General features: G+C 44.6%; 4 protein-coding genes and 1 non-coding gene across 7 annotated transcripts; 3 read left to right on the top strand and 2 right to left on the bottom strand.

The window, feature by feature from the left end:
- Nucleotides 1-14,240: 14,240 nt before the first annotated feature.
- Nucleotides 14,241-18,555, top strand: LOC127302072 (uncharacterized). The gene is made up of 3 exons (XM_051332423.2): nt 14,241-14,625; nt 16,556-16,614; nt 17,237-18,555. Exons 1-3 carry the CDS (start codon nt 14,308-14,310, stop codon nt 18,234-18,236), a joined length of 1,377 nt encoding a protein of 458 aa, XP_051188383.1. The 5' UTR covers nt 14,241-14,307; the 3' UTR covers nt 18,237-18,555.
- A 519-nt stretch (nt 18,556-19,074) lies between these two features.
- LOC127328033 (U6 spliceosomal RNA) lies at nt 19,075-19,177 on the bottom strand. Its single transcript, XR_007868940.1, has one exon. It is a non-coding gene; the product is annotated as a U6 spliceosomal RNA (small nuclear RNA).
- Nucleotides 19,178-19,632: 455 nt separating this feature from the next.
- Nucleotides 19,633-26,050, bottom strand: LOC127302083 (katanin p80 WD40 repeat-containing subunit B1 homolog KTN80.4). Of its 3 annotated transcripts, none has more exons than XM_051332441.2 (17): nt 25,767-26,047; nt 24,684-24,814; nt 24,477-24,594; nt 24,156-24,382; nt 23,820-23,922; nt 23,557-23,627; nt 22,862-22,885; nt 22,640-22,714; nt 22,403-22,546; nt 22,231-22,333; nt 21,360-22,126; nt 21,130-21,255; nt 20,940-21,014; nt 20,740-20,855; nt 20,386-20,502; nt 20,234-20,290; nt 19,633-20,126 (listed from the first exon to the last, which is right to left on the bottom strand). In XM_051332441.2, the coding sequence occupies exons 1-17, from the start codon at nt 25,792-25,794 to the stop codon at nt 20,045-20,047; spliced, it is 2,364 nt and encodes a 787-aa protein (XP_051188401.1). In that variant the 5' UTR covers nt 25,795-26,047; the 3' UTR covers nt 19,633-20,044. The 3 variants fall into 3 exon arrangements, 2 of the variants coding, with proteins under 2 accessions (XP_051188401.1, XP_051188391.1); XM_051332431.2 differs by having other exon boundaries at nt 21,360-22,129; XR_007852634.2 differs by lacking the exon at nt 19,633-20,126 and having other exon boundaries at nt 20,712-20,855; nt 21,360-22,129; nt 25,767-26,050.
- A 2,163-nt stretch (nt 26,051-28,213) lies between these two features.
- LOC127302091 (KH domain-containing protein At4g18375) lies at nt 28,214-33,982 on the top strand. The gene is made up of 8 exons (XM_051332457.2): nt 28,214-28,450; nt 30,135-30,768; nt 31,101-31,523; nt 31,620-31,865; nt 31,975-32,757; nt 33,102-33,160; nt 33,238-33,331; nt 33,446-33,982. Exons 2-8 carry the CDS (start codon nt 30,139-30,141, stop codon nt 33,629-33,631), a joined length of 2,421 nt encoding a protein of 806 aa, XP_051188417.1. The 5' UTR covers nt 28,214-28,450; nt 30,135-30,138; the 3' UTR covers nt 33,632-33,982.
- Nucleotides 33,983-48,288: 14,306 nt separating this feature from the next.
- On the top strand, nt 48,289-49,741 carry LOC127293673 (uncharacterized). The gene is made up of 4 exons (XM_051323341.2): nt 48,289-48,573; nt 49,092-49,142; nt 49,218-49,343; nt 49,435-49,741. Exons 1-4 carry the CDS (start codon nt 48,340-48,342, stop codon nt 49,576-49,578), a joined length of 555 nt encoding a protein of 184 aa, XP_051179301.1. The 5' UTR covers nt 48,289-48,339; the 3' UTR covers nt 49,579-49,741.
- Nucleotides 49,742-71,055: the final 21,314 nt, after the last annotated feature.

Raw genomic sequence — 71,055 nt, forward strand, 5'->3', positions numbered from 1 at the left:
GAGTTTAGTGCTCCGAGATTAGACGAAGCACCCGTGGCACAACTTGGACTGCGGCCCACGGCCGATTATCTTTGAGAAGCCACGAGAAAGAAGCTACGAGACATCTGAAGGCCCCGTACTTGCGAGGTTATATCAATGGGCAGCCTGTCAACAAGATCTTGGTGGACACCGGAGCGGCGATCAACATTATGACATACTCCATGCTACGTCGGTTGGGACGCTCTAGCTCGGATCTGATCAAGACCAACGTGACACCGAGCGATTTCAACGGCCAAGCGTCGACGCACAAGGCGTTACGAACGTGGATCTCGACCGTAGGAAGGAAAACCATCCCTACGATGTTCTTTATCGTCGACAGCAAGAGCACCTATGCTGTCCTCCTAGGAAGAGATTGGATCCACGCCAACTGTTGCATTCCATCCACGATGCACCAATGCGTAATACAGTGGGATGGAGATGAGGTAGAGGTCGTCCATGCAGATGACTCAGCCGAGATTTCAACGGGCGGCATGAACGCTTGGGAAACGAGCAGGCCAAGAGCCACTCTCAGGCATCAATTTGGACGACTGCGAGCGCATCGACGTGACAAAGGATGGGGTTAGGCTGGTCTTATCCACCGGCCTGACCGTGTAGCAAGAACGAACCGATGGGCAAACGTGGCGAGGCCGATCCTTGGGATCGGCCCCAAAGATCTATGGAGGAACATTGCAAAACCTTCATTGAGCGATTCGATCAACGTGGAGGCCGATTCCAGCAATCGGCCAAAATTATCCTCACCACACATTCTGCCTGTGTTCAACGTCGATCTAATGGGCAGCGGTTTTACGTCGGCTGATGAGAGTCAACATTAGTCCTAACGGAGCCGACGTTCAAATACAGTGCCTTGGCTAACTACAGAGCCGATATCCGCGATTACAGCAGATTCGGCTCGGGGGGCACCTAATCAGATGAACATGTGCGATACATGTGCAGTGAAATATTGGGGGCCGATAGAAAATCGGCCAGTAAAAAAAATTTCTCATGGTATACAGCTGATGCAAGGTGACATAGGCATCCCAAATGGGCCTGCCGAAGATGGTACCCGGGGTTTACTGGAGGCCCAATACCCGAAGAATAAGAAGATTCGGAAGTCCAAGATTTACTAAGGAAAGATAGAGTTGTAATAGGAAGTGTTGTTTGTAATCTGGCGGGATGAGTTAGAAACCGTCCCGGATTCTGTAAACTTGTATAGCACGAATCCCTCGGCTCCACCTCCTATATAAAGGGGGAGCCGAGGGACGAAGAATCAATCGAATCATTGTCTGCAAACCCTAGTTTTCATAATCGTCGAGTACTTTCCGGCTGAAACCTTCGAGATCTACTTACCCTCTACTTCCAACTAAACCCTAGCCTACAATCCATAGGCATTGACAAGTTGATACCTTGTCAATTGGCGCCGTCTGTGGGAACTAGAGGCGTAAGGAGCTGATCTCGATGGCACGCTCAAGATCTTCGACATCGTCAACCGCAAGCAACACAATGGATCGAGGTAAACAGATCGCTGCTGGTCTTGTCGATTTTGTTCCTCACCCACCCTCCCGTTTGGATGCATATGCGTATCTGGCGGAGCCCATGGAGATGACGTTCGGAAGGTTTCACTTTCGCGTCGAGAAGGAAGGATCGTATCGTGTCGAGATTCCGATTTCGTCGGGATCATCGGTGATCGATTCAGATTTTTCAAACTATGCATCGTCAACCGAGTCAGGAGAAGAAGAAACCTCGGCGACACGCTACGTCAGCACCAGAGCAAGAGAGAAACTCGCCAAGATCTTCAACGACATGTCGTTTGAGTCATCTGCGGACTCATATATAAGCGATGACTCAAGCGATGTCGACAGTTACGACTTCATCGACAAATCTCTCACAAGTGGGCAAGGTCTTCATCAATCTCAACGATGATGTCACCAAACCCAACGTAGATCTGAGTACAAAGTATCATCAGATTTACGCCATTGAAGATCAAGAGGAGACATCTGAGGCTTTCGACAGTTTGGGAAATCCATACGTCGATCCCTCCAATCTGCGACAAGGCCTGGGCAACAAATACGTCGGGCCAGAGCCGCGAGATAGAGTTCAACTTTCACAAGCAGCGTGGGACAGAGCCGCGAGAGCTATGAACGGCACGAACCAATGGCTACCACAGCCACACCGGAAGAATTGCAAGCATATCAATATAGGCTCGCACGAGCTGCCAGGGAATTGGAAAAACAGACGGTGAGTTGAACAGGAGAAAGGAGGCAGCTTCTGCATCCAGCAGGAGAAGGGCAGATCTAAGTCGACAATCTAGAACTACGGGTGATAGCCACCGGGAGGCGCGGAACAGAGCAAGATCAAGGCTGCAACACATACCCGAAGCGAGAAAGAGAGCACTTGGTCCAACCTCGACATGTCCTTCATGTCGATAGATACAAGAGGAAACATCATCCCTAAGACACCGGAGGCTGGGTATATGGCGACACATGCTTTTATCCTTGCGTCTAAACCACCTCCCGGGTGATCCAAGGGAAACATTGTACAATATGGCGGTAGCAGGAGTTGGAGCTATGGGGACGGCGTTTGTATCAACGCCTCCCGAAGGAGTGGCAAGGCAAAATAGTCCACGACTGCAAAGACAACGGCGGCGGCACGAAGGGCCAAGTGGAGCAAGAGACACAGAAAGACAGGCAAGAGTCGACGAGCGCGGCAAAGCGAAGGGATCATCGGCAATCTCCGGAAGTGACCGACGAAGATATGTGTGGCTTGCCATGCTTTACAAGGAGAGTCCGGAAAACTCGAGTCCCCTCAGGATTCAAGTTACCCGATAATTTCAAAAAATTCGACGGCCTTCAAGATCCAGAGGATTGGCTAGTCGACTATCTGGAGACGGTGAAGCTCACAGGAGGAACTAGGGCAACAGCCATGCAAAGTATCCAGGTGCATTTGAGTGGAGCCGCACGATCTTGGATAAAGAAACTCGCTCCAGATCCATCGACAGTGGGAAAGTTTCGAGGATGTGTTCGTCAAGAACTTTAGATCCACGTGCAAAAACCAGCGTCGTTAGAGGAGTTGAGAGCGTGTCGACGAAGCGGATGAGCCAATGAGGAAGTACATCCAGAGGTGGAATATCATTAAAAACTCAGCAGAAAATATATCCGACGAGAGAGCAATAGATGCGTTTGTCGCAGAGTCGCGTGGAGATTTCGTCGAAGACTTGGGAAGGACCAATCCAAAGACAGTATCCGCGTTAATGGAGATAGCAAATAAATGGGCAGATGGAGAAGACGCCGTCCACAACAAACGACACAGGTCGCCAGAGGAGGACCGCGGTCGAAACTATCAACCGAGGCGAAGATTTCCTCGGACGTACCAGAACTACGACGCTCCAGGACAAATTTCGGCAGGTTTTCGGACAAACACAGGAGGAAGCAACAGAGATGATTACCGAGAGAAGCGGTGAGCAGCGAGGTGATAACGGGGATGATTCACGCAACAGGCAAAATAGCGGGCCTAGGTTCCCAAGACCTTTCGTGTCCCACGAAGAGATGATGAACGGACCGTGCCGGATGCATTTTTTCCTCGACAAAGAACGGAAAAAGACGGTCGGGGCACTTGCGGAAGGATTGTCGAAATTTTCAAGCAATGTTGCGGTATGCGAGAGAACGCTAATGCGCGGGCAGCACAGAGAAATCCTCGAGAACCCGAAGCGAGATTCACTTGCCACCTCCTCCCGCGATTACAGACGACAATCGGCATCGGCTCGTAATAGCGGCAAGACCGCACCACCACCTTATGTTGATCCTAATTCCAATGGAGCGGTGTTGATGATTCAGAAGGGAAGGCCGTCCAATAGAGCTCGTAAAGTAATCTCACGACAGGTGTTTATGGCAGAGAAAATGCCTCCACCAACGATTGAGTACCTTAATTGGTCAGGACAAGATATCGGCTTCACAATAGCAGATCATCCATGACAAGTTCCTCGACCGGGGCGATCAGCACTTATTACGCCACGATTATCGCGGGATTTGATGTCTCTCGAGTGTTCATAGACGGCGGCAGCAGCCTAAACCTTATGTATGCGAGATACATTGAGGAAGATGAACATATCCTTAGCAAACTTGAAACCAACGGACACAAGGTTCCACGGCATTACACCGGAGAAACCAAGTTATCCATTGGGAAAGATCAATCTCGACGTTCAGTTTGGGACCCGAGAAAATTATAGAATCGAGAGGCTCGAGTTTGAAGTCGTGGATTTTCCGTCGCAATATCACGCTCTGTTGGGACGACCAGCATATGCTAGATTTATGGCAGTGCCACACTATACATACTTGTTGTGGAGGTTGCCTGGACCAAAGGGACCAATCACGATTAAAGGAAGCTTTGCCTTAGCCGATAAGTGCGACAAGGATTTCCACGGTTGTCGAAACCTTCGGGATGCAAGCTGAGTACTTGGCGTCAAAAAGCATGACTGATTACGACGTCTTGCCAGGACGTTGGAAGGCCAAACAAAGAATCAACTTTCGCATCGAGAAAAATTCAAAAGAGGTGCAGATTCACCCGACAGACCCAAAAAAGACGACATCTATCGCAAACGACATGGATATCGCATAGGAAAGCGCGCTCGTCGAGTTCCTCCGTGAGCACTGGAAAATCTTCGCATGGTGTCCAGCTGACATGCCAGGAGTACCCAGGGAACTTGCCGAGCACCACCTAAACTTGGATCCACTAGCGAGACCAATCAAACAACCTTTGCGACGTTTTGAACCAAACCGCAAAGCCATGCTGTCGAAATTAATCGACTACAAGAAGCTGGTTTTATCAAAGAGATATTCACGAAGCCACATGGGTAGCAAATCCTGTGCTGGTGCCGAAGAAAAACACTAAGGTCCTTCGCATGTGCGTCGACTTTACGTGTGTCAATAAACATTGTCCAAAGGATCACTTTCCCCTCCCGAGGATCGATCAAATTATCGACTCCACGGCTGGATGTGAACGTCTTTCCTTCCTGGATGCATATTCTGGTTATAATCAGATCAGATTGAAAGAAGATGATGAAGTAAAGACCGCGTTTATTACACCTTACGGCGTGTTTTGCTACAGAACAATGCCCTTTGGTCTAAAAAATGCGGGAGCAACATATCAAAGGATGATGCAGAAGTGTTTGGCGACACAGATTGGGAAGAACGTGCAAGTATACATTGATGATGTCGTCATAACATCAAAAAAGGGGGCAACGTTGATCGAGGATCTCAAGGAAACCTTCGACAACCTTGATAAATTCTGCCTTAAACTGAACCCGACGAAGTGTTCCTTTGGCGTCCCAGCAGGAGAACTTTTGGGTTTTCTAGTGTCAGCAAGAGGGATTGAAGCAAATCCCGACAAAATACAGGCTATCGTAACAATGAGGAAGCCAACAAAGTTGAAGGAGATACAACAGCTAACGGGGCGAGTCGCAGCTTTGAGTAGATTCGTCGCTAGGCTGGGAGAAAAGGCACTGCCGTTCTACGCTTTGATAAAACAAGGAGATAAATTTCAGTGGAACGAAGAAGCCGACAGAGCTTTCGAGGATTTGAAGCGCACAATTTCGACACCGCCAATTCTGGTGGCACCAAAAGAAAGGGAACCCCTCCTGCTATATATCGCAGCCACACCACAAGTGGTGAGCACGGTGCTAGTTGTCGAAAGGGAAGAAGAAGGAAAACTCCACGGCGTGCAGAGGCCAGTATACTTCGTCAGCGAGGTTCTATCACCATCTAAACAAAGGTATCCGCAGTACCAAAAGATAGCATATGGAGTATTCACGACAGCGCGAAAATTGCGCCACTATTTTTCGGCACATCCGATCATAGTGGTCAATGAAGCTCCCTTATCCAATATACTGAACAACCCAGAAGCTACGGGTCGTGTCTCCCTTTGGGGAATAGAACTTTCCCCTCGGGACATCACGTATGAAAAAAGAAAAGCAATAAAATCGCAAATACTGCCGGACTTCATCGCAGAGTGGATGGAGTTGCAAAATACAGGACCTCCAGATTTATCGAGAACTTGGACCATGAACTTCGACGGGTCCAAAAGATCGGAAGGAGTCGGCGCAGAGTAGTACTCATATCACCCGAAGGCGACAAGTTGAAGTACATCCTCCGGATGACGTTCCCTAACGCATCTAATAATGAAGCGAGAATACGAGGCTCTCATACATGGAATGAAGATGGCGAAAGATCATGGAGCAACTCGACTAAAAATCTTTGGCGACTCACAGCTGGTGGCACAGCAAGTTATGAACCAATGTGATGCAGTCAATGATAGCATGATGGCATACAAGGAGGTATACAACGAACTCGAGAAGTTGTTCGATGGATGCGAAGTAAACCATATTAGCAGATTGAGCAACGACGAAGCCGATGTTCTTGCAAACATCGGGTCGCAATGCCTTGCAGTCAATGAAGGGGGAGCCGAGGGACGAAGAATCAATCGAATCATTGTCTGCAAACCCTAGTTTTCATAATCGTCGAGTACTTTCCGGCTGAAACCTTCGAGATCTACTTACCCTCTACTTCCAACTAAACCCTAGCCTACAATCCATAGGCATTGACAAGTTGATACCTTGTCACAAGGACATCGACTTTAGAGCTAAGAAACAAAGCCGATGCACAGCCATCGACTCTAGTACAATTACACAAGATCTACCAGCTGCGTGTTCAAGACACGGATTTCGACCAGGTCGGTTTTCAGTTCAGCCTCATGGCCAACCTCCAACCTTTTACTCTTTAAGCCGTTGGTGTTTCGTCTGCAATATCGGCTTTCAAAGGAAGAAAAGGTGATCGGCTCCGGTGTATCTACCGTCGGCCTGGCTAAGTTAACCACTTTCTCAGCTACGCTCGTAGGAATGACTAGGACCTCTGCATGGTGGCTATCTCAATTGCCTGAGTTCAAGGCCCTTTGTTTGATCTGTGCATCCTCACCAATATTCTCGCCTTGACTGAGACTCGGGGGGCAGCTGGCCCGGTAGATGCTCTGTTTTAGAAGCCGATTGGGGTGTCATCGGCTGATCCTGCGTCGCAACCTTCTTCAAAAATGGTGAGTTCTTGCAGAAGAGGATCACTGGACTTGGTGGGAGGAATTTAAAGGCTCTCTTGGAGACTCCACATTATCCACCAGATTTCAAAGTCATCAGTTGAAGAATTGAAGGATGGATTGTGAAGAACCGATGCGTTGCTATCGGCTCATCGAGCATTGGCTAAGTGAACAATCGGCTAAGTCAGTATGAAGGGGAATCGGCTAAATTAGCTTAAAGGAAACCGGCAAAATCAAATTGGGGGAAATTCTTCATTGATAAACAGGATTTCTTACATGAAGAGCTGATTGCTCTCAAAAGGAAGTACTAGGGGATACATTTCCCCACCTACTACTACTGACCCTATGCTAATGGTCCTATCTACGGACCGTCGCTGCCCTCGTCGTCGCCATCGTCGCCGCTGTCGGTGCTACTCCCGGCGGGCTCGTCATCGCTGCTGTAGCGGCCGCCGACAGGACCCTCGTTGTCCTCATCCTCCTCGTCAGGCGCTGCCGTCGGCCGTCGAAGTCGCTGAGGTTCCCCGGCCAGGGACAGAAGCGCTTGGCCGGCGGTTCGTCGGAGGAGGTGTCGTCCTCCTCCTCCTTCTCCTCCTCCTCCTCCTCGGGGGAGGTGAAGTCATCGCAGGAGAAGCGATCGTCATCGCTCTCCTCCTCCGTTTCCCCGTCGGCAAGGAAGCGGAGGTCACTTTCCCCGTCGGTCAAGGACTTGTTGTCCTCAGACCAGACGGAGAAGTCGTGACTAGACTCCTCCCCGGCTTCGATGGCGCGGCGGATGTTGGCCGCGTGGGCCTCCTCCGGGTTCCACTCCGGCGTCGGCTCGCGGGAGGAGGAGGATTGGGTGGAAAGATCCGATGAGGCAGAGGAGGAAGAAGACATGGTGGCGCAGGAGGGCTTTTGGGAGTGCTAATGCGAAGGGGATGAAGAAGCAAACTGTTTGGAGCGGTTAAATAAAAGTGGATATAGTGGAAATTCAATGCCACAGCAGTTTCCGAGGAAGTGGTGCCCAAGAAAAAAAAAACTGCCAGGTCACGCGGAGAAGTTGAGAAGGCAGGGCATCATGATGAAGGATGCTGCGACGGTTCTGCTCTGCCACGACATGACCCGACGAAGAAAAAGCAGAGTGATTTTGGAATTATCAATTCCAAAACCAGGGGGGCATGTGTTATCACCAGAATTTGACCGAGTTAGAGGTGGGCCGCGATCAAGATGGGCTTGAAGAATATACATGGAAGAATATACGTGAATCGGCCTTATATGCAAAGTTTGGGCTAGTTTGCCCGTGTATCTGTAATATAGTAGGATACGTGTCGGTTAGTTAGAGTTTGGCTCGTGCACGGTGGGGATTATTCCCACGTTAGAAAGTCTACGGACTATAAATATGTATCTAGGGTTTATGAAATAAACAACAATCACGTTCACCACAAACCAATCTAGGCGCATCGCCAACTCCCTTGTCTCGAGGGTTTCTTCCGGGTAAGCATCATGCTGCCTAGATCGCATCTTGCGATCTAGGCAGTACAAGTTTATTCGCTGTTCATGCGTTGCTCGTACTGAAGCCTTTTTGATGGCGAGCAACGTAGTTATCTTAGATGTGTTAAGGTTAGCATTGTTCATCGTATCATATGCTATCGTCGTGCAACCCTTGGACATCTAGCCGCCCTTACGCCTATCTTAGGTGTAAGGGCGGCACCCCGCTTGATCATTATTTAGTAGATCCGATCCGTTATGGTTGCTCCTTGTTCTTCAAGGATTAGTTTAATATCTGCATAGTTAGGCCTTACAAACGGGTTGAAGGATCCAGTGGCGCGTAGGGTGTAGTTTGCTAGCCCTAGACAGGATGTTCCGGGGATCAACCTCGTGTTGGTTTTTAGGCCTTGCCTAGGGTCGGTTTACGAACACCGTGCGTGGCCGCGAGGCTCAATCACGAGTAGGATGTTCCGATTATGTGGTGAAAACCCTAAATCGTAGTATATCGTTTTAGCTTTATTTTGATCAAGCAGGACCACCATATATTCGTACACCTCGTGCGAATCATGGGTGGATCGGCTCTTTGAGCCGATTCACAGGACAACCTGAGAGCCGATCGAGGCTCGTATTTAATGTTTACGTGTATGCCATGCAGGAAACTAAGCGAGGCATCTCCATCACCTTCCTGACCGGGTATAGGTCAGGTGGCACGCCCTTGCACCAGCATCGGACGTGCGTGCCGAGTCTTTGCGGGCCGTCGCTCGGAGGGACCAGGGCCAGCCGCAGTCCTGGGAGCCTCCCGGCTCTACTGTGTTGCCCGTCGCTGCTCGCCGGTGGGTTTCTGACCGCAACAGATACATGATGATTGCTATTATGAATCTAGATATGTTGATTCAGTTGGCCTCAAATGTAATGTTTCCATGACCAATTTTATCCACAGTCTATACATAAGCTCTTTTTTACTGTATGGACAGACAAAATCTGGTGTGCCAAATAGCATGTCTTATCTTGTAGTATTGAGATTATTGGCATTTTTTGTGTAGCTTCAACACACACCCTAATTTGGGAGGGTGACATTGAATTGTTAAATAGAAATAACATGTATTACATTTACATAATCGATGAAAAAACATCGAGAGGGATAGAATCCGTAGCAACGCACGGGCATTCAACTAGTGAATAGTAAGTATGAGCAGAAAATTGCACCCATCACTTAGGAGATCTAACTCAGCAGAAAACAATCCAAACTGTCGTGATCAAAGGCAAAGGGGATAGCAACGAAGCATATACTCACTCCATTCCCTTTTAATTGACTTTAATTTAGTATAAAATTGTACTAAATTGGAGTCAACTAAAAGAGAGCGGAGGAAGTAGCATGCGAACACGGCATAAGTTTGATAGGTGTAGAAGGAATTTTAGGAACACGGGTACAACTGATCCTAATTTGGAAACAAATGGTAAGAGAAAATTTAGTCGCAAATGATTATAACTCTTTTTGCCTAATTAATAAAGCTTGCGGTTCCTTTAGAAAAGAAAAAGAGGAGGAAAGACTCGCAAATAAAAATGTATATTCGAGTTTTAAAAATTATAAAAGAACACACACATAGATAATGGGAGAATGTATATACGTGCGAACTAAACGTATATATTAAAATTGCTGACATGTACAAAAATCACCAAATATTTTAGCCTTCCTCGTACTAAGTTTCACATTTTATAACTTAATCTAGGTAACTAAAGTTTTTACGGATCTCAAAGCAAAATTGAATGGAAGAGATGTTAGGAAAATCAATGCCAAGATGATGATTCTCGGGTGCACAACACGAATACGTGTGGAATGAGAGAATAGATTAGGAGACGGTTCAGAGTGTGATATAAGCTTGTAAACAATGCCCCTTGTCTCTCATGAAGGACACTGCCACGATAGAAAGACAAATAAGACGAGGTATTGAGCAATATAGAGAGCTCATCATCTACTTGCATCCAAATGGAATGTGTCATGGGTACATGGTTATAGGGACCAAGAAAGATTATAATAGTTTGCAGCCTTCAGGAGGAATGTGGGAATATACTACCCACAGTTCTCCTTCGGTTTGGACTTCTGGACGAAGGGGGAGGAGGAAAATGGATGGTGCATGTGGCTGATTCGTAAGAACCGGCTATCGCTAAGGATATATACATGCATCAATGCTCGAACTTGATGCCATCAACAATAATGGTGGCGTCAAATGTGATGAGGAAGGGCCTGTCGTACAATGGCCATGCAAGTTAGTTGTGGATAACAGGTGGGAAGAAGAAGCGGCTTAAGGAGGTGTCATCAATTGTGAGGAGAGATGAAACAAGGAGGTGAATGCCAAGTTGAAAATGATTGGGAGATGAGCTCATGTGAATGTGCTACGCTATGTTTTTAGATGAGTGTCATTCGTGGGGACGGGTATATAGATTACTACATGTGCCATATGTCTAGAGCGACTTTTCCCTTGTGGAAAAGTATATTGCCCCTAAGTGTGTTTTTGATAAATAATGCCAATCTTTTTTTCTCTCGAACACATGCTAAAGCATGCGTCATTATATATTAGAAGAAAACGATCAAGAAGACGAGAGCAAACATGAGGTAGCAGAGCTACAAGACAAAAGGAAAAGAAAGGAAAAAAACAAAATTATACAGGTTTAACTTTGTTAGCCACTCTCTTTCACTCAAAATAATGACAATCTCTATGGACTATTTTTTTTTAGTTTATATGAAGGAATATTTTATAGGTAATGCTTGAAGTTCATGTGTTGGAATCAAGGTTGGATGTCATGAAGATAAAGATATGCCTTAAGTATTAGCATCAAGATCATCGGTTTGAAGAGATGAATATGACATTGTCAAGAAGAAAAAATGAATAGAAAGTTCTTGTGTTGAACTCCAATAAGCCATGCTCTAACTTATGTGGTAAGACATGTAGGATCAAGATCTTGAGAATTTGATTTTAGTAGAATAATTCAAGATATGACGCCAAGTCAGTGTCATAATAGACTGATGAGTTGATATATGATTGACCAAGACATAGAGAATGCAATCAAATGAAGAGCTCTTTATATACCTCAAGAGTTTGTGATACGTGGAGCACGAGAAGATAAAAGGCTGGCCAAGATGAAAAGCGATACAGATTCAAGTTGGTAAACACAAGAAGCGTAAAGAATGTACCACATGGGATCAACTGATCCCGTGGCATGGTAACATTTGTCAGTTATGATTTGTAAACTAACTCATTATGCATGTGTTTTTGTGTGTTTATATATGTGCTAGGTATCTTTTCATGGGCATGCATCAGAAGATAGTTCCTATAGAGCCCATGAGAGGATATGATCACCAAGTTTAAGAAGTGCAAGTTCAAGATAAGCATCTCGAAAATATCATATACTTGAAGCATGCCGTCTTTTTTTGTGATAATTGACATGTAAAAATGTGCTTTAATGAAGTTATCCCATAGTGGTATATAGCTACCAAAATTTCAGTATTCACAATGATCAAGTAAAGTATTTTGTCTTGAAGGAAGTATAAAACAGTATCATCAAAATGGAGCGGGATGCGCAAGGCAAACATATATTCTTGCCAGGTTTCCTTTCACCAGGTTATAGGATAGATAGCCTCAAAATGGGATTTCGGTTAAGTAACTTGATTTCATCATCATAAGGAGCTCAATCTTTTGCGTATATACTTTGCATATCCCTATTTTGTTGTTTCTCTATGTGATTTTTTTAGCTTGTCGCTAGCTTTTTGCCAAGCCCAAGTTCATGAGGATTATGATTCCTCATATGCCAGGAGTCCCCCATAGGTTGAGGCTAGCCGTCGGTGAACGGAGAGATCAACTGTAAAGTTGGAATGTCAGTTACTTGTGGTGGTGCTACGCCCCACATGGGGGTGGGGGTGGGGGTGGGAGACAACGCGAGAGATGAGGTTGGCGTCTTAAGTCCCCTAGCAAGGCCGAAGTTTCCTATCATGCTAGCGGTTCCAACGTAGTAGGTTCAATGGTTTCCAGAAAAATCACCGCAAATGGTCCTCCTTTATCGTCGTTGTGATCATGGCAACCCACCCCTACAACGCCACATGTTCCATCCTCATGTCCCGATGAATTGTCCATTTGCATGTAACTTTGTCGCAACCGACAGTGGCAAAGCTTAGTACAAGTCAACAGGCCCCGTCCCCCTCCCCAAGTATCGACTCTTTATGCCAGCTATGTGGTTTTTTATGAAACTATGCGAAATAAGAACTTTCTGATTTGGTTTCACGTATAGCTTTGTGTCCATCTATCTAAATGGGCCACATTGCTACTAACGATTTGGTAATATCTGCATGTGATACTGGCTCTATTTAATGTAGAAAAATGCACTTTTTAGCATTTGGCTCCTATCTACCTCATTTAGTCCAAAATTATTGAAGTTTTAGGTCTATCCTAAGTCAAAAGCCCTCAAGTTTTTGAACATCTTTATAGAAAAATGTATTGACATCTACAACATCTATTTATTATTCATCGTAAAAATATTTTTGTATTTTACAAATTTATTAGCATATATACTTATATAAAATATGATTAAGAGCTTCAATTATTTCAAGTACATTATTTTTATAAAATAACATGGGCTTTATTAGATAATGTTTGGCGGAATATATAGGTGATTTGGAGGATCCATAAACCATACATGGCGCCCTAGCTCTAAAGATGTAGCTGATCTAGTTTGATCATGGTGTGTTGTCCATAGCTCATCCCTGAATTAATATCATTCACCACAGAGTCAATTAGTATTATTTCAAGTACTTTGAAGATTATAAAAACATCTGTTTTTTAGAGAGAAATAAAAACATCTGTTCAAGCGGGCCAAGGCGTAACACAAAAAGTTGTCTGTTGGCGACAGAGAGGCGACGGTTCCTGCCCTCCTTTGGACGCCGGTGAGGTGGTGACCTCCTCCCCCCTCCCTCCGCTGCTCCGGCGGTTGGAGGGGAGGTGGGCTCCCGTTTCTCTCCGGTTTGGTCCATAGGTCTAGGGTCTCATCTTCGTCTAGTGGCAGCAGTTTGGTGGGGCTGGTGCTTCGTCGAATAAGGTGGCATCGGTCTCTCCCTCACCACGGCGGCGTCCGTCCAGGCGACTCCGTTGAGTCGATGGCCTCGTCTGCTCGCCGTTCCTTTGCAGCGGTGGGCTCTTTGTTTTGGTGCTGGAACAAGGTTGGTGGTCCGGCGGCGGCAGATTTGGCGTTTTTCCCCGGCAATAGTCGCGGGATTCGCCGGATTTGGATCTTGGTCAGCGTGGGGAATGTCCCCGGCCGACTCGCCACAGCGTCAAGTGCCTGTTCTGCAGGTCTGGTCTTCGGTTCACAACGTCTTGAAGGCTATGGCGCTGGCCTAGATTTCGGTTTGTTGGTTCTCCGTCGCTCTCTCTGGTGTGCATCTCGGGCGCCGGTGGACGACGACGGTTTCAAATCGGTTTGTTTGCAGGGACTCCAAAGGACTTACTTGTAATATTCTTTTATTTGGGGGTCCTTTCGCAAAGTTTCCTGGATACCTCCCAGTCCTGGTTTTCCTGTACGTTCCACTTGTTGTACTCTGTTTATTTGATTTAAATAATGTGTCGTTCTCTCAAAAAAAAAAACACAAAAAGTCGAAGGTGCTTCCCGGCCCAAAACACTAGAGTACCAAATCTGCACTGGAAAAACAGCAAATAAACCCACGGGAAAACTCCGACAAAAAATCAAGAAACCCTAGCGATGCTGCAGATCCGCCTGAGTAAGATCGGCTCGTCGGACTCCGGCGCCGCCGCCTCCGGCGCGACGGCCGGGGCTTCTGGCGGCGCCCCGGCAAAGTCCTCAGCGGCGGCTGTTGGCGGCGCCCCGGAGTCGGTGACGGTGGCGTGCCCCGACCACCTGATCATCGCGGACCTCGCCGTGGCGAAGAGCCTGGGCGCCGTCACGAACTCCGCCGTCGCCGCGACCCGTGCAATCGGCCGCCGCTCCCGCCGGCCCCTCGGCGAGCGCGTCCACATCTGCTCCCGCTGCGAGTTCCCCATCGCCATTTACGGTCGCCTCGTACGGAACCCTAAACCCTAGCATCTTCGCCTATGTCTTCACTACTACTTCACTTATCATATTTATGCCATGGGGTTGGTCAAGAAAAGATTAGGTTTTAGAAGCACACATAATGCCATGTAATTATGTACCATTTGGGAGGAACTAGTTGCTCAGTATTGCTTGTTTCGTAATAAGTAAGTGCATTAGGCAGATGTAGGATCTCTGTTGTCTTGGTATGCTAGTTGTTTAAGGATTTTGGGCTGCTGAGAGCTCGAGGATAGTATAAACATTCAAACCATGTGAACAGAAATGCTGAATACTTGTCTGGGTATGGCTAGTAACATGTCATATTTGCAGAGATATCTGTGACTGGAATCAATATTATGTTGTTTGCTTAGTTTGTTGTGTCTAAATGTCATATGGGGAATCCTGCAGTTCAATTTGGAGCTGTATTTAGAAGCAGTAGCAGTATTTTTATTCTGCTACTATATTGGTGGATACTAATTTTTTAGGGAATTGCACTTGCACATAAAATGGGTATTCACTTGATGGTCTTGTCTTGGAGCTAATGCCCTGTTGTTATAAATACTCTATTGCGGGCATGATATGCTCCTAAATACTCTATTATCCAGAGTTATTGGATTGGTTGGCCCTCTTATTTCTTATGCTGAAGATGTTCGGGCTACCAAGCTTATTTAGTTTTAGTATGAGCTAATGCAACCAAACGAAACCACAATCGTGTATAATACATTTCACAATCAGGTATCTTGTCATGGTAATTTCAGTATTGATTATTTATGCCCCTAAACAAACTGGTCCATGCCACCCTTGTTTTACCTGTTGCCTCCTGCCTAGATTATATGTAGTTTGTTCATTTTAGTTTTTTGACCAGAAAACAGTAGGAGAGCTATATGCCTATATGTGGTTTTGTTCATTTTAGTTATTGACCAGAAAACAGTAGGAGAGACTCCTACTGCTGTATTATATTAATTTTGTTCATTTTAATTGTTTTGCTACTTTATAGCAGTATTATTATTCTGCTACTATATTAGTGGATACTAATTTTTTAGGGAATTGCACATAATTCGCACATAAAATGGATATCCACTTGATGATGGTGTTGTGTTGGAGTTAATGCCAATTGTAAATACTCTATTGCGGACATGATATGCTCCTAAATACTCTATTATCCAGAGTTATTGGATTGGTTGGCTCTCTGATATCTTATGCTGAAGATGTTTGGGCTATCAAGCTTATTTACGGAGTAGTTTTTTTCAAACATTTGATCAAGGAGTCCATGGAAGTGAAGGTAGTGCATATTAAGCGTGATCAAAATGTAGTTACCCACGCTTTAGCTGCTTTTGGGTGTACGTCGATGTGTTCTGTGGTCCGGCTAAGGCCAGGACCTATCGGCGAGATTGTAATCCCATGAGTTAATTAATATATATCTCATTCCGCAAAAAAAAGCTTATTTAGTTTTAGTTTGAGCAAATGCAAGCAAATGTAACCACTGATCGTGTGTAATGCATTTCACAATCAGGTATCTTGTCATGGTAATTTCAGTATTGAATTTTTATGCCCCTAAACAAACTGGTCCACACCACCCTTGTTTTACCTGTTGTCTCCTGCCTAGATTATATGTGGTTTTGTTCATTTTAGTTTTTTGACCAGAAAACAGTAGGAGAGCTACATGCCTATATGTGGTTTTGTTCATTTTAGTTATTGACCAGAAAACAGTAGGAGAGGCTCCTACTGCTGTATTATATTAATTTTGTTCATTTTAGTTGTTTTGCTACTTTATAGTTGTATGTAACATGTTCGGATTCCTTGTGAGCATGCTTTCTGCTTAGCCTGTGCAAGAACTGACTCTAATTGTTTATTCATTTTGGTTCTTATGCTGCTTTATAGTTGGATCCTACAATCAATGACTTTCTTTTACTTTGTTCAGATTCCTTGTGAGCATGCTTTCTGTTTAGCCTGTGCAAGAAGTGATTCCAGCTGCTATCTGTAAGCATTCTCCTTAACATTTCCTAACATGGTTTTAATCCCATTCTTACCTTCTATATCGATAGACTTGCTAAGTGATTCATGGTAGGATAATTTGTATAACTCAGTGGTTTATCTGCACGGCATGAAATAACATCGCATGTTATGTGAAGCCTGATCATCCACTGATTGAGCTGAAATGAGCTTCATCTAAGTACATCACATATTATCATCCATACATTTCAAACACTGATAGCGCAGTTGCACTATTGGGTAACCTATGCCTGGTCCACTTAATTTTTTTTTGCCCGGTCTGCTTGTATTAGTAACTTGTTTGTTTTATCTTAGTGTATTGTTGTTTATACTTATCAGGTTTTGCTTATCATTAGTATTGATTTCTCTGGACATTGGTTGCCTACACTGTACAATACCCCTTGGTAAAAAATGCTAAACATGTAGCTGTAGGTTATACATAAGAGTGACAAATCTTACTAGTTATTCATAACTGCTACTCCCTCAGTTCCATAATATAAAATGATATTGTAATAACATCTTATATTACGGGGCGGAGAGAGAGTATTTCATTAGCCTAGTTTGGGCTTAGACGTGTCATTTTGAAATTTTTGTTAATTTATTTCTGCAGTTGTGATGAGCGCATTCAGAAAATCCAGACGGTGAAAATGATGGAAGGGATTTTTATCTGCGCTGCACCTATGTGCCTCAAGTCTTTCCTTAAGAAAGCAGAATTTGAGTCTCATGTGCCTGAAGCTCATGCCAACCTCCTCCAAACTAATCCAGAGAAGGAAGAACGTAATGAACCAGATGCTCCGAACAACTCCCGTGCTTCTGCAGGAGATACTCAAAGGCAATCTCAAATGCCTGAAATTTCTACTGCGCGTGCTCCTCCAAGACCTGGTGTATCACCCACTTCAAGTTCACACATGCAAGACCGTGAAGACAGATCTCGTTACCACCAGTCCAGGGAGCACACCCCACTAAGGCCCCCTATGCTAAGCAAACCGCCATCATTCCATGGTCGCCACTCTTATCCACCAGGAGATAATCAGTCTGAAAACAACCCACCTCAAGGATTTGATCGGCCCTACGGCTGGGCTCATGACAGTACACCTGGAGCTACTCCACTTCGGCAAGAATCTGACCATGGTACTCAAGACAAGCAGCAAGTGATGCCTAGTTCACCTTTCATGTTCTCTCCAATGCATCCTCATCAACAGAACTTCATGATGCACATGAATATGAATCAGCCTTTGATGCCCAATGCATCATTCAATTATCCTGTCCAACAAGATGGAAATCCGCAGTATTTCAGTGCTCCTTTCCAGATGCAACTTCCAGATGGTGGATTGGATCAAGGTTCCGTGTCGGGGGCTGAGGGGCTTCAGCGGCCGTGGGGCATGGGTTTGATGGGCAATCCATCTCAGGGAGTTGGTGGCATGGCCTTCATGCAAGCTGGTTTTGGGATGATGCCTGACAGCTCGATGAATCCAGGTATGCAAGGTCAAGCTGACCGTGGTGGTGGTGTTCAAGAACCTATGGTGATGCAAATGCAGATGTCCCTTCCCCCACCTCCCCCTGCACAACCCCCGTCAGCTGGGCAGCAACAAACTTTCAACAGGCCGTGATGATTTTGTGCGGTAATTTGTGGCTGCTGCCAAAATCGTCATGTTCTACATTGGGAAATTGTATCTTTGCCATTTTGGCGTGTAACTGATGAGGACTCGATGGCAGCCTGTATTGTGCCACAAACGATGCAATTCCAATCATGTTCTCATTCATTTGAGACATGTTTTGGTTGCAGACTATTGTGCTCTAAATGATGGTAGCCTGTTTTGCGCTACAACCGATGCTGGTACGAACAGATGCTAAACTGATAGGAGTATAAATTATACTCGAAGTTGTATGTTGTTCAGCACAAAAAAATGAATCACGTCTTGTAATGTATTTGGGATGGTGGGCGTGTATGATAAGTGCACATTAAACTGAATCAGATTGAAGTGAAATTGTCATTCTGTAGAGATAAATATGGCAGTGTCAAACTCTACGCCCCTCTGAGGAATTGAACCATCTTTTTGAGTATCTACCATCTGCAAGGTTAAGCGTATGATGCGTATCGCTGTACCCGTACTGGGGACTTTGAGGTAAAATCCATTTGAGTTTTTCTTGTACATGGTTAAATGCATTGCCGTACTGGGTGACTTCACCCTGAGGTCTCTACTCATATTAAGACCTAATCACAAGAAATATATAAACCACAAGGGGCAAAACAAAACACTGCGGGGCCTATATTGAAGGAAAAAAAGCAAAGCGTAAAGGTCATAACCGCAAGGAAGACATAAACCTAAAGGGTCAAACAGAAAAATCACGGAGCGGTAGACCAGAGAGGTACAAACTTGAAGGGTCAAAGCGAAAATCGCAGGGGCATACGTTGAAGAAAAAAAGGAGCTGCGCGCAAAATGTCAAAAAAATTTGGACCATTTCTCGATTTGTGCGTGTCATCCTTGCGCAGGGGCCATGCTAATCTTCTCTGTATCGTTCCAATTTTATCGGATGTCCCCGAAGGGACAATGGTTCGGTCACAGCTCGGCTTATAAACTGGTCAGGACGTCTCTCGCTAAGCGATGTGGGACTAAAAACTGGCACCCGTTCCCTCCCTGCAAGGCTGCAACCTTCCGTGGATCGTCAGATTCACTCCCAATCGGAGCAGATCTGCGGCCCAGCCCACCACGTGTACCGTGTGGGCTTTTCTCTAGCCATGTCACGTGCGCACACAACTGCGTGTGCGTGTGAGCTGTTCGAGACTCAGAGAGTGGAGTCTCCGTGTACAAGGCACATATACGTTCTCATGTACAAACAAGTATCATACCGTCGGTCTTTTACACGCTTTGCATTACGTGGACAGTCAAATGCAGTCACCTCTGTACGACATCAGAACAATTTACTCCACGTTTCTACCAAAAAAGAAGCTCCAAGAACATGCCGCAATCCACACATGGTTTGGAGCAAGCCATCAAAGGCATATAAAGACAGTGTAGAAATCTAGCTTCGCACTTTGCTACTGAACTGCCAGCGTACAGAGCTCAAGTTTGTAGTGTACTCATGTACAGTACAGTTGCTCAGTGGTCTACAGAGACAAGGAGAAACTAGGCTGCTGCAGGAGCTCTGAAGCCAGGTGAGAGTGACTTCTTCAAACTGGCTGTTCCCTATCTCTATCTGAAAATGCTATGCATTTGGGACCCTGTATGTCCTGTATATTTCTTCTGTTGTACTACCTCCGTCCAAAATACAAGATGTTTTGGTAGGCTATTTTTAGCTTGCCAAAACGTCTTATAATTTGGGAAAGAGGAAGTAACTGCTAATACTATGTTGCTATATATCTCATATCAACAAGAAAAAGAGGCGGATTTCTCGTGACTCGCGGTATGTCTATCGTCTATACACTGCTTGGCAGCCTGAAAATGTCCTGAAGAAAGAGGCCCAGCTCCCGTGCCGATCTCCCAACCTTGCCTTCTCGCCTACAACATGATGCACATAGACTGTCATATTGTCTCTTAGAATTGCTAACGAGTTCTCTAGATTCTGGGAGATGGGTGGTTTTCGAAGCGCAAGCAAGGGCGCGCACCTTGTCAGGGATATTAGTCTGGCATTCACCCTTTTCAGTTCTCCGAAGCATTCCAACCTAGCATTATGTACGGATATGAAACAAATCCATTACAAAATATGTGTGGGAAGCAGGATCATCTTAAAATAAGATGGAAGATAGGAGCAAAATACCGCTGACCGGCCTCGATGTCCACACCGACTGGTGGAGCAGCTGACATGTTTGAAGATACTGTGGCTCCAAAGCTTCTGACAAGCTTAATGATCATCCCCAAGGCAATGTTCAGATGTCTGCGGCAGGAAACGTCAGTGGAAACTCATATAAGCCCAATATTACCATCACATTGTCAGTCACTTTTCATACTGTTAGCACTATATGAATTCCCGAACAGAGAAACTTTTGAAAGGGGTCAGTATGAGATTGCAGTACTGCACAAGGCAATGACTTTGAGTAAATCTTATCCAATGTACATTTAGAAGGTGAGCATTAGTTCTAATACCCTGAATGCACCGATAAAGAGGAAGTACCTGTCATAACTGCTTTCGAGAAGGTTGCAGGCAAGAGGTAAAGTAGAAGCGCAAATGTCTAGTGTGATATACTTAGTAGTGTTCTCCATCAATACACTAAATATGTCAGCAGTAACCTGTTAGAGGAATAGAACAAGACATCAGACATTATAAAGAATGGAACTACAGTATAAGGGAATACAGTAGTAGCGAGTACACACAGCATGGTCCACCATTCTTCGCATAGCATTAACAGAGCCCTTGATATCATTATTTTGCCAACACCGGTAAACCACCTGCATATATCAAACGGTGACTGCCATTTCTCAGTGTACTATGTACATAATCATATCTCAGGAGTCACAAGTCACCACGATAAATGTTATATCTGATTTTAATTTCCTTTAATACCTCTAGTTTTGCCAGCCGAGGTGTCATGCCATGAATGAATTCTTGATGGTTTTCCATTAGGTCAGCTATAACATCTTCGTCATTAACCAACACGCTCTGTTCACCAGCAAATGAAGAATGCCTCCTCTGCAGAAGTGAAAAATATAAGGTCCATAATGGGCTTGGTATCAACAAAACGAGCAAAGGCATCCCACGTAACATAATATGAAAATTTTCAGGTAATGCATTACCAAGCCTTCTAACGTTGGTGCGTTCTGGCTTCTCTCATAACTCCCACGTAGACGTCCTGTTCCTACAAACACTGCTGTTCTGTTGACATTCTTAAACTCTGGATTCCTTCCAGCTTCAGATTTTGTTTCTTCCAAATCAGAAACATCATACCAGTCACTAACTTCGTTAGACTCCACACCCTCGGTACACAATGGCCCAAAATAATTAATGTCCCCATCACCTGAAGTTTCTGTTACATGATTTCTTTTTGAAGTACTGCATTTTGATGGAAATACGCATTGACGAACCTCTTTGCCATGATCCGTCACCAGATGACCTTTTAGTAAATTTTCACGATCAACAGTTCGCAAGTCGGTAGTGGTGGATTCAGTAAGATTCGGACCAGCATCCACTTTAGAGCTATGCCTTGGGAAAACAACAGGCACGAAAGATGATCCTTTACTACTATATGCAAACACATTTGACCTTGGTCTATGTGTGGGAGAAGCAGCTGTTTGTGAGCCATCATTGGACATTCTAGCACTTGAAGAGAGATCCACACTGGAGCAGACATTAGCTGTCAGTCTCTTCAGGTCATCAGTGGAATCTTGGTTGAACCTACCCCTAGGAGGAAGAAGAGGTGCAGATCCAGTTCTTGTGAGCCGAAGGTCACTTGTTTCAGGTTCTTTTGATAATCTCCTTGTCACTGCAGGAGAGGACGCTACATGAATTTCTTTTGAAGATGACATCGGACGCTTGCGCAAAGTATTAGATGGAGTCCCATTGGCTGCTGTTGCAAAATAATAATTAGGGTGAAGAATCAAGGTACATGAGAGTAGGTGAAGATAAGAAAAGAAATAGTATTCTTGAAATGATAATTGCTTACAGTACCTGAGCCTACAGATAGCTTCCCCAACATTGACGATATGCTAGTAGAGGCTTGTATCGGCATATCAACACTTTCAGCATTATCAGCAGCATACGGCTCAATTTTCTGAAATTTAGGATCAGTACCATATCAGAACAGCTCAAAAGGTAACGTAAAAACAATATAGAATCATACCGTCAAGTCCACAACCCATATTCCAATACAACTTTGGTTGTATGAGCAACCAAGAAGTTTTCCCTCGTGTACACTTAAATCCGCTAATGTCGACCAGCCAACATCAACCACATCATGACATATGACAGGTTCCCATGAAAGAACCTACAAGCAGAAGGATAGCATTTAATGATTTTGTTGCCATGTCATCGATCAAAGCTTTAAATGATGATATTGACAGGTTAATACAGAATGTACCTTTAAGCTTTCATGTAATCCACAAAAAAGTGTTTTACCATCACTGTTGAATGTCATAGAGCGAACTACATTACCCTGAAAAGTAAGCAAGCTTCCGATAAGTAATTGATCATTTCATTTACACATAGATAACTTTTTCTGAACCAAACACTAGCATCCACTTATATACAGAAGTTACAGATAATGTGAATAACATAACAGCTTCATGGTCAGAAACTGTACCTGAACAAAGTATTCCCGGCAATTCTGCATGAAACTGAAAAAGTTAGTTCTAGCAAGGATTAAGGAACATAAATAATGGAAATTAAAATTAATTACATCTAAATTACAGTAGAATAAAATATGGTGGGTAGGCGCCATTAAGTTTGCCAACTTTAGTTTACAAAAGAGTTCAAACGTATGCATCCCAGGAACTTAACATAGGGTTTTACACAACAAAAAATCCAAGTTAAGTAATCTCAATGATAATTCCTTTGTCAAGACAAAATTTCAGGTACTATAGAAGATCTGATCTGAATCATAGCCAGATTTACCATTTCACGACTCCAGGTATAAATTCATGAAAGCAACGCCTAATGCTGATCTATGTGTTCCCTTGACTCTTTGTAAAGGGTCACATTAAAGCAGAGTTAACAAAGGATAAACGCAATTCCGAACTATGGAACTTAGCTTGAATCAAACTCCAATGAATCCAAGCATATGATCAAATGCCCCTATACTACCTTTTTAATGAACTGTACCTCCTAGGAGACGTGTAATAAACTCTATCTTTGCAATGAAATGAAACGCAAAAAATGATTGAATGCGCCTACTATTTAATACAATGTTTTTAAATTGTATACATGTAGTTCGCCAGATGACTACATACTGAATTACTGATAGTGAGCTTTGTGAACATTAACTGGGAGATCTTATACCTCTGGTTCAGAAGAGCCAATCAACTCAAAAGTCTCAAGGTCCCAAAATTTAATAGTCTTATCAGCTGAACCTGCAAAAGTTTTTGGAACAAACAGCAAGTATAAGTTACATCCAATTCTGCATGATATACAAATAAGAATAAAAATGTAAGCAGATCTACATTAGGCACATTTGAACTAGCACTATTTTGGAGGAAAATTGTTATCTGGAAACATATATTATATTATTATACATGTTTACAGTGTAGGATCATCCATCTAACCTGTGGCCAATAAGAACTCGTGAGGATGAAAATCTAAGCAGTTAACTGGACCATCATGAAGCCTAAAGTCATGCAAGAGCTTTCCAGCTGTCAAATCCCAGATCTACCAAGATATTTCCAAAGAAAATTAGTGACCCAAGAAATATATGTTATTTTTTCTACTAATAAGAGCATGTGGTTATTCATCTTGTTAATATTAACTTCAATGTAACCTGTGAGCATATATGACAGCCTAATAGGTTGTACAAATGAGCAGATTCTCCAGCAATTTGGTCTGTGGTGGTGCTTAGTAGGATGAATTTATATTATATTCAGTCAACATGATCAAAACCTTACCTTGACAGAACTATCAGCCCCACCAGAAACAATCCACCGACCATCAGGAGTGAATCTAAGCGCATCAATCCTCTGGGTATGGCCCTGGTATGTGTGAATGCATCTTTTCTTCCGCATATCCCATATTTTCATGTTTGTATCTGAAGAACCAGAGGCAAAAAATTCTCCAAAAGGGTGGAAATCAAGAGAGGCACAATTTGATCTGTGACCAGTGAAAGTTCGAACAACTGTGACAAGAAAAGCAGACATAATTGCAAGATACAATTACAGTTTGTCTTTTCACTTAAAATACAGCAAAGTAATATAAAGAGTAGTTCATACCTTTTGCTTCCTCAGTATCCCATATTTTTATTGTTCCGCTTGCTGCTCCCGCACCTATCATAACCTCCGAGGAATCAAAGCTCACTGACTCAACTGGACTTGTAAGGCCTGATAGGCTCTGTGGAGCATGGTGACACCCACTTTTAAGTACATCAAGACCGCCTAAATGGCTACCAAGCAAGAAATTCATTACACACAAAGCAATACCAGGATGGCACTTGGTTTCCCTACGGCCCAGACATTGACTTTCTGATCTTCCCCACCAGTGATCAGAATTCTTGATGTCCGCCTCCCGAACTTGGCACAATTGACACCCGAAGCATGCGCAACAAACTCCTCTAGAGATTGTCAAGGAAACATGATAGACTGTTGCAGAACATAAATCCACCAAACTAGGTTTTATGTTTATTTCGGAATTCACTTATCTGGAGTGTTATTTTTTCCGTACACAAATTCTCGTTAGGTACACAAAAAACTAAAACTCAGAGGTAAATACTAGTGGGATCATGCCATAAATTTTAATTGGTATACATTTCATTATCAACATCAAACAAGCATCCCTTCAAAAAAAATCAAACAAGCAACACTGTATTGCAAGTGTCAGTCCATATCAGTGATTCTACTATCTATATGCAATCCTACATGAGCTTAAAAAAATGAAATCTCAGGGTTCTGTATTGTGCTTCCAACTTTAACATAGTAGGAGTCAGAATTTGCTGCAACATCAGCGGCTATCAAATCAACGGTAAATTACACAATACACGAGTGAAATTCCTAACAAGGCATTTCACTTCTTCCACCAATATTTCCTTCCAAATAAACTGTTGAGCACACATTCTCTATCGAATTAAATCACACCCCACAAATTTAGTTTCACTTTAAGCACAAACAGTATTGAGGTACGTGCAAATTAAATTTTGTAGTATCAGTCATAACTTACACGATTCTCCCTCTCAAACACAAAAGAAAGCTATATGCAGACAAATGAACAGTCCACGTATAAATAAAACAGCAGCTGCTCAACAATTGACGTTACTCCGAGCAGCTTAAATTGGTTCCTTGGACCAACTCAACGCAATAGTAGAAAAACTAATAATAATAAGAAGAAGAACACGAATGCGGAACAGACCAACTATGTAGGTTCCTTCGTATCGAATTTGATCGCCGCACAAGAGCCCAACCCAAGCAAAACCTAACTGCGCCAATCCAAGCAATTCGGCTAAAACGGCGCCCCCAATTCGAGATTCCCAGATTGATAATAGATGATTCACGGAGCAAGAAGTAGGATACGGAGCTTGTACGCGCGCTTGGTGGCCATCCGTGATGGCGACAATCATCAAAAGCTTGAGCTTTTCCTCGCCGCGGCCGTGTTAGCGGCGGCGGCAGATAGAAGATTTCGAATTCCCTCCCAGGATCGCCCCGTATATGGCGTCTGTCAGTTACGGACGTGCCTAATTTTGTGCCAACAAACTCTAGAGAGAATTTGAGAGAGAGATTAGCTGGAGAGGGAAAAGGAAGAGGAAGCCCACAAGGCAGCACAGCACCACACAGCAGTGAACGGATATTTAAGCGGTATAATGTTTGCATTTGCAAAATTCTATGCAAAAAACATATTTTCTTCCCATCGATTGATATTATGTCCTCACTTGGTTTGAGAAGTCTGCATTTTGAATAGCCATCTCATCAAAATGGTGGGAGTACATCGTCCAGCTATTTTCAGTTTGGTTGTTATGCCACCAATATTTTCTTTTACAATCAAAATATTTGTGGAAGTATAAATATTTTGATTGTTATGCCATCAATATGTTTGGTTGGGAGACCATTCAACCTTAAGTCGAAGGCTAGTTGCATGCTTTGGTTTCGTTTCTTTAATGTTTATACTTACTTTTTACCGGTTTATGGGTCAACGCGTTGTTTTTTTTTTAATGTAGCCATAAATTTAGGCAAAAAATATATAAATTACATGTCAGGAGAATATATCATTGAATTCACGTTCAAAATATAATGGTATACTTTTTTCTGACATACAATTCATATTATTTTTTATCTAAATTTATATTCAAATTTTATTTTGAATTATGTGTCGGCTTAACAAACCGGTACGGAGGGACTATACCGTATGACAAATCTCTCAAAATATTTTAGCACAACTTCACTTCCGGCTACCAAAGTTGACTCTAAACCATGAACATGCAGCCTATACAAAAATCCACGACTTAGAAATATTAAAACAAATTGGTGGGGTCGACCGATGAGTGGGGAAAATATCCCCCACCATCAGATCAACCAACTATGGTAGATCTGAGCCTTCACGTGGTTTGAAACAAATCTCTCACCAGCGGACCAAAAAATTATACTATTGTAGAAAATCGTTGAAACTTTTTCACGAGATGCTACAAAAAATGCAAAAAATTGTATCATTTTGAAAATAGTAATGCAACAAATATGTGGTTATCCAATAATTTCCGCAACATTTTTTCCATGAAGATTTATACCATGCAAAATAGTTTCAAAACATATCGAAGAGATTTTTTTTTAAAAAAAATGAACATATTTTTGGCACCATCTTCTGCATGATAGGATAAAATTTTACATATAAAAATACATGTCTACTTTTAGGAACTATTACAAATGAGGCGACTTCCACACCACCAGGCTGGTGAACCTCGTTGGCAAGGTGGTGGCGAAGGTGTAGTCGTTGCGCTTGGCGCCATAGTTGGGCGCGTGATATCCACGGAGCCATCGCCATTCGCGAGCTTGGTCAGTACCTAGTGCTCTCGAGGAAGGTTGAGCAATTTGCTCTCACTGACCGGCCTGACTAGTTGATATGATCCTAGATCTTCATCGATACCTATCCTGCCAAGTCCTGCTACCTTAGCATGTTCCAGGGATCCATACTCTGTGGCGTTTGGAGGCTAAATTGGAAAATTTGGGGTCCGTCGCGCGTCAAGTTTTTTCACTGGATCGCATTTAAGGACCGCTGCTGGACTGTCGAGCGTCTGCAACGGCACGGCCTGCATCATCACCCTAGGTGCCTTCTTTGCGACCAAGAGCCTCAGTCAATGCAACACCTGATGCTCGCATGCCTCTTCTCGAGATAGGTCTGGTAGGACACTCTATCTTCGCTAAGGATCACCTGCAGACATCCCGACAATGAACCCTTTCTTTAATGAATGATGGATCGCCGCGAGGCAGGCGATGCCTAAGGCAATGTGCAAAGATCTTGCTACTACGACGCTCCTTGTTCGCTGGCTGATCTGGAATCACCGCAACTCCTATGTCTTTGACAGAAAATGGCCTTCGGCCCAATACATGAATGAGCATATCAAGGTTGAGGCGACGCTGAGCTGGGGCACTTGGCCTTCGTGCCATCTTGCCCAGTTGCCCATAGACTGGGATGTTCACTAATCACTTGTACCTCTATACCATAGCCCTCCTTGGAGGCGTATATCTGTAACGGACTCATCTTTGCAATGTCATTGTGTTTTCTCGGAAAAAAATTATTGCATCATTGGTGATTTTTTTCATCACATGGGTGAAAGTGATTTTTTACATATATAGTATGGCTGAAATAAAATGAAGGCTCTCTTTTTTCCATCTTTTCATTTGACAAATCAGGTAAACTTTTTTAAATAACTTTTTTTATATTAGTTGGCCTTCAGTTGCCAATTTTTATACATCTGAGAAAAAAGAAATCTCAAGTCTCCGGTTGCTCCCCGTCAAAACCAATGTCCTAGCGGCGACTTTCGCTCTCCACCACCATCCCGCTGCTTCTTCTCTTCTCTTCTCGTCGTCTCTCTCCCGTGCCCTAGATACAGCTGCCGCCGCGCCATAGCACAGCCTCACCGCCGACGCCTCGTAACCCGCCGCCCCTCTCCACCCCCGCCGTCCTCACCAGGCGCCTCTCCGCCGCCAACCTCGCCGCGTCCCTGTCGTCTCCGCCCCCGCCGCGATCTTGGGAATCGGTTTCTGAGGTACGGGCTTTGGGTCATCCAGTGAATTACTTAAGCCCTAGTTTTACATCCACGAATTTCGGGCCGCACGCACGGCGAACCATATAGATCCGGCACTGGAAACCAGGTTTGATGGCTTGTGATGCATGCAATGTGTCGGTCCCTCAGAATGGAGATTGTGTTGCAGGGGGAAGTGACCACTTCTTCTTTTGCTCGATGTCTTAGATGGGTGTGCGTGAAGCTGTGCGCGCGCGTTAGAGATTGTGCGCCAGACGCCTTCATAAGTGTAGTTTTTTGGTCAATCTTGCGCCTTTTCTGAACGTAGGTTGAGACTGTTGATTTTGCCAACAGTAGAATTTTAGGGTTGGACGACTAATATGTGAGGCCAGACTGCCGATTTTCTGTGTTCCGTTACATATATCAGTGAGACTGTTGAATTTGCCAGTAGAATTTTAGGGCTGGACATGTTTTTCTGTATGCCGTTACATATATCCAAGAACCCACCTGAAAGTGAAAACTTGATTTGACTTGAGAACATTTGTACCTTTTTCTTGCACTTGTATACAACCTGTTAGCACTTAGCAGTATTCCGTCGCCCAAAGTAGCAACATCAGCAATTCTTTAATTGCGAGATAGCACAAGCCAGAGGATTGTAATGCGTCGGAACCAGGCAGCTAAGGGAATGTACATCTTTTTTGTTTGTTTGCGAAAGGCATGTACATCAGTTTAAGACTCCCATTGTCTGTAATACATGTTCATGTCACATATAGATAGCGCTATAGAGACCTGGTGCAGTGGATTGTCTTTTTAGCCACCTGCATGAACTTGAGATTTACTGAAGCAGTTAAGAATTCATTGATTAATACTACTCCTTTATCTTTGTGCTCCGCGCTGTTTTTTGCTTGCTACAATTAAAGTTTCTTCTTCCTCCGGTAGCACCCTCTATCAGTCTTCTGTTTCTATAAATTTATTCGCCAATTCTTAACACCGTACTGCCAAAGACCTTATATACATTTACCTTCCCACAGATGAAAACCATACTCCATCGATCACATAATTACCGCATCCATCTTGGGCCAAAAGAGGAAATAAATTTGGAAATAAGGATCAAAGAAATTCTCAAATTAATGCATACAGCAAATCCATCCATGGTTTCTTTTCGCACCTTTGCAGTCCCATCTCTATCCGTACCGATATGCAAGCAACGATTGCATCCACATGTAATGAATTGAAGATTTTCTACTTCTATCTGCCTCCTCTGGCGGTGGATTTTAAAAGATGAGACGACTACGAGCAGGTGGATTCACATGAAGAGAAGATGAGCATTACCTAGGATTCGAAAGGAAAGATGATTGGCGTCGTGGTTTCTTGAGAACGGTAGACCACACCATGGATTCGGAAAGATGGAAACATGATTTCTTTGAGGGCCACAAGTACCGACTCCCATTCTATACAACTGGAGAACATGTGTCGCTAGCCAGCGGATTTCATGCGAATCTACCTTCTGTAGATTTTCCGACGACCTCTTTCTCTTTCCTTCTTCTCTCGCCTCCAGCTCATCAAATTTCCTACGTAATAGGCCTTACAGACGGCTGAGTAGATACCATTGTACATGCCCTAATGGACTCCTAGTGTACCCCACACCCTTTATTTCCATGTTGCACCTCTACAGTTTCTTTATGTTGACAGACCTTTCTTTATGCAGACTGATGGACTATGATCAATCTAGAAGACATAATCCAAGTACTTCCAAAAGGAGGACTCATTTTAGTTCTGATGATGGAAAGAGGAAACGGGTTAACACCAGGCAGGATGATGGACCAGTGTCTTCTCGTCCAATAGAAACCATTTATAGGATATTGTGCCCTGGGAAAAAGATCGGCAGTGTCTTGGGGAGAGGTGGTCATGTTGTTAAGGCCCTTAGAGAGGAGACTAAAGCAAAGATAAGGGTTGCTGATTCTATTCCCGGTGCAGATGACAGAGTCATTATTGTCTTTGATTACCAAAATCACTCTGAACAAGCTGTTCAAAATATTTCTAATAATGATGGCTTAGAGAACATGAAGCCTCATTGTTTTGCCCAAGATGCGTTGTTGAAGATACATGATAAGATTGCTGCTGATGAAGATCCCAACGAAGGAGGAGGTATCCATGAAAAACCTGAAACTGGCGGTGATGTGACTGCTCGAATTTTGGTACCAGGCAATCAAGTTGGTTGCCTGCTAGGAAAAGGTGGCTCTATTATACAACAATTGCGAAATGATACTGGTGCAGGCATCCGTATCTTACCATCCGAAAATCTTCCTCAGTGTGCACTTAAGCGTGATGAATTGGTTCAGGTAAAATTTCTTGTAGTAGCAAAAATCCATTGTTAATGCCTTGCATTGATCTTCATGGACTTTTAATTGGTTTCGTTTAACTTTGATTTATGTTCGTTCATTAATCTACCGCATCAATTTGTTTTACTATGCAAGTTTCTAGTGATGTTCATGTGCACTGTTCTTAAATGAAATTTGTGGATCTGGTGTTTTAATTGTCTTGGTGGAATTCTGTATTGGTGCCTAGTTTTATTTTTCGATTTATACATGTGAGTTACAGAATGCTTCTTTTTGTGTGCTTTATTATTATTTTACATCAATATTATTGATGCTCAATTCTTATGTTATTTCAGATATCTGGCACACCTTCTCTTGTAAGAAAAGCTCTTTATGAAATATCTACTCGTCTCCACCAACATCCCCGTAAAGAAAATCCACCACTTGAAGAAATTATAGATGCAAGCACACGAAGGAAGCTCGAGTCCCCACCACTGGTGCCACATGAAAATCCCATGTTGCCACATCTGCATGTTGATCATGCACCATCAATGCCCATGCTTGATTCATATAGAAATAGACCATCACAATATCCTGTCCCTATAGCAGAAGAGTTTTCTATTAGGATTCTGTGTGCTTCTGAGCTTATTGGTCCTGTTATTGGGAAAAGTGGGGCAAATGTTAAGCAGGTAGAGCAGCAGACTGGGGCTCGCATTCTAGTTAAAGAATTGGACAAAGATGCTTCTGGAGAAAGATTGATTGTCATTTCATCTAAGGAGGTAAGATGTAGATGGTTGTTCTAATTGCCATCCTCTTATCATACCAATCATCATTATGAGTCCTCACAGTTTTATCTCCTATTTTTTTGAATCCAGATTCCTGGCGATCCAGTATCCCCAGTAATTGAGGCACTTATTTTGCTCCATAGTAAAGTAAGTGCACCTTCTGAGGAAGGAGATTTGGTTACAAGGCTTGTTGTACCGTCAAAAACAGTTGGTTGTATTCTTGGGGAAGGTGGGAAGGTCATTACTGAAATGAGAAGGCGTACTGGGGCTGAAATCCGAGTTTATTCCAAGGCTGATAAACCAAAGTACTTATCTTTTGACGAGGAGCTTGTTCAGGTGATTCTATATTTGATCGTATCTGCATCAATTTTTCCATGTCCTTTTTTGTGTCTTTGTTTCTTATATAACTTGTTATTGTGCTTTTACATTTGTTCCGAGTTTTCAGGTTGCTGGTGTTCCAGATACTTCAAGGGAAGCCCTCACAGAGATTGCTTCAAGGCTTAGAACTAGGACCCTCAGAGATGAAAGTTCTGCCAATAATCCTCTACCTTTTGCTCGTTTTGATGCCCCCCCTGCGGATATGTTTCTTAGCAGGGAATTAGCACTATATGGAAGACCTCCTGCCAATCCCCCATATGGAAGGCCTGCCAATGACCCCCTTTATGGAAGGTCTGCTAATGATTCACCATATCAAAAACTTGCCGTTGATCCAGCATATGGAAGGCCTGCCAGTGATTCACTATATGGAAGACCTGCCAATGATCCACCATATGGGAGACTGGCCAATGATCCACTATATGGGAGACCCGCCAATGATACACCATATGGAAGACCCATCAACGATCTTCCTTATGGAAGATCTGCCACTGATATGCCATATGGAAGACCAAACAATAAACCCCTTGATCTTTCTTCTGTTTATCCTGTAGATTACTTTTCGAAAAGAAGAGAGTATCCTGGTTCGGGTCCTTTGGCTAGCAACGCTCCCCCATCTGCTTCATTCGACAGATATGCAGCACCTGCTCCTTTGCCTACTATGCAAATGCCCTTGCCTGCCAGTCCTGGTGCTGATTATATGTCCCATCGCTCCTATCGTGACCATATGCCTACTGATAGTTACTCCAGTAGAGGTACACAGCAATTAGGTCTATCGAGAACTGGGAATACTAGTGTGCAACAATTAGGCGTCACCAGAGCTGCAAATTCCAATGCTTATGATTACACTGAGGTACATTTCAATGCGTTAGCTTCCCTATTTTGCAAATGGCCCTCACCTAATATGTTCTCACTGGGAACCTGAGACTAGTGTGTGCAAGAGTGTTGCATTATGCTTATTTTCTTCCCGTAACTGGTTGGGATTCCTAAAAAGGATAGAAAATTGTCCACATTTTAGTGTAGGTTATGCTGATCCGCATTCATGTCCCTCCTATCTATCACTTCTGTCAACATTTTATTTCTACTTCCCTTGTTTTCTGGTATGTTCACGCCTCACATGCGTGGGCAGGTGCATCTGAATGTGTTCAGTTCTCATTTTCTTCACTGCTAAATAGTTTCACATTTCACTCTCTTCAGGCCGCTAGACAGATGCATGGACGTGAGGATTATCAAAGACTACCTGGGCCAATTCCAGGGTAGGTTTTTCGCATATTGTCTTCCTTCCAAAATACTACTTGGGCCAGTTTCACTGAAAGATTATCTTTTTTGGCAGATACTCAAGTAGCTCTCTCGAAGTGAGGATTCCAAAAGGTTCTCTGGAATCTATCATTGGAGCTGGTGGTGTTAACCTAGCAGAGATCCGCCAGGTACTAGCTATGATCTCTGACCCTTCTGAACTGCAAATGGGATTGCATCATCCATTTGAGCCAGTCTTGTATTAGTCAAACGGTTTTACTCACATAAGTCTTGGCTGATCTCAGATCTCTGGTGCAAGAATGAATTTGCGTGAAGCTCATCCTGGTTCCTCAGAATCCATCATGGAGATCCAGGGCATGCCGGACCAAGTGAGAGCGGCACAGAGCCTTCTGCAAGGCTTCATTGGTGCCAACAGCCAGAGCACGCAGCCATCCAAGGCTCTCGACGTCCATTACCCAAGGTGGAATTAGAACCTGGTCTCGTGGCGGAGAACAAGAGAAGAGGGGTCACTGCGCGACTCCGGGTCGACCTCCATGCTGATGTTCTTGTAGCGCTGAATAGCTGCTTAAGTTATGGTTAGGGTCGCAACTCAGATCATGTATCTTGGCCAATAATCTGTGGCTTGGTTTAGGTTGGTGAAGGATTAGCTCTTCTGATTTTCTTGTCTTTGCCTGCTTCTGAATGAAAAAAAAAAACATCTGATGAGAAGAGTTGCATGTACTCTGTAGTTGTACATGGAGCCTGGATGGTTGAACCTGCTGTTCTGTGCGATGCTATTTATGGAAGGAACACCGCACATCTGATTTTCTCTGGTTTGATTATGTTTTGCTGGTATTTTAGAAGACCAGAGTTTGTTTTTGATTCTGTTGGACGACAGCGCATGGAACGGAATTAGCTTAGATCATTATCCATCACTCCCAAGGGTCGACCGTTGCATTTATAATGTATGTGTACGCGCGTACCAATGCCAGCACGGGGATGTAATTGCGTTTTTTGTTACGATTGTGTCCATCAGCCATCATAACCTATTTGGAAAATAGAGCACAAAGCCTAGAAATTTCGAATTGTAAAAGATAAGGCCAGCGCTGAGCGTCGACCGATCGATTTGGGGGGAAAATCGGTCGCCCCCGCGCCATCAAATCGAGCACCGTGTGACCGTTGGATGCTCTTATACAGGAAACGTCACTTTCCATCGCCTAGAGACGTCACTTTCTGTGGACATCATCCCGTGTTCCCTCACCTCGCTACTGCTTATGCAAACGTTAATTGTGTGGGCTCTTTCCCGCATATAAATTAGTTCGCAGATAGAAGGCAAAAACTCACATCTAAAAACTTTCTTTACAACAATATTATAAATTAATTTACAAAAAAAAGTTCCACGGTTTCCAAAAACAGTAACAAATCCAACATTAAACATCTGAAAAATCTATTTACAACAAAATTAGAGATTGATTTACAACAAGAATTTTCACCGTTTCCAACAAAAAGAAAGTAACAAAATCCAACATTAATCACATCTAAAAATGTCTTTACAACAATATTAGAGATTAATTTACAATAAGAATTTCCGCCGTTTCCAACAAAAAATGATAACAAAAACCAAAATTACTCACCTCTAAAAAAATCTCTTTACAACAATATTAGAGAGTAATTTACAAAAAAAAAAATCCACTGTTTCCATCAAAAAAATTCCTATGAAAAATTCAATTACTTTCTATGAAAAATACCTTTACAACATACTGCACAGATGTTTCCCACAAAAATCACCTACATTTTGAACAAAAAATCACATTGCAAAACTTACATTAGGTTGGGGTGGGGGGGGGGGGGGGGGTGAGCGCCGGATGAGAATATGGGATAACTCCACCATCTCGAAGCCACTGAGGTCGTGCATGGTTGAGGCGGCGCTCCTCCTCCAAGTTACCCTCGGTGGAGCCCCTCTCCCTTGCCCTCCTCCTCTGTGTCGGTGTGGGGACCAGGCCTGAGCCGTACCCATACATCCTGGGCTGGCGACAACACCGGCGTCGGCGGCACAACGGTGGTACACGGGGGTTTGCTGCGGTAGCCTTGCAACAACGCCGACACACATGGAGAGAAATCGGAGGGCTAGGTTTGCAGCTCTCATGGGCTAGCGGTGGTGGCGCGTGCCTAGGCGGCGGGGGCGGCAGGGGCAGCGCACATACCTAGGCGGCGAGGGCGGGGCTCATGATGGAGCGGCGGCGGAGGCACATGCCTAGGCGGCGGCCGGTGGGGCGCTCGCGAGGATGGGGAATAAGGGAGACGAACCTGTGGAGATAAGGTAGTTGGGGCTGCGTTGTATTTCTTTGGATGGATCGGTCGGTGGATTACAAGTATTTTCCAAAAGAGAAATGTGCCGTGCGCACTTATCGGTGCGGGGTCACGGTGGGCTCGGAGGGGTCACGAGCTGGCTCAGTGGCATCTTTTGTTTGTGCTCTTTGGCATCTTTCGCAGCTGACAGCCGTGCATCTTCCTCGTGGTGGCGATGCAATCAGTAGAATTCTGCCTTATAAACGGGTCAGATTTTACCTAGACTTCCGGTACGGTACTAAACCGTCCAGAGAATAGGCGCAGACGGTGATTTCGCGTCCCGCATCGCACCGGCCCTAAAAGGGCTCTCTGAAAAACTCAAATGAGGCCCAGCTAGGCCCGTTCCCCTTCCACTCTCGTCTCGTTGCCGCCGCCGCCGCCGCCGCCAGCAGCACGGCCGTCGTCGCTGGCTGCTCCCCGTTCTCTTCATCCCCGCGGAGCGACAATGGAGGGGCAGCGTGGAGGCCCTGCTGGTGCGGAGGGACAACGGAGTTGCCGTCGCTGTTGCGGCACCGTAGCGGGCGCCGCCTCGACGCATGTATGCTTGTGAGGCAGCGACAGCGACGGCGACTGTGACCCTGAGCCTGAGGTGGCCAACTCGACCGCGCGGTCGGTCCACCAGCATCGGAGATTCGTGGCTGCTCGAGGACGGCATCCCGCAGGGGCACGTCGAGCAAACGAACGGCCGCGGCCGCCTCAGGTGCGCGACCACACGCTGCAGAGAATGGGAACTTGCCGGCCACCTTGCCACGGCTCGGTTTGGAGCTCAAGACTTCCTTTTTGGTTAATAATGCCGATTGGGTCTGGTCAACGTTGCCGCAGATGGGGAATTTCTTTTTAATGTCTATGAGTGGAGGGGAAGACATCAACCGAACAAACAAACTAAAACGAAAATTGCTTTTTTTTAGGGAAAAAATAAAGACACTTGGATCAACCAAAAGAATACTCAATGAAAAGTAGTTCATCGACACAAGAAGCGTTAGAAAGGAAACACGACCTTAGCTTTCCTGTGCATTCTGCCATTGGCCTCTGTCCTGGTCATCGCCACCAGTAAAGGATATGATAGGTGCTGCCTCTGTCCACAATCTCAATACCGGAACATGTTGCAACAACACCCATCAAAATCAGCTCGAACTGCATCGCATCTAACAACACTCTGAGTTCTGACCATACTTCGTAACCATAGCTTCAATGCGCTTAGCCAAACGAGGTTTCAATTCGCACGTCACCGCGGCAAACTGGCCCTGCTTGTTTCGGATGATGCATGGCCTCTATAGCACCAGCCTGTTACTAAAAGTAGCATCAACATTCAAACACATGATAGATATTGCACAATTCGGACGGCTTGCATTGTGACTTGCAAGTCTTACCTTGCCTAGCAAATATACCAGCAAGTCATTGCAGTGGCTCCTAGAGGCTCACTTATGCATAACCTGGCCTGGCATCTGGGCAATCAGCAACCGAAGGTGCACCTGGATCTCAGTCCATTGGCATCAGGCATTTAAACAGCAAATGCGTAACGTCTTCTCCGTCTTGTGGGAAGATCGGGCATGGTCTCCTCATTGCTCGCTAACAAAAAATTCATAGTTTTCCATGGCACTTTCAGTTTCAGCATAATCTTCCAAATTGGACTGCTGGTACTTCTAATAGGCCACGGTTTATTTCGAACTGGTGTCCAACACGCAGCGCCTGCATATTGGTGTCTCCACTCATGTGGTAGGCAGACCAGACTGAAAAGTACCATTCATTACGGACTCAAGTGGACAGAAAATAGTGAGTCCTTGATAGACTATTACGGTAATTTCATTACAGTTCAAAAGCCCATTTTTTGCTAATGCGGATCTCAAGGTAATTTCATTACAGTCACAACTCACAATGCTGCCTAATATTATAGAGACAGAACATAAGTAACAAACATTCTGACGGGAATACCGAAGGATATACAGATAAAAGGCTGGAAAACAAAAGAACCCAGAAAGGGAATTACTACTATTCAGAGTTCAACATATTTTGTTTCATGAGCTGTCTCTCCTGGCCAGAAATTAACACAGTTCTAGCAATCTAGGAACGAAGGTAAGCACAGACCTTGGCCCTTCTTCTTGAGCGTCCATATATCTGTGGCAGATACCTGCAGCAGTAAGGAACTTGGTTGTGTCAAAGAAATATGACCCATGCTATGTGTCAACTAAATGCAATCTCTTAACTACTAGAGTAGCCGGGAATGTTGGAAAGAAATCAGGACGGCTACAGGGAGGTGTCCCGACCTGAGGTAATCCATCATCGTCACAAGGAGGCCAACTACGGTAGCACGTCATATGCGCCATCACGTCACCATCGTCCTCCTGCGCCGACGATACACGAGCCATGCGCCGCCTACATGCTCCAGCACCCCTTGCCTGTGCCCCAGCATCGAGGGCCTAGATACACTGCCGCAGCTCTCCCTAGCACCCCGAGCCCGTGCACCTAACCCCGACGATCTGCTCCGCCGGCCATAACCATCCTCCGGATCGCTCGTCCCATGACAACAGCCACCACCATCTAATCAATCAAACAGTAACCATTATTCAACGGCTATGTCGTGGACCTCGTCGGGGTGGTTGCCTCCTCAACCGGTGCAAAAAAAGGTATGTCCCTCACTGTTGTCTCACATCCTGTTGTTGTGGTTCTCATCCGCCTTGCATGTAGCCCTTTTTTATCAACTATACCCGCTGCCTCGAGACCTTGTGCTGCGGAAGATGCCGACAGACGCCATTATCTTTACTATTATATGTGAGTTGGTACGTCATCAAAAATGTTTGATGTCAAAGATTGGAGACATCTTAACCGTCCAATCTTACTAAACACCCTCTGCTTGATATCTACCCATCCGTGATATTTACCCTCCTCAAAATCTTCTAAGCGACGATCACTTACCAAAATAATGTTAGGAGCATTAGTTGCGAAATCGCCCCAATAAATTAGGAGAAAATAATTGGTAATATATAGAAATAATACAGCCAAAAGATCAATCACCTCGCCACAATCAATTAAGAGAAAATAATTGATATAACATGGAAAGAATACAACCAAACATCAATTACCAGAATCGTCACAACCAATTAGGAGAAAATAATTCGTAATACATGGAAAGTAATAGGGCCAAACATCAATCAGCAGAATTATTCCATGGTTATACGTACAAACAAAACCAAAAACCAAGAGTAGCCGGGAATGTTGGAAAGAAATCAGGACGGCTACAGGGAGGTGTCCCGACTTGAGGTAATCCATCGTCGTCACAATGAGGCCAACTATGGTAGCACGTCATATGCGCCATCACGTCACCATCGTCCTCATGCGCCGACGATACGCGAGCCATGCGCCGCCTACATGCTCCAGCACCCCTTGCCTGTGCCCCGGCATCGAGGGCCTAGATACACTGCCGCAGCTCTCCCTAGCACCCCGAGCCCGCGCACCCAACCCCGACGATCTGCTCCGCCGGCCATAACCATCCTCCGGATCGCTCGTCCCATGACAACAGCCACCACCATCTAATCAATCAAACAGTAACCATTGTTCAACGGCTGTGTCGTGGATCTCGTCGGGGTGGTTGCCTCCTCAACCGGTGCAAAAAAAGGTATGTCCCTCACTGTTGTCTCACGTCCTGTTGTTGTGGTTCTCATCCGCCTTGCATGTAGCCCTTTTTTATCAACTATACCCGCTGCCTCGAGACCTTTTGCTGCGGAAGATGCCAACATACGCCATTATCCAGTCTGCCAACGCGGTCGAGTTCGAGTTCTAGGTGAGAAGATGAGAATTCTTCACTGATCACCGCAACTTCGGGGGCCCGTGTTAACTGGTACAAACTAGTACATGCCGCTTGATGACTATGCCGGGGCCATGGAGACCGTCAAGGACATGTTCATCGGCGCCTCCAAATCCCTGTTTGTGCCTTTGATGTACCTGTCTTGTTGTTGTCCATCGCACTGTCTGTGAAGTGAGTACATTTGTGTTGTATACTATTCTTTCTTTCAGCTTGATCGTATATGAGCTTCCAAAATCCCATGGTGCTGATATCTGCCGGTCTTAATAAATTATATATGCAGTTAAACTCTGCTCATATGATAAATACGTGAATATTAATGGCCCTTTCAAAGTTTTTTTCATACTCTGTATTGGATTGTCGTTTGCATAGCCCTAGGTTTTGTTTTGCTGATATCAAACATTAATGGGGAGCTCTTAAGGTTTACTATGTAAAATTTATAACGAGACTCGGCAAAATATTGAAAAGAAGAAGAGATCACACTTAAACTAATTGGTCTGCACCTTTTTCTCAGCTTTAAATTAACCTTGAAGTGTACACAATGGCGTATGTGCTACATATTGCTAAATATGTTCTTTCTCTCTCCAATGTTAAAAAACAACCTGAATTTATAAATAGATTTGTAAATGCTACTTGACTTAATACTTGATTTAACATGACAAAATTATTACCATCAAGAGATGGGTTCTGACCATTCTCTGAAGAATTTTGTTGGGGGATAGGCTTAAATGAGATTTTTTAAACCTTTTGCCCCCCAAAGTTATATTTTTTACATTTCGTCCCCCCAACAGTTCTTGCTAGCTCCGCCACTGGTTTCTGAGTGGATTCCTTTTGACATATGATATTTACTTTACCCAGCTGTATGACGTGCCTTTGGGGATGCCCGTTATTGTTACCCTTGTATTTCTAAACATGTTTTTTTTTGTGAAATAGTATGTGACACACTTTTGTCTAGAAGTATATATGAACTCCCTTTTGTTTTGTTTGCATTCTTGTCAATCTGTTGTTGGTTGTATATTTCGTTAGAGAGAACGACATGCTACTTATTCCATTCTGTAATGGTCATGAAACATGTATAATCCAATTGCCGCTATCCCTCGTTGGTAGAATGCTATTTATATTCCCATCCAACTCATATTTTCTTTGTATGGCACATTTCTTATATCTTTTTTTTTTCTCCATAGTGCAAGCTCTAGAGAATTGGGAAGCTTTGTTCTCAAATCTGTGAATAAACCGATGTCCCAGTTCAAGAGACCTATGATTGCCAGAGAATGGTGTTCATTACTTAGTACTGTAGTTAAAAGATTTGATCATAATCGAGGAGAAAGATAAAATGTCTTAATGAACTTAATTCAAAATGTAAAATGTATCGCTATCCTTCACTAATATTGCTTTTGAGACAAAATTTTAGTACTAAGTGGTCTTTGTTATATATTTTTATCTAGACCGTTATGCACTTCTTCCTGGACTTCGAGAACATGGTTTTCGTCGCGAGAGTGGATTTTGTACACACAAGTATGGGTAAGGAAGCTATCATGTTCACACGTTATTGTTGGAGATCCGTGCAGCAAATCATAAATTTCTTTCACTATTCTCGGCAGTTGGTACAGAGTAGTCACGTCGTTTCTGTACTCCTTTTACAGGCCCACATATGCCATGCCCTAGCTGCCACATATTATATGCCTAGTACTCCAGCTAATGACGAACCCGGTTCATCTTGTTCCTACGAATGGAGCCGGTGGTGGGGGTGGGGCGGCGACGAGCTGCTCGTGGTGGTGGTCGGCCTCAAGCTCGCTGCCGCCGGCTCCTCTGCCTCAAGCTCTCTACCTGGCCGCCGTCGAGCACTCTCGCACACGCTCATCGGACGCTCGCCTGCAGCCTCCTCTCGCCAGCCGCGCACCTACCGCGCGCTCACCTGCCTCAAGGTCGGGCTCGCCCGCCGCCTGAGCCCGACGACATGCGCCTCCTCTGCTGTGGCGTCGACCGTAAATGCTCTGGCAGTCCGGCTCCGCCGTTACCAGATTAAGAGCAGCGACGTCAGGAGCTCTCTGTCGTGTACTCGTGTGTCGGACTCCATGTCCCAGAACGACAAGCTCCCCATCGGCTCTCTGACTCCAGTCGTGGTCTCCGGCGTGGTCACTAGGAGAGGACAGCCAGTTCAAAAACTAGGAGAGGACAGGTCGTCCATCTCCACGAGTGTGCCAGTGACGACTGACGACGCCATCCCCCGGACGAGCGCGCCCTGCCCTGGCGAGCTCGAGCTTGACAGCTCAGGCGCGTGTGCCTGCCTCCAAAATGTGGAACGGTGAATTTTTTCAGTCTGTTCATGTTGAGAGGGAGAGAGAGATATAGTAGTGCGGAATGGCGAAGAAAACATGTGAGCGTGTTGCAGAGTACTTCAGACGATTACTGCGTGGCTTATTTGGTTCATAGGCTGCTGGCTTTGGTTGCTGCTCTGAACCATGAGCGGGCAGTGCGCTGGGCCGACGTGAATTGATACTGGCCCTCGTGATGCAACGAAGCTGCCGAACGGCGCGACGGCATTGGTGGTCATGGTCACCGCGGACTCGCTCATCCGCGCCGTGAATATGCAGTCGCGCCCATCGATATCGAGCCAGACGCGCACCGTGTCGTTCGTCTTCGCGGCGAGCGCCTATGGACAAGATATCAGTGGAGTTGCCTGATATCACCGATTCAGAGAAGAGACAAGTACTAGTAGAGGATAGAGAAGAAAGAATAGCTAGCTATCGGCCTATGGGAGACAAGACAATGAATCCAGACGAGAAGATGGTGGCAGCGGACTCAGCACATCGTCGGGCTTGCGCTACAGCTCCCGCGAACTCAGGACGAGGCGACGACAGGCGCGGCCAGACCGGAGCGGCGACGAGCGCGACCGGGGCGGGAGGCACGGGTGCGGCCGGGGTAGGCAGTGGGCGCGGCTGGGGTGCGGCCGGAGAGGCGACGTGCGCGACCAGGGCATGGACGGGTGTGGCCGGGGATATGACTGGCGTGGCCGAGGCGGCGAGGACCGGACGCGGCCAGGGTGGGGAGGCACAGCCTCCAAGCTGCACGGCGTCAAGGCCGAAGCCGTGGAGTTGTTGCTCCCAGGTCGGAGCTTGCCAATGGACACTGCGGGAAAGCTCGGGAGAACGAAGAGGAAGACATGGCGAGACTAGGCTTCATGTGGTTGAGGAGAAAGATAGGGAGACACCAGAGAGAGCTCGCGCACATGTAGGACAGGGGCACGTCCTATCTAGCTTTTCAGAGATTCTCTTTCCAAAAGTCAGATTTGGCCAAATGCAAAAAATCAACTCATGTGTGCTACTTATCCGAATCACGAGGTAATGGGTGGCTGGATAGCTCGTGTACCCATGTGTGCGTGTACAAACTCATTTCCGTTTCGTCGCATGTCCCTGTTGGCTTAACAACCTTCTTTTGCTCTTGCATGGTCATGCTCGGTTCGATGCATCTGGCATGGGCTATGCAAGGTGATTCAGGATGGTGAGCTACTATGACTGATCATACAATTTTCTATAAATCAAGATGAATGCAAACACAAGCAGTTTGACCATAAGCCACAAGTTGTTTTTTGACTTCGAGTGCAAGTACCTCATATATATTTGGTCCTTGACTCTCTGTTTTTTCACGTCTGTTGAAATGAGGTAAAAGACCGATGTTACGTAGCAGCGCATAGGGACCTAGAATAGCAATGACAAAATATTGTTGTTGTATTATTGTATTTTGGATTATTTCTGTGCAGTTGCAAGTTATTGTTCTTTTCAACATTATAATCTATATTATATAAGTTTATAATATGTAATTTGATAAATATATTAGATCCATGCTATCATTTGTATCCCACTTTCAATCAATTTAGTTTGGAACATCAGTTACCTAAATGGCTGAGTTGACCATGTTTTAGTTTTCTCTCTTTGCATATATAATGCACATCCTAAACGCTGAACCCTAAACTCTAAACCATAAACCCTATATAAGTTGTTCCTCATAGGTTACAAAAAATGTCTTATATAGTTAGACTATTTACATTTTTGAATATATGCGGGAAAATGTTTGTCATTGCTGTAGCAGGGCATGTCACGGTGGCCGAAGGCCATGCCCGCTGCAAAGCTAATGTGACGCCAAACCTTGATGATGAAGTGCGGGAAACAGATTTTTCATCACAATGTTACCCTTTATGTCACTATTTCTACTGAAAATTATGAGACATAGTTGAATGCCCGTGCGTTGCTCCGGGGTTCGCGATCTGGCGGATGCAGGTGGTGGTCTGTGCCGGTCCTCTTTTGGGCGGGCGCGAGTTTCTTGGGACTCTTCGCTGGGCGAAAGCTTTGTCTTGGCGGTCGGCCAGGACCGACGACGGTGACGCCCGTGGGCGCCGCTTCCTTCTTGAAGGCGTCGTCAAAGCGGGTGTCTCTTGATCTCTGCCCGGGCTCTCCGGGGGAAACCCTAGATCCCTCACGCGATCGGGCGAGGGCGGCGCTCTTGTGTCGCTTTGCCTCTTGGGGCCTCGATTTGGACGTCCACTTGTCAGAGGGGTTTGTGGAGTGTTTTGGCGGTTCGGTGGAGGCGGGTTCGTCTTTGGCCAGGTGGGACGCGACATCGGGGTCGGTGTGGTAGTTGGAGCGGTGGTTCCGGTCTTTTCCCCTCCGCCTGTTGCGTTGAGGTGTGGTGTCGACCTGGTTGGTCGTCGACCCGTGTGGAGCGCAACCTCGGGGCTGTCGTGTGGTGTCGTGTTGTAACGGTTTTTCGGTCAGTTTTCCTCATAAACGGACCAACTCTTTTCTCCTATATCAATGAAAGGCAAAGCTTTTGCCTCGTTTCAAAAAAAAAAATACACAAGTCATGCGAAGGAAACACGTAGCAGGATCTCGGCCGTCGGATGGATTACGAATCAGTGGTGTTTGCGGTGTTGGAGTGGGCCGCCGACGCTGATAAGAACTCGGACGGATACCCACATAAAAAAGGGGACAAGGTCGAAAGCCCCACCATAATTCATCCGAAATCGAAATCTCTCTCTCATCGAAAGAAAAAAATCTCTCTGGCGATCGAATCTATCGATGGCGATGGCGGCGCTTCGACACGCGACTAGGAGGCTCGCTTGCCAGCGACCGCCGGCGATTCATAGGGCGGCTGTTGCGGAGCAGCCACGCCGGCTGTTGAATGGCGGACTGTCTGCAATAGGCCGCAACTTTTCTCTCGCGGGGGAGCAACAGTGGATCTTGCCGAGGCTCGTCCATGGCGGTTCGCCTTCGGTTGGGCGCACATATTCTCGCCAATTTTCCTCCTTCAATGTAAGTGATTCGCTTATGTAAAATATCAGATCTATCTCTCGTTTTTTTTTTGTTGAGAAAAAGAGCACATAACTCCCTTCACTGGTAAAAACAATCTGATAATACATGCATATTTTTGAATCATGATACACCATTGCTGGCTGGCAAGTACTTCTTACTCCCTGCTACTGCAATTCTAAACGTTTATAGATAAAAGCTGGATTTGGTGCACATGGGGCACCAGTGCTCCTTTTACTTTCAGTTTTTTTAAAAATTTCAAAACCTCATATTTGTATGTTTTCAAAAATTATGGCGCTAAATACGTGGATAGATATGTACATGAGAAGTGTATGCAAAAAATTCCAGCTAATTGGTGTCCATGTGTTAAAAACACTTTCCACAATTGGCCCAACTTTTAAACTAAACTAGAAAGGATCGCATGACTTCCTGAAAATTGCCGTTTCTGTCTTTTACTTATTGCCTCCGGTCTGTGAGAATAACTCAGCAAGGATCAAAAGATGTAGTATACTGAACGAACTTAACATTCAAGAGCAGAGGGCTCGATGTACAGATGATAAGTGCTCGCGCGAAAGAGTATAATTTTAATACTTTAAAAAGTAAGGATGGCAATCCAACAAGATTTATATACGAGAAACAAGAAGACTATATAATTGTATCGCTTTTGTTTAGTCAACCCTTGCTGACATGGTACCAATTAATCGGTCAGTTTTGCTGCTGAGAGGCTTAGCTAGTGCTATATATTACAGCCACTCTAAACTATGCCAATTTTTGTTTTCAGCATGAACCTAATCCAAGCACCTTTATGGAGAGGGCGAAGGAAGCCTTCGAGGTATGCCTTTCAGAACTTTGGTGCCTTCTATATTTTCCTGGAACCTGCTGACTGGAATATGATATTTGGACGCAGTTGTGGGACCGGACTATGGAGCTTATGTACAGGACCTCAATTGTACTCTTCAAACTTGCACTTGCTGGGGTTGTTGTGCTAGATTGTTGCCGCTCTCAATATCTTCTGATGATAGTTCGAGTAATGGTGAGTTTCTAGTCGTGGTATTTCAAATGGAATCTCTCTAGAATGGTTTAAATAGCTTATGTGGATTTACATTTGCTTTTTATGTGCTCAGTGGGGCCTTGAGCCTCAAGAATGGTTTCTTACAGACGACAAAGAGGGTGAGTGTCCCACATGCGGTCACGCCTTAGGCGAAGGAATGTGCCACCACAAGTAGAAGACGGAGAAGACGGGAGAAGCTGACGCTGGCCTCTAGTTGTGTGGTGTGAGTTAAGTTATTAGAAATGATTCTAATGGGCCGATCGATTTGGAGCAAACATTGGTCGCCTTGCATGATGGCATCTCGCTGCCTTTTTTTCTCCACGTGCGCATTGCGTTGCACTTGGAATGTGAAATTTCAATGTCGGTAACCTAGAGGGCAATGTGAGTAGGTTCTACAAAATTTTCTTTACTTGTTTGCAATTTTAGGTTATGCGGATAAATAATCGAGCCTAATGCAAACTAAGTGGGGCAGCATATATGACAAAATACATGTATCAAGACCTTCAAACACTATGGCTATCACAAATTAAATAAGTGTAAAAAAATAATCGAAGCACGCGATGACGATGACGTATCCTGATGTTCATTTTCTTTTTTTATTTTGAATTCAACACTTTATTGATCAAATAATGTCAATACAAAGTTTGTCGCAGATAAACTCCGAGACCAAATCACGAAAGAAAATATTACCAAAGCTTTCAACTCTACGAACTAAACAATGCACTAAATTATTACGACGACGGCTAACATGACGAAAAGTCACTGAAGACTAGGGTCTTGATGTCCCCAACCACCACTCCAGCCAGCGATCGATCATGGACCGGGGAAAGAATCCGTTGGATGATTGAGAGGGGGGAAAGACTCCGTTGGATGATTGAGAGGCAATCTGACACCAAGATGAAACTGTCCAAACCTTCTTCCTTTGCGAGGGAAACTGCACTTCTAATAGCGAGTGCTTCAACAACCTCCGGCACCATGACCTTATCAAGTAACTTGCTGCATGCAGCGAGAAATTTACCATGTGGTCCCTGATCATGACGCCTGCCCCATCCGAGAAGAAGAGAACAAAGCTGCATCCACGATAATGACAACCGTACCAGCCGGCGGCGGAGACCACTGTGTTGTTGAAGAAGAGGTCTCACGTCTATGGTCGTTCGGAGTCTTGAATAGATGCAACAAAATCAACTTGATATACACTTTTATATATTCCGCAAGGCTGCTTGGATGCTATCTTTTTCCTCATTACAGACGACATTGTGTGCCTCCCATAAGTGTCACACTGTAACAACTAGAGTGACCGCTTCTTGGTCATTCGATCTCGCTAGAAAATCCAAAACGCAGGATTTTGGAGTTGAGAAGTGCTTCCTAAGAAGATAAACATGATACACCGCCTTAACTGCTTGCCAAACTTCAGCTGCTTAAGGAAAAAAAAACAATCGCATGTACTGCACTCTCCTCTCTATTGCAGAACAAGCATGCATCGGACACAGGTATGTTGCATCGTCAAAATTGTGATCCACTGGAAAGACAGTCATGTGCCAATCTCCAAAGAGTAATCTTCATTTTCCCCTGGGCTTTGATACTCCATAACCTCTTCCAAATAGTCTCCTCGACAGTGGAGTCCATCGGCAGCCCACGCGTACTCAAGCTTTGCCGTGACACAAACTCCCGAGATCTCACCAAGTTGTAGGTTGATTTGACCATGTAGACCCCGAACTTGCCGTAGGGCCAGGAAGGAAAATTGTCACCTCCATGCCTGCTTAGAGGGATCTGAAGAATGGATACGACAACATCCTCAATAACACTTTTGACCACCTTGGAGTTCCACGATCGGCTATCAACATCAATTAGTGTACTCACAGGTCATTCAAGGAAACATGAACAATATTTTTAACTCGCTCAGGTGTAAAGCCTGGGATCCAATTATCAGAAAGGATCCGTGTTGAAGCTAGGACTGCTACTCAAGGAGGAGGCAGCCCGTGTTGAAGCTAGGACTGCGATGACTACTACTCACGGTGGAGGTGATGGTGCTTCGACTATGGCGAGTAGTGGTGTCGCCGGATCCTCACGATCTGCTCCTCCATCGGGGAAAATCGCCAGGATTAACCAGTGGTTCACCACCAATCTGAGATGCACATGAGGAGCGATGGGTGGGGATGAGCTAACCACAACACAATGGATGTCGACGGTGGGGGAAGAGGGTGGGAGGCTGCCACGTGTACGGGCGCGGGTAGCACATGAGATACGCGTGGTCCACCATGAATGAAACCCGAGGTGGTTACATAAACGCGGGAGCGATCTCCCCTTTGCAACCGCTTTATTAGAACAAGCAAAATTTATGATGGTAAATTCACTAGATCGGTCTTGAGGTGTAATTTTATAATATACAAATTTAATGTTCTATACTTTTTGCTCATATGACGGACAAATATAGTCTTAGCCAAGGCCATGAAAAAAAAACGGCTAAAAAAAGTACACAAGGCATGCGAAGGAAACAGGAAGCAAGATCTCGGCCGTGGGCTGGATTACGAATCAGTGGTGTTTCCGGTGTTGGAGTGGGCCGACGCTGATAAGAACTCGGACGGATATACCCACATTAAAAGGGGGCAGGTCGAAAGCCCCACCATAATTCACCCGAATCGAAATCTCTCTCTCATCGAAAGAAAAATCTCTCTCTGGCGATCGAATCTATCGATGGCGATGGCGGCGCTTCGACACGCGACTAGGAGGCTCGCTTGCCAGCGACCGCCCGCGATACATAGGGCGGCCGTTGCGGAGCAGCCACGGCGGCTGTTGAATGGCGGATTGTCTGCAGTAGGCCGCAACTTTTCTCTCGCAAGGGAGCAACAGTGGATGTTGCCGAGGCTCAACCACGGCGGTTCGCGTGCGGTTGGGCGCACATATTCTCGCCAATTTTCCTCCTTCCATGTAAGTGATTCGCTTATGTAAAATATCAGATCTATCTCTCGTTTTTGTTTTTTGTTTTTTTGAGAAAAAGAGCACATAACTCCCTTCACTGGTAAAAAAAATCTGATATTTGAATCATGACACGCCATTGCTTGCTGGCAAGTACTTCTTACTCCCTGCTACTGCAATTCTAAACGTTTATAGATAAAAGGCCAGCCCAACTTTTAAACTAAACTAGAAAGGATCACATGACTTCCTGAGAATTGCGCTTTCTCAGCAAGGATCTAAAGATGTAGTATATTGGGATCGATGTACAGATGATAAGTGCTCGCGCGAAAGACTATATAATTTTAATACTTTAAAAAGTAAGGATGGCAATCCAACAAGATTTATATACGAGAAACAATATTATAATTGTATAGCTTTTTTTAGTCAACCCTTGCTGACATGGTACCAAATCGGCCAGTTTTGCTGCCGAGAGGTTTAGCTAGTGCTATATATTACAGCCACTCTAAACTATATGCCAATTTTTTTTTCAGCATGAGCCTAATCCAAGCACCTTTATGGAGAGGGCGAAGGAAACCTTGGAGGTATGCCTTTCAGAACTTTGGTGCCTTCTATATTTTCCTGGAACCTGCTGACTGGAATATGATATTTGGACGCAGTTGTGGGACCGGACTATGACCCTTATTAACAGGACCTCACTTACACTCATCAAACTTGCACTTGTTGGGTTTGTTGTGCTAGATTGTTGTCGGTCTCAATATCTTCTGATGATAGTTCGAGTAATGGTGAGTTTCTAGTCGTGGTATTTCAAATGGAATCTCTCTAGAATGGTTTAAATAGCTTATGTGGATTTCCATTTGCTTTTTATGTGCTCAGTTGGGCCTCGAGCCTCAAGAATGGTTTCTTACAGACGACAAGGAGGATGAGTGTCCCACATGCGGTCACGCCTTAGGCGAACGAAGGAATGTGTGCCACCACCAGCAGCAGCAGAGCGCGGAAGAAGATGATGCTGGCCGCTAGTTGTGTGGTGTGAGTTAAGTTATTAGAAATGATTCTAACGGGCCGACCTATTTGGGCAAACATTGGTCGCCTTGCGTGATGGCATCTCGCTGCCTTTTTCTCCGCGTGCGCATTGGGTTGCACTTGGAATGTGAAAGTTCAATGTCGGTAACTTAGAGGGCGATGTCAGTAGGTTCTACAAAATTTTACTTACTTGTTTGCAATTTTAGGTTATGCGGATAAATAATGTGGCCTAATGCAAACTAAGTGGAACACCATATATGACAAAATATATATATCAAGAACTTCAACCTCGATGGCTATGACCAATTAAATAAGTGGAAAAAATACCCGAAGCACGCGACGACGATAATGTATCCCGATATTCATTTTCTTTTTTTGTGAGAATTCAACACTTTATTGATCAAATAATGTCAATACAAAGTTTGTCGCAGATAAACTCCGAGACCAAATCACGAAAGAAAATACTACCAAAACTTTCAGCTCTACGAGCTAAACAATGTGCTGAATTATCACGAAAGAACACTGATCCAGACGATTTTAAGTCTCAATCTGGGTACGTGTTTATTTTGAACTAGTTACGCGCCGGTACCCTTCCATACGGTCAGGCGCCGGACGCCGTATGGGGGACGAGTGGAGATGCTCTGGTCGGTCTTTTCCCTTTCCTTGTTTCCTTAGCTTTGTTTGTGATAAAACTGAACAGATGCTGTGTGTTTCAGTTATGTGATGTAATAAAAATGGGGAAATATATCCCAGTTGGGAAAAAAAAGATGTACGAATTCGTTGGTTGGGTTTCCTGCTTCTCGTTGACATCCGCTCCACGTCCGCACGCTTGCGGTTGTTACTTTTTGTGTCAACACGAATTCGTTGGTTGGCTGACATCCAACCAGATCGATGGATTCAACTGGAGCGGTGGAGCGAGAGAGGGATAGGAAAAAAGAAGCGCCCCTTCTCCGGCCGTTGCAGTTGGCCAGGCTCCAGCGGCGGCCGTCACCGATCAACGTACCGTAGATGTTTCCGTAACCAAAGAGCATGTAGGTTTAGGATTGCCGATTCGAGAGAGAGCTCGTTTATGTGGAAAACAAAAGTGAGACTGCGTTTTGCGTATGACTATGAAAGGAATTATGCGTGATGTCCTCTATTCGATTATCACGATTTAGCACGACTGCTCTTTTAGCCTACTCTAGATCGTTCCCTCACCGTTTACACATGCGCTTGATATTTCTGTCATCTTATAAATATCACCATTTGGATTAAGTTCAAGACCGAGCACACAGTAGCAGAGACAGAAAACGTGAGTTGGGTGGGTGCCAAAGGGTCTGGGGAGTTGAACTCGAGAGCGAGCGAGCGAGCGCGAGGGAGAAGCCTCCGACCCGCCTCGCCGGCGGCCTGCCACCGGCGGTGCTGCTGGTGGGTGTGGGTGGGCGGGCTGCCCCTCGCCTTCTTCGTCGCCGTCTACTCCTCCTGCTCCCAGTACGTGCATGCGCGCTACCTCCACTTTCTCCCCTGCTTCGTGTCCACCCTCCTGATGGTCTTCGTTGGTTGGGTTTCCTGCAGCACCGGTGAGCGGGATGGACGCGGACGGCGACGAGGTCCTCTGAGCGCTCTCGAGCTTCCTCCCCGTCCCGGTAAGCACAACCAACCACCTCCCATCGAGCCCCTATGACGACGAACCACATCCCACTCAAATTGCCATAGCCTGTAGGTGCCACCAACTTCTTGCAACACAACCAAACCCTGAGCTAGGCCATAATTACTTCTAGTACTTGGAGGGGATTGATTTTCGGGGTCTAGTTCAAGATCCCGGAAAAAATCACGAATTGTTCGCTCACCAAGCCGGTTTTGGGTGGGATAATCCCAAGATATCGCCCACAGAACCTCCTCGTTGTGCACTCCACCATAACAGTGGATTGAGATGGAATTATTTGAAGGGATTGGGTGAACCGAATGGTTTCACCAAATCCCTCCAATCTGTGAGCCCCTTGGGGATTGGCTCCCACTGAGCTCCTATAACGTGAGCTAATGGGAATGCTTAGTTCCCTTGGCTAGCCCTGCCTACATTGCTAAGGGCAAAGCAAATCAAAAATTACTTGGGTACTTAAATTGCCCAACCGTGAGTAAATGGGAATTCTTGGTTCCCTTGGCTAGCTCTGCCTACATTTGCTAAGGGCAAAGCAAATAAAAAAGAAGTGCTTGTGCACTTAAATTTCCCAACCGTGAGTTAATGGGAATGCTTGGTTCCCTTGGCTAGCCTTGCCTATGTTTGCTAAGGGCAAAGCAAATGAAAAAGTACTTGTGTACTTTTCCCTGAAAGTACGGATGATATGGTCAGTGGAAAGCTGATCCTTGTTCTTGGAGTATCTCTCCACAAAAGCAAGAAGTTTGGATCACTTGTGCAAGGCATGAGCCTTGCTCGTGGAGGATTACTATCCTTGAGGCAGTTTTTTCTTAATTAAGTCTACTCAAGTGGCAAGGCAATCCTTGCTATTGGAGGAGAGCAAGTTTCACTCTCCCTCAAAATCTAGTATTGCCTTGCTCCATTTTACCAAAGATTATATTTTTCTCCTCAAAATTAATTAATTACTTGATTAATTTATCTAAAAGCAAGACTAAGCTACGGGTAAGGTGATTCTTGCTAGTGGGGGAGAGCCAAATGGCTCTCCCTCGAAATCAAGGAAATCTTTGCTCGTTTAAGATATTCAAAGGGCAAGGCAATCCTTGCTATTGGAGGAGACCAAATTTTGCTCTCCCACAAAACCAAGGATTGCACTGCTCATTTTACCAAAGAGCATGTTTTGCTCCTCAAAATAAATTAATTACTTGATGAATTTATCTGAAAGCAAGGCTAAGCTATGGGTAGGTGATCCTTGCTAGTGGGGGAGAGCCATTTGGCTCTCCCTCGAAATCAAGGAAATCTTTGCTCATTTAAGATATTCAAAGGGCAAGGCAATCTTTGCTAGTGGAGGATAGCAAGTTTTGCTCTCCCTCAAAATCAAAGATTGCCTTGCTCATTTTTACCAAAGAGCATATTTGCTCCTCAAAATAAATTAGTTACTTGATGAATTTATCTAAAAGCAAGGCTAAGCTATGGGCGAGGTGATCCTTGCTAGTGGTGGAGAGCCAAATGGCTCTCCCTCGAAAACAAGGAAATCTTTGCTCATTTATAATATTCAAAGGGCAAGGCAATCTTTGCTAGTGGAAGAGAGCAAATTTTGCTGTCCCTCACAAGCAAGTATTGCCTTGCTCACTTTGCGCAACATTGAGGCTATGCAAAGGGCATGTCAGATTCTTGCTAGTGAGAAAGCAAACTGGTTGATCTAACTATTCTTGTTGGAGTTACTTTGATCAAAGTTCAAGAATCAGTGTTCTTAGCCTTACCCATAGCTTAGCCTTGCTTTCATATAGAATGGAGGGTGGGTGGGTAACTCTGCCTATGCTATGCATAGCCGGTCCCAAGCCCGGGAAAAAAGAGGAGGGACCAAAACCATCCAATTAAGGGTAGATGTGGATTTTTATTAAAAAATTAATTATGCTGATTGTGTTTTTTACAATGTAAAATGCCTAGGAATAACAAAACTCTAGACTGGAAGAGATTAGTAAAAGATAAATCACGTAGGGGATGGAAAAAAGAGTTCCATTGTTTCTATCTAGAATTATCTCCTAGTGAGCTTCTGCTTTCATCATTCCGTTGCACAAAGAGAGTCTGGGGTGCCCACCTCCTTTCCTTGGTTTTATTATTTACTTCTTTTCTGTATTCACAGTTGGATGCTGATGTGCCTGAAACAGGGGATTGGTGCATAATACTTGTTTTACATGAGACCTATTTTCGACCATAGGGTGGTTGTAGGTATACTTGGATTATAGGTTACAGCTGTTATGATCGGTAATGTATCACTTTAGCTTGCTGCAATATCCTAGTATCGGCTGGAGCTAATTAAAGTTGTTGAGCAGAGATTGAGAATTATATGGCCAAAAAATTTATCTCGTCCTAGAGGACTCTGTGTGGCCTACTACTTCCGTAGTTACTGTATTTATGCATATTCATCCGCTGATCTGTAATATGCAAGTTTGATTGCAGCGACATTGGAGATGCTGATGTTCTTGCATGCCACTTTGCATAGATGTATGCCGTTTTTTCCATTTGAACACCTGCTTGTGTGCTGCTTTGGTGATGAGAGCATTCATGTTTGTAGTAAAACAATTTGCTCTCAAAGAAATAGTCTACCAGGATCCTTGCCCGTGACCACGTCCGTCATTTAAGGCACACATGTCCCTTCAAGGATTAACTTACTGTTAGTTAGCTCTAACTTTAATGGGGTTCTTACTTTATACATATCCGTATCTGTTTACAATAAACAATCAGTTGCTTCATCTTATACCAATTTGGAGCTAAGTTGCTGGTGTTTTCTATACATGAAAACTTTCTTGAACGACTTGTGAGGTTCTCTTAAGTTCTGATAACTCTTATGCAGTGTTATTCCATCTGACTTTACGTCTCCATATGGATGTATTTCTATTGTTCCAAATATTCATTGACCTATGGGTTTTCTTGCTTTTCATGAAAGCGGTGGAGCTTACATTGTTGGTGATTTTATGACCAAAAATGAAATTGTGAAACCAAATAGTAGATGGGAGTATTTTTATGTACTACTGCTATCAAATTATTTTCGAATTGAGCAGCTCTTGAGAGACTGGTGGAGCATAGGATAGCTAGCTGTCATGTTATCCCTGATGACTGGATTGGTAGGTGATGTTATCATTTTATTTTAGGAAACAGAGTGCTTGCGATATTCAACTGGGAATGCTTGTGATGTATGCATTCTGTAGTCAAACATGTATAGAGAACATAGATGGATGGGACTCTAGTTTCGTTGTCATCTACTCCCTATGTTCCATAACTCTTGTTGTGGTTTTATTTGAAATTTTGAAATGCAACCACGACAAGAATTATGGAACAGAGGGAGTACATTTCTTGAGGTGCAAATCACCATACTCTTTTACTGGTAATTTTATTTTGAACTTCTTGAACTGTTATTCTCCCAGAATGCTATTTGTAAAATAAATGAGAATAGGTAGGATGAGCAACCTATATTCTTAAAAAATAAAAAGAGTGGCAACTTCCTGAACAACCACAACCTTGTACTTAAACTCGAGGGTACATAGATGTGCCTGGAAATAATTTATAGAAGGGAGCATATATGGATTAAACTCCTTTCTTCATTGGCTCCTCTTATGCTGTTGGCAGTGGCAGATTTCATGCTCTTGGTGGTTTATTACCAGAGATGTTGTAACAAAGCAAAGTTTCACAAGATTGATATAAATTCATGTGCAGCTCTGACTCTGAGTTGTTGATACTGTCGAATGAATTATGAAAGCATGCACATCTCTTATCCTTCAGGAAATGGACAGCTGAAGCTATTTCTTGAGGTGGACAGCACTTGCAAGGATCCTTTTTGAAAGGCTTGGTTCTGAAAGAGAAGCTCCTCCTGTAGCTTAATCAAAGCTCTTAATTTCGCAAAAAAAATAAAGAGAAGAGAAAGGGCTAATGCTGGAGTTCCAGATAACTGTAGTCTTGTATCAGTGCTGTAAATCTAGGCAGCGGGGTTTAAAGATTGCCGAAATATCATTCTATGATCCCGAAAGCTCGTGGTCTTAGCCCAAATAACAGCCAAATCACACAAATATAAGCTACATCGGTGTGTGATCCTGGCCAGGGTGTATATGGATCCAACTCCAAGGTGAGTGTGCCTCCAGCTTCTTCCTAATCCAACATTAGAGGCCAAGAGAGTGTGAGTTCTGGCTAGAGGTTGAAGATGACTCTCGACACACAAGTATGCAGAGGAAGAAGAACACACACAGAACTTTTGTGGCACCGCACACACTTGTGCCTTTTCTCTCTATTCTCTTAATAGACTCAGCTGAATACAAATGCTTATAAAGGGAAACATGCAGACTCGTCCAAGCCAACACCGGCCTGATCCGATTTCTACTCACCACTAACTACATGCGCACGTTCAGCACTAACACGGTCGAAGCTAACTTAGCGGCCACACTGACTTGGCCATCCTGATCCAATCATGTAGCTATCACCACTTAAAACATCTTAATTTGCCCATATTTCCATATTTCCACCATCCGTGATGATGGGGTGGGGGGTTGGACTATGGTCTGCCGGAAGAGTAAGTCGCCGGTGATCACCGGATCTGGGGATGCCCAGATCCGCGTCACCTCAAAGATTTCAAAAGATCGGGCCGACGGGCCTTAGAAGTCAAGTCAACGTGGGCCCTTAGCTGCTGAGCTAAGCCCAAAAACCAGACGTGATCGTGTAACATCCCAAATTTCAATAAAAAGAAAGTTAGAAGAATTCCAGAGAGCAAAATTTCAAACCAACAAAAACTTTTTAAATTGCATATAGTGCCCTGCATAGGACTTGTGCATTTGATTGATATGCCATGATGATTGTTATTATGTGTATATGCTATACTCTAAAACCCTAATGTGATCATGAGAAGATCACTAACCAAATAAATCAAAAAGAGAAAGAAAATCAAATAAAAGAAAAACCCTAAAACCCTCACATATAGCTTATGCCATTTTTATAAATTTTGACCCTAGACCAATTTGGTCTTCACCATTAGTGGAACAATGTTACTAAACACTTATTACAACTTTTGGAATCAAAGAAACACAAATCAAATGGATTTCAAATTCAAATTTGGCTCACATATGATAATGGTCAAATCTGCCAATTATAGTCTGATCACTACTTTGAGCCCCTACAATTCAAAATTTTCAAACTAAACCTTGCTAACTCTTTGCACCTCATCCAAGAAAACATCAAGGTGAACACTTTTTGTAAAGATCACCATGCCAAATTCTTTCTAGATCAAATGCTATGCTCATCCAAAGTTGACACTTTTTATTAAGTGGAACAATCTCACACTTAGCCAAATTTGCAATTCTTTGAATTTAACAATTCCACCACCACCTCTCATCATCTCTGGTCATTTATACCTCAACCAAACACACACAATTCAAAACTTGCCACCATTTGAATTCACTCAAAAATTGGATAAACTTGCAAATTACAAATATGGAACTATTTGGCACTATTTCAAATAGTGATCTACTCACCTCTAATCTACCCCAAACCTATTCTAAATGGTCCCCTGGTCCCCTCTTACTCTTAATGGCACATAGTAACCCTAGGAGAGAGGAGGGCAAAGCTAGGACATGGCCATGCCGGCCATGTCGCCACCCGACGCACCTCCCCTCTTCTCCTTCATCGCCACCACTGTCCACCGTGCCAAACCTTGCCACCTTGCTCTCCTACACCTCCTAGCACCGACAGCATCGCCGTAGCCAACGTAGCCTCGCCGGAGATCGCACGCCATGGTCGCCGCCAGATGCCGGTCACGTCGCGCGTAGACGCGCACTGGACACGCGCCACCCCAACGCCTCGCGCTCGCCCTGGCCCCTCTCTTGCTGCGTTGAGCATCGCCGTGACACCACGACGCCACCAGACACGCTCACGACCACTCCCTGGACCGCCGCCGCCGGAGATGGAGAAAAAAATCCCGTGGACGCCGCCCGACGACACGGAAGCAATGCGTCGCCATCCAACGCCGCCCGACCGTGTTCTCCCCGCCATTAGCATCGCCTGGATACGTGGAACGATCCTGCGCCCTCGCCTAGCTCGCTAGCTCGCCGGAATCGCCGCGCCATGGTCGACCTTGCCACTGCCCCGCAGCACCCTCGCTCGCCTATAAAAGGAGACCTCCCCTCGTCGATCTGAGCACACCATCACCTTCCCCTCTTCTCACTCGACCGCCAGAGCCACTCCACCATTAACATTAGCCACTGACGCCGCCCAATCGAAGCCTCACCCCGCCAGACGCCGCGGAAGCTCGCCGTCGATTGGAGCCGTTCCAGGAGCCGCCGCCGGTACCAGGAGCTTCGCCGTCGACTACACCTTCCCCGAGCACACTGCCAGCCACCGCGGGAGCCCTGGTTAGCCCTCCGACCCCCTAGGCTCGCCGCTAGACCCTCGGCATCTCGCCGGAGAAGACGATGGCCCTGTGCCGTCCGATTCGATTCTAATCCAACGCCCCCTGTTAGTTCATACCGTTTCGGGTTATTTGACTCGCTGACGAGTGGACCCCATGCTGTCAGCAAGCCCACGCGTCTGTGGACCGTGGTGGGCTGGGCGTGGGCCGTTTTAAATCAATTCGGCCCAGCTTCGTTTCCCGCCAGCCCATTTATTCAAATCCAATTTAATTCAAATCCAGTTAAATTCAATACTGGCTCCAACTTTGAAATTCAATAGAATCTGTTTGGCTTGGCCAAATTTAACAAATTTCATATTGTTGGTAAGCTACTAAAAAGATCTACAATATGCCACTGGTCCCATCTCAAGATTAGTTGTAGAATTAATCTGATAAAAAGAAGAAGGCAGGGACTTTTCTCTATTCAAATAATTATTAAAAATCAACCAAAATAGATATTAAGTGAACTCCAACTCCAATAGCTCACATTTGACTTACACTAATTGTTTCTGCAAGAAAATGGTGTGGTCACTTTGCATGATCATGCCCTAGTTTAATTAATGGACAATATGGCTAGTTTATCTAAGTGATATTGTCCAAAACTATTATGCAAATCATATGAAGTATTTTACTTCATTTAAATCTTGTCCCAAATGAATTCATGTGATGTTTGGACCCCTGGATAAACTCTCTTATATGAATTACTTGGAGATTTAAATCATTTGTAGCATTATTAAATGGTATGAGGTGATATACCTCATTTAAATCATTTTCTCAAATGATGGTGATGAATGTTTGACTTAGGTCACTATAAGTTCATGTATGATTGTTTGAGAAATTAAATCTTAAGAAGATTTCAATGAGAGGAAATTATTTCTAAAGAACCCTATGGAAACTATCATTTACATATTAAATAAAAGGAAATGATCTATCCTCAAACAACACAACCAATGCACCATAATTAGATTAATTGTGTGCTTAGAATAGTTTGTGTGAATCTATGTGATATATGGAATAGCCATTGAATTAGTTGAGTGATTATACTCGTATTTAAATTTAGACGCTAGCACCGGAGAATACCCGGAGAAAGAAGGTTGCTACCAAGAAGAGGAGGATGAGAACTTTGAGAACTACCAAGGCAAGCTAATATTCTTGCAAAGTGCAAAGCCCTTTGGGGCAAGGCACCATAATCTTACCTTTTCTTACCATAAGCCTATCCCAAGTTTATACATTACAAGTTTTACTTGTTGTTTTCCAAGAGTTACTTTTATAGTTAACTTTGGTCAAAGTAAAGAAGTATACTAGAGTAGTAAAGTTAGTCTCAATGAAGCAAAGCAAGATAGCACCCCTCATGATTTAGAGCTAGTGCTAATGATTAAAACTTGACTACTCTAGATGGGAACAATGTGAATTGAATTGAAATTTGAAACCTTGGAGTGGTGAAGCATTCCATTGAATGATTTTTGAAGGTGAATATGAACAAGAGAAGATGGTGATTTTTGATAAACATGATATTGGTTTGAATGCGATACCTTTCCAATATTGAGTACCCCCACAATACCTGATTATGGGTAGGGCTTAACTGGAAGTTTATGCATCTTAGTATGGGTTCCCTCTGAACACACGTCATAGGGGTTATGCTTGAGGCTGCCTCCGTTGTTGAGAAAAGATGTGAATTGAGGTGAATTGTACGGCCAAGCCCTGTGCAGTTTCCAGGTTGACAGTTGGTCTTCACTGGGAGGCCAAGCTCATGGGGAGAGGTGCTCATACTAGGGTTTGTAATTGAAAGGTTCTGGTTGATGATCCGCGTACTGTGTTACGATGATTCGGGGTAATCCCGATAGATGAAATCAAATGTTGTGGCACAAGTGTGCAACCTCTGCAGAGTGTCAATCTATTCGAATAGCCGCGTCCACGGTTACGGACGGTTGGAAAGGCCATACAGTTTCCGATGTCAAATTCTTGAAAATGATGTTGAAATGAAATGGGTGAAAAGACTTGTGGTGAATTGAATTGAAATCACCACTTGAATGGTGGGAATGACACTAATGTTCCCACTTGAGTTAGTTAGTACATGAATAAGCTTTTACTCAAATACTTGTGAACTAAAATTGGCTTTATGCAAATAAACTAGAGCTTAGCAAACCTTACTAGAATTGTCTAGCACTTACATTAGTATTAGTTTGCGAGTACTTGAAGTACTCACGGCTTTGTCCCTGGCTATTTAAATGGCCAGAGTATGAAGATGAACAAGGAGATGACCAGCAGGACGCCTACGACAACTAGGAGTCTTCCGACGTCAAGCGTTGGCCTGTGGACTAGAGAGTCCTTGTATCTTACGCTTCCGCTATGAACTTGTGTTTGTTCGTTGATCAATAGATCAACTATTCGTGTAATATGGATCAGGTGATTCCAATTTGTAAGACAATATGGTTTGTAATGAATGATGACTGTGATACTTAACTATTATGCCTCGCAACAACAATATTCCTGGGATTGCGATGTATGACATAATAGGCATTCGGACTTAAAAATCCGGGTGTTGACAAGTTGGTATCAGAGCCATTGTTTGACCTTTGAAGACCTTAGTTAGAATGGGCGTTCTGAAAAACTTAACTTTGAAATCAAATGAAGAAAATGCTTGCGAAAATTTACTTACACTCTTGCCTTTGAGACTTTTCCAAAATTTGATGAATCATGTTCTATCTTATTTGAATCTACTTAAAATTTTGCCACACTTTGCACTCTCTAACTTACTCATCCAATTCTCTTTCAGATGGAGCCGAATGAACCCATCAACACCAAGTTTTATCAGCTTGGGAATGGAGGGAGCTTGATCTTCGAGCACGACCTCAACGCCCTTTCGGACTTCCTCGAGCGCCCGCACCCTGAGTTGAGGGAGTTCCACGGGATTCAGGTGGACGACACTCCTGGAGGAGAGTTGCAGTGGATCATCACTGCCGACTTGAGGGGCAAGATGGAGCCTCCCACCTCGGAGAGGATCCTCTTCTCCTTTCGCGAGAGCAACTAGCTCGACGGACTCGCACGTGGCCTTCAGGAGGCACTTGCGCGCCTCTGTGGACAGAACGTGGTGCGCATCCTCGCTTCGCGTATCTCGTGAGGCGTGATGCCATGGGAGTGCCCATGGAGCTGCAACCGCACCCGCAGTTGAGGCACCATGCTGAGCACCTGGACTTCATGCTCTACCAGACTCAGAAGGACCTCGACGCCACTCGCGCTTACGCGAACCAGACCCATGCTCACATCATCGAGCAGGGTGAGGCGATCAAGCTACTCAACAACGACCGCAAGAGCCTTCGCCAGCAGCGTGCCAAGAAGGACTCGACGATTTCGCTCCTTCGCGCCAAGATCGCGTCACTTGAGGCCACTGTCAAGGCCCAGGAGGATCAGATTAGAGAGCTGGAGGACAACGACGGAGGTATCGACATTCAGGGAGGAGGAGCCTTCCTGAGCGACGATGACGACTTTGAGGAGGACTAGTTCACCGAGGAGGAGGACTACGAGTTCCTGGAGGTAGGACCTGACGACTACATCCCCATCGACGTCGAGGATGAGGAGTAGTTGCACTAGTTTCACTTATGTAGGTGTGAGTTGTATCCCGTCCTTTGTATCGTAGCATGAGAATGGTTCTTAAAACCATGGTAGTATGAGTGTGTTAGTTTGTACTATGTGATGAATGAATGAATGAATGTTATGTTTGTCATGAAAAGATTACAAGTTTCAAATGTTTTCAAACTTACTCAAAATAAACCATAGAAATTTCCCTCTTATCTTATGATCTTCTCTATCTTCAGATGGCCCCTCCCAATCGCACCAACGACGCGATGATGCAACTGCTGCAAACCCTGCTTGCCGACAGGGAGACAGAAAGAGCTGAACGCCAAGCCAACATCGCAGCCTTGCAGAACATTGCCAACCAAGGCCCTGGAAATCATGACCACCCCGGATCCAAGCTCAAGAACTTTCAGAACACCAACCCTCCGGTGTTTAGCAAGACAGAGGAACCACTCGACGCCAACGACTGGCTCCAGACTATGGAGAACAACTTGGAAGTAGCCGGAGTGGAAGCAAATGAGAAGGTGTTGTTTGCAATCCACTATCTCACCGGACCAGCCCGCGCTTGGTGGACAAGCACCCGTGCCATGAACGGAGGTCAGTTCATGACTTGGGAGGATTTCAAGCTAAAGTTCAGCAAGTACCATGTACCCCCGGGTCTTATCAAAAAGATGAGGGATGAGTTCCGTTAACTGAAGCAGGCTCGCTTGACGGTGGTAGAATACCGCGACAGGTTCCTTACACTGTCAAGGTACGCCCCCGACGAGACCGACACCACCGAGAAGAGGCAGGAGAGATTCCTGAACGGACTGCATGATGAGATGCAGATTGTCCTCGTAAACATCCCCTTCGCCGACCTTGAAGCCCTTGTGGACTCTGCCATCCAGATGGAGGGCAAGCTGAACCAAGCCAATGAGAACCGCAAGCGCCATATGATGAATCAAAGTGGGTCTAGCAATGCCCAGAAGTATCGCCCCAGCTCAAGCGGAGGTTTCACTCCGAGAAACCACAACAACAAGCCCCCGATGCAGAACTTGCGTCCCGGTTATCAGAACCGGAGTGGAGGAAGCTCCAAGCCAGGAGGCTACAACAACAACAACTACAACAACAACAACTACTACAACCGCGCTCCGCCCAGAGCCCCCAACAACAACAACAACAACACCAACACCGCCCCCAGAACCGGAAGTAACGCCATCCCCATTGCGACCAAGGACAAGGCCACCATCACTTGTTACGAGTGTGGTGTAGTGGGGCACTACTCCAACGAGTGTCCCAAGAGGCTCGCCAAGCTCGCCGGCAACACCGCTGCACCTGCTCAGCAGCAACGCCGTGTCTCCACCGGCAAGAAGTTCGCCCCCAACAACCCCAATAACCGCAACGGCCGTCTCTACCACATGAACACCGAAGAAGCCCAGGAAGCACCAGATGTTGTACTGGGTATGTTTTCTGTCAACCACATCCCTGCCTGAGTGTTGTTTGATTCCGGAGCATCTCATTCTTTTGTCACTGAAGACTTTGCATCAACAAGTAAAATTCAACCCATCAGTTTGAAGCATGTTATGATAGTTCAAATTCCCGGATCAACCACCAAAGCCAGAAAATTTTGCAAAAATGTACCCATCAAAATCCATGATGTAGACTTCTATGCCAATCTAATCATTCTGGGAACCAAAGGTTTGGAAGTCGTACTAGGAATGGACTGGATGTCAAAACACAATGGATTGATAGACTGTGCCAAGAAAGCCATAACCATGACTAGCAGCACCGATATCCTAGTAGAACATGTCTCTGAAAGACTACCCAGAAAATTCACCTGCAACCAAAGTGTATCCAAGCCAACTCTGGATCAAATCAGGGTCGTTTGTCGCTACCCTGATGTGTTTCCGGATGATCTACCCGGTATGCCCCCGGACCGGGATATCGAGTTCATCATCGAGTTAATCCCCGGAACTGGACCTATAGCCCAGAGAGCCTACAGCATGAACGCAACAGATCTTGTGGAGCTGAAGAAACAAATAGATGATATGTTAGCCAAAGGTCCGATTCGACCTAGTGCATCCCCCTGGAGATCCCCCGTTTTGTTTGTGGACAAGAAGGATGGTGCAAATCGTTTATGTACTGACTATCGTAAGCTTAACGATGTCACCATCAAAAACAAATACCCCCTACCCAAGATAGAAGACTTGTTTGATCAACTAATCGGAGCCAAAGTTTTCTCCAAGATAGACCTTAGAACTGGATATCATCAGCTGAAGATCCGAGCCACCGACATTCCAAAGACTGCCTTTACCACCAGATATGGGTTGTATGAGTACAACGTCATGTCGTTTGGACTGACCAATGCCCCCGCTTATTTCATGAATCTCATGAATAAGATCTTCATGAACATTTTGGACAAGTTTGTCGTTGTCTTCATCGATGACATTCTTGTATACTCCAAGTCCGAAGAGGAACATGAACATCATTTGGAGACTGTCCTAGAAACCCTTAGACACCACCAGTTGTATGCCAAGTTTAGCAAGTGTGAGTTTTGGTTGGAGGAAGTAGGATTCCTGGGACACATCTTGTCTGCAGGAGGAATTGCCGTAGATCCCGCCAAGATCAAAACTGTTATGGAATGGCAAGCCCCAACCACCCAAACCGAGGTCCGCGCTTTCTTGGATTAGCCCGATATTACCTCAGATTTGTAGAAGGCTTTTCGAGCATCGCTCGACCAATGACCCAACTGCTAAAGAAGGACAAGAAGTTTGAATGGACTGACAAATGTGAAGAGAGCTTTCAACGGCTCAAGAGTAGACTGACAACAGCCCCAATCCTGATCATGCCAGACATCACCAAGCCCTTTGACGTATATTGCGACGCCTCCAAGACTAGTCTTGGATGTGTGCTTATGCAAGAAGGCAAAGTTGTATCCTACCTTTCAAGACAACTGAAGCAACATGAACAGAACTACCCAACCCATGACCTCGAGCTTGCAGCCGTGGTCCTAGCTTTGAAAGTTTGGCGTCATTACCTCATGGGTAATCGATGCGAGATCTACTCCGACCACAAGAGCCTGAAATATATCTTCACCCAGAAGGAGCTGAACATGAGACAACGCCGATGGATCGAATTGATCAAGGATTACGACATGGAGATTCACTACCACCCCGGCAAGGCCAATGTGGTAGCGGATGCTTTGAGTCGACTGCCGTGTCAGTTGAACTCCATGATCGCAACCGAGCAGCTCAGTTTGTACCAAGAGTTTGAACAGTTCAGACTTGAACTTGTTAGTGAAGGATTCCTAGCCAGCATAGAACTGCAACCCACCTTGGTTAGCCAGATCAAGGAAGCCCAGAAGGACAACGCTAGCATCGACGGAATCAAGAAATAGATAGCCGCAGGAAAAGCCCCTGGATTCACCGTAGATGTGTAACAACCCAAAAATTTCAAAACAAACAAAATGAATTTCCCTAGTTCCAAATTTGGAACCAACAAAAACTTTTATTAAAATAAGATTGATACATATAGATCTTGTTTAAATCTTGTGCTATTGCCATGATTGCTTGTTATTAGTATTTAAAGTGATCTTAAACCCTAAACCTCACATTCCTTTTTACCATCCAAGTTAAAATAAAATAAAAAGAATTTAAATAAGAAAAAGGCATATGTGCCTATGGCTATTTTTATAAAACTTTACCCTAGGCCTTTCTACTTTATTTAGAGGATTGGAAAACCTTCATACACCCTATCTAGCACTTATCAAACCAAATTCAAAGTGAAACCAAAGAAAATAAAAAGAAACTAAAAATGCCATAGAGGCATATGAGAGTAAAATAGCAAATATGTGAATTTTGAAATATTGACCCTAATACCTGTTGTGAATGGTTGGATCACTCCTATATACCATTTCAACACTCAACAACACCAATTGGGTCAAGCCAAGTCAAATTAAAACTGAAATGCAACATATGCATAGAGGCATATGTGGCACATAGCCATTTCACCAAACTTTGACCTATGGCTTTAAACCTTGACCACATGATGTGAAACCATCTCTCAACCTAATATAACACTAAATTGACCTTAACCCAAGTCCAAGTAAAGCAAGATCAACAATCTACAAGTTTAATGAAATATGACACATCACCTCTTATGTGTTATGGCCAATTTTGCAAATCTTTGATCAAGACCTTTTGAAATGGATTCAATGGTTTGAAAATGTTTCTAAACTAATAAGAATCACATTAGAGTCAACAAAAGTCAACTCAAATGGGGAGAAATCAAATAGGGAGAAAATCCCCAAAATTCACTCACATACACTTAGCCAAATTTGCAAATCTTCAACCAAGGCCACCATTGCTTGATCTATTGTTTGTAAAACTCTTATATATGATAAACAAACACAATTGCATCAAAGAAACCAAAATCAAATCAAAGCAAATCTCAAAATCAACATTACATGTGATAATGGTCATTTGGCCATTTTATAAAATGTTCCTCACTTTACCCCTCTGGCTTTGACTTTTCTTCAACCAAACTTGGTCAACTATTTCCATGTCATCCAAGACTATGTCAAGGTGAACAACTTTCATGTTGACCACCATACCTAATGTTGACCAGGTTGACCAGTATAGTTTTGACAAGAGGGGACTTTGAAACAAAGAGAAGATGATCCACTTTTTGAAAACTTGCAACACAACACCAAATTGACCACCACCACCACCATTCCATCTCTATGAATATATGAATGAGATCCACCAAAGGAATTTCCAAATTTTGAAAACATTTCTCTTTCGGCCATTAAATCAAACACCTTGTGGGCAGAGTTGAAAATGGTGCCCATGCTAGATTTTTGGTTGGACCAAGTCCACCTCTGGCCCTTCTCTGCTGCCCTGGAACTTCCTCTCACCCCTCAGCATCAATCCATCCACTTGCCAGCCCTGCTCCTTGACCACCTTGACAAGAACACAACCATGCCGGCCCTCTTGTCACCCACCAGGCCATCACTTCCTCCTCTCACCTCAGCTGAGCCACATCATGTCTCTGAGCTTGCTCTCACCTTGCTGACCACGACCATACCCACCCTGACCCCAGGAGACGTCAACACTGCCCAGGCCACGCGCGCCCAGACGCGCCCAGCACCTGCCAGGATCGGCATGGACGCGCGCCAGGACGCCCCGGAGCGCGCCAGGACATCACCTCGCCCCGTCGACTCAGCGTTCGCCTTGACCTCTCCTTGCACCTGCACGCTCACCTCGATGTCAGGAACCCAGTGGACACGCTCCCCTGACCTCGCACGCCCTGTCGCCGTCGTCACGGATGACGACTGTCCGCCACCGTACTGCAAAGACCGATGACGATGACGATCGCTAGAGACCTCCATTTTCTGCGCCGTCAAGTCCCAAGAACTCACCATGACGTCGCCTACCCGCCTGCGTCAGCACCCAACTCCCTGGGCCACTGTATCGCCGTCGTCACCATGGACATGCTCACACCCCCACGGCCTCTCCTCGCTGCTATAAAAGGAGCACGATCCAGCCTCCAAACTCCACACCATTCGCTTCCCCTCACTCCTCTGGCTCGCCAATCCCTCTTCCCCTCTCCGATTCACTCCTCCTTCGCCGGAATTTGGCCGGAGCCCGCCGCTGCAGTAGCTCGATGCCGCCGACGATCCCGAGCACCCCCGGAGCTGCTGCGACCCTCCTTCGACTCGTCGTCCTCGACAACGTCGATTGCCCGCCTCTCCGACCCCGCTGGACGCCGGTAAGCCCCTCACCGCGACCCCTCTGCCGCCGGTAGGGTTTGGACCTCGCCGGAGCTCGTCGACGATGAGGACCAACCATGGCCGTCCGATCTCCTTAAATCCCACGGCCCCCATTCACATACCGGTTCGGTGATTTTAAAACAGGCTGACAGCTGGGGCCCGCACTGTCAGACAGCCCACGGTGCATCTGCGCGTAGTTGGGCTGGCCCAGACCTTTTTCTCTCACCCTGGCCCGTTTACTTTCCCGCCTAAGCCCACCAGTTCAAATATGAATTTTCGAAATTTGTTAATTATTCTCAGATGCTGTTTTCAAGATTAAATAGGGGAAAATCTACCAAACCAAATTTGACAAATTTTATATTTTTGGAAACCTTGTTAAATTATCTACAAAACTACACTGGCCCCAACTCTAGTTTTGTTGTAGAATAAATGTGACAAAAATAACAAGGCAGGGCCTTTTTCCACTTCAAATAATTATTAAAAATTATAGAAAAGTGCTTTTAAGATAATTCCAACTCTCAAAAATCACATGTCACATTATCTACCAGAATATATAAAAATATGACCTAGTTGCTTTACATGATCATGGCCTAGTTTAAAGATTTGCCCTATGGCTAGTTCTAGATCATTTAAGTTAGGCAAGATAATTTATTAAAATGTATGAGAGCTTCCCTCTCATTTAAATCTTTTCTCAACTAATTCAACATGAGGTAGATACCATGGTGAGCTAAATCTCATATTGAATTAGTTGATGATATTAAATCATTACTATGTGTTATTAAAATGCATGAGGTGCACCACCTCATTTAAATTATGTTCAAAATTAGGGTTTCAAATCTATGAGGTGTAGCACCTCATTTAAATCAACTTCCCAAGTGGCATAAAGTAATGTGATGACCCTTATTGCTTGGTCTCATATATGTTCACTTGAGGATATTAAATCAAATAGGATTTAAATAGCATGAGGTATGGAACCTCATTTAAATCATGTTTCTCAAATGATAAGTGTGAAGTATTGACCATGGTCAACATGTGATCATAACTTGTTATTTGAGGAGATTAAATCTTAAACAAGATTCAATGAGAGGAAATTATTCCTCAAGAATTAAAAGGAAACTATCATTTACATATATAATGAGAGGAAATTATTTTTCTTAAAAATAAAACCATATCAACCCACATGATGACAATGTGATAATGCTAGAATAGTTTGTGTGATTTATGTGTGTGCTTAGTATAGCTCTTGAACTTGTGTGGTGATTGTATCCTCGTATTCGTGTATAGACGCTAGTACCGGAGAATACCAGGAAGAGGAAGGATTTTACCCAGAAGAAGAAGGGAACTTTGATCACCGCAACAACCAAGGCAAGCTAGACTAATGCAAGTTATATTGTGGCAAGCTAATATTCTTGCTAAGTGCAAAGCTCTACAAGAGCAAGGCACCACCACATTTTACTTTATGCTTATTGAGCCCCTTCCAAGTTTTTACTTACAAACTTTTACTTACAAGCTTTATTGCTTTTGTTTTATCAAAGTACTTTTTGATTTATGATTCACTTGGTCTAGAGTAGAACAAGAGTATCAAACTTAGCCTAGAAAGCTATAAGCTAGTTAGCACCCCTCATGACTAGTGCTAGTGCTAACAAATAAAATTGACTACTCTAGATGGGAACTTGTGAAATGAAATGACTTTGAAAACCCTGGAATGATGATTCATTCTATTGAAAGATTTTGAAGGTGAATATGACTGGTGAATGACTTGGTGAATTTTACAAAAACACTGATGGTTGGGTTCGGATGCGATACCATTCCAATTTTACAAGTACCCCCACAATACCTGAATTTGGGTAAGGCTTAGCTGGAAACTTATGTATTCTAGTATGGGTTCCCTCTGAACAAGCGTCATAGGGGTTATGCCGAGGCTGCCTCCGTACTGGTGAAGTGATGTGAAATGACGTGAAATGAGGTGAATGTCCGGCCCAAGCCCTGTGCAGTTCCCAGGCTGACTGTCTGTCTTCACTGGGAGGCCAAGCTCATGGGGAGAGGTGCCTATACTAAAGTATGTAAATGAAAGGTTAGGATTGTAGTTCGCGTACTGCGTACGATAAATCAGGGCCAGTTACCCCTGACGAACTATTGCAATTGTTGTGGCACAAGTGTACAACCTCTGCAGAGTTTAACCTATTCGAATAGCCGCGTCCGCGGTTATGGACAATTGGAAAGGCCATACTGTTTCGTCATCAGAACTTTTCCAAAAATATGAATGGTGACTTGTGACTTGAGTTTGAAAGGTGACTTTGACTTTGAATCACAACTGAGTTGTGGGAATGACACTAATGTTCCCACTTGAGTTAAGTTAGGCAAATGAAAAGTCTTGGTTTACTAAAGTGCTTATGAAATAAAACTGGCTTTATGCAAATGAAACTAGAGCTTAGCATCCCCTTCCATAGTTGATAATACTTACCTTAGTATTAGTTTGCGAGTACTTTAAAGTACTCATGGCTTTGTCCCTGGTTATTCAAATGGCCAGACTATGAAGAGGAACAGCAGTACGAAGAAGATGGACAGCAGGACGTCTACGACAACTAGGATCACTCCTGACGTCAACAGTTGCCTGTGGAACAGATGGACCACAACCGCTACTACTTCGCTTCCGCTATGTGTTTTGTAATAGGATCTCTAGATCCATTATGTTGTATTAAGACTGGATCATGTGATCCCTCTATTGTAAGACGATTATGGTATGTAATGAATGATGTGTTGTGATATCAATCTATTATGTCTCGCAAAAACAATATTCCTGGGATTGCGAGGAATGGCATAATAGGCATCTGGACTTAAAAATCCGGGTGTTGACAAGTTGGTATCAGAGCCATTGTTGACCTTAGGAGACCCTAGTTAGAATGGACGTCTGTAAAACTTAGTTTCAAAACCAAAGAAGTGAATATTTGTGAAAAACTTATTCTCACTCTTATCCTTAAGATCTTTTTAAAAGAAGAATTTCATGCTCTACTTTTTCTTTGTAGAACTATCTAAAATTTTGCACACTTGAATACTTCTCTAATTTACTCCTCCTCTTTGTTCATAGATGGAATACAAATGGGAGTTCTATCAGCTTGGTCACGGAGGCAACCTGATGTTCGAGAAAGACTTGAAGCAACTAGTGGACTATCAAGGACGCCCATACCCCGAGTTCTTCGGAACACCCCTCAACAATCACTCCGGAGGACCACCTCGGTGGGAAGTTTCTGCCGATCTACGAAGGAAGCCTGGAACCCCAATATGGGAAACCATATGGTTTTCTGTAACGGGAAACACTTGGAAGGAAGGACTAGTCAGAGCTATGCAAGAAGCAATTTCTCGTCTGTGTGGACAAAATGAGAACAAGATTAAGAACACTCGCTTCATCTACTACCCAAGACATGACCCCACCGGAAGACCAATGACCATGCCCCCGCACACGGAGATGAATCACTATGTAGCACACCTCGACTTCATGCTGTACAAGACCCGCAGGGAGTTGGAGAACGCCCTCGCTTTTCGCCAAGCACATTACCCGTGAAGACGAAGTATTCCCCCCTGAAGAGTAGTTTCATTTAAAGCACTTTCGTATGTGTGAGTTGTATCAGGATCCCCTTGTATCGTAGAACGATGAATGGTTCTTCAAACCAACTGTGTGTTAGCTTTGTAATGTATGATGCTTGGTATGAATGAAAAAGTGTTGTTGGTTTTTACCCCCGCAACACTACTCAAGTTTTCAATATTATGAACTTTTTTAAACTTTAACAAAACAAACCATAGAAATTTCCCTCTTATCTTATCATCTACATCAATGTTTAGATGGCCCCACCAACCCGCAACGCCACCCAGGATGCCATGATGCAACTGCTGTAGACGATGATGGCAGACCGAGAAGTCGAAAGAGCTGAGCGCCAAGCCAACATCGCTGCACTGCAACAGATAGCCCAGAACAATCAAGGCCATGGAAACCACGATCACCCAGGATCGAAGCTGAAGAACTTTCAACACACCAACCCTCCGGTGTTCAACAAGACTGAAGAGCCCCTAGATGCTGATGACTGGCTCCAGACAATGGAGAACAACCTG

The sequence above is a fragment of the Lolium perenne genome, chromosome 1 (genome assembly GCF_019359855.2).
Source record: "Lolium perenne isolate Kyuss_39 chromosome 1, Kyuss_2.0, whole genome shotgun sequence".
NCBI lineage: Eukaryota > Viridiplantae > Streptophyta > Magnoliopsida > Poales > Poaceae > Lolium > Lolium perenne.

Bases quoted from the DNA above. Each gene is read 5' to 3' on its own strand.
- LOC127302072 (XM_051332423.2), top strand. From the start codon at position 14,308: ATGCTGCAGATCCGCCTGAGTAAGATCGGCTCGTCGGACTCCGGCGCC. The intron at 14,626-16,555 runs GTACGGAACCCT...TACTTTGTTCAG, and splicing joins TCGCCATTTACGGTCGCCTC to ATTCCTTGTGAGCATGCTTT. The intron at 16,615-17,236 runs GTAAGCATTCTC...TTATTTCTGCAG, and splicing joins AGTGATTCCAGCTGCTATCT to TTGTGATGAGCGCATTCAGA.
- LOC127302083 (XM_051332431.2), bottom strand. From the start codon at position 25,794: ATGGCCACCAAGCGCGCGTACAAGCTCC. The intron at 24,815-25,766 runs GTATCCTACTTC...GACAATCTCTAG, and splicing joins CAAGCGCGCGTACAAGCTCC to AGGAGTTTGTTGCGCATGCT. The intron at 23,628-23,819 runs GTTAGATGGATG...AAACTTTTGCAG, and splicing joins CGAGTTCTTATTGGCCACAG to GTTCAGCTGATAAGACTATT.
- LOC127302091 (XM_051332457.2), top strand. From the start codon at position 30,139: ATGGACTATGATCAATCTAGAAGACATAATCCAAGTACTTCCAAAAGG. The intron at 33,161-33,237 runs GTAGGTTTTTCG...CTTTTTTGGCAG, and splicing joins CTACCTGGGCCAATTCCAGG to ATACTCAAGTAGCTCTCTCG. The intron at 33,332-33,445 runs GTACTAGCTATG...GGCTGATCTCAG, and splicing joins ACCTAGCAGAGATCCGCCAG to ATCTCTGGTGCAAGAATGAA.
- LOC127293673 (XM_051323341.2), top strand. From the start codon at position 48,340: ATGGCGATGGCGGCGCTTCGACACGCGACTAGGAGGCTCGCTTGCCAG. The intron at 48,574-49,091 runs GTAAGTGATTCG...TTTTTTTTTCAG, and splicing joins GCCAATTTTCCTCCTTCCAT to CATGAGCCTAATCCAAGCAC. The intron at 49,143-49,217 runs GTATGCCTTTCA...ATTTGGACGCAG, and splicing joins GGGCGAAGGAAACCTTGGAG to TTGTGGGACCGGACTATGAC.